This window comes from Gymnogyps californianus, chromosome 1 (assembly GCF_018139145.2).
Source record: "Gymnogyps californianus isolate 813 chromosome 1, ASM1813914v2, whole genome shotgun sequence".
Taxonomy (NCBI): Eukaryota; Metazoa; Chordata; class Aves; order Accipitriformes; family Cathartidae; genus Gymnogyps; species Gymnogyps californianus.
The window spans coordinates 117,229,068-117,300,416 of NC_059471.1; the positions used below are offsets into that span (position 1 = coordinate 117,229,068).

The 71,349-nt window shown below is 43.8% G+C and overlaps 2 protein-coding genes across 2 annotated transcripts; one reads left to right on the forward strand and one right to left on the reverse strand.

Moving 5' to 3' along the window:
• Positions 1–4,837: 4,837 nt before the first annotated feature.
• On the reverse strand, positions 4,838–15,824 carry GPA33 (glycoprotein A33). The gene is made up of 7 exons (XM_050915158.1): positions 15,782–15,824; positions 11,697–11,848; positions 10,555–10,765; positions 9,843–10,001; positions 6,245–6,358; positions 5,594–5,717; positions 4,838–4,919 (listed from the first exon to the last, which is right to left on the reverse strand). Exons 1-7 carry the CDS (start codon positions 15,813–15,815, stop codon positions 4,838–4,840), a joined length of 876 nt encoding a protein of 291 aa, XP_050771115.1. The 5' UTR covers positions 15,816–15,824.
• Positions 15,825–23,078: 7,254 nt separating this feature from the next.
• On the forward strand, positions 23,079–34,785 carry STYXL2 (serine/threonine/tyrosine interacting like 2). Its single transcript, XM_050898299.1, has 6 exons — positions 23,079–23,097; positions 23,864–23,996; positions 26,545–26,639; positions 27,549–27,780; positions 28,540–28,757; positions 30,937–34,785. The coding sequence occupies exons 2-6, from the start codon at positions 23,884–23,886 to the stop codon at positions 33,777–33,779; spliced, it is 3,501 nt and encodes a 1,166-aa protein (XP_050754256.1). The 5' UTR covers positions 23,079–23,097; positions 23,864–23,883; the 3' UTR covers positions 33,780–34,785.
• Positions 34,786–71,349: the final 36,564 nt, after the last annotated feature.

Genomic DNA, 71,349 nt, shown 5'->3' on the forward strand with positions numbered 1-71,349 from the left:
CTAATGCAGTATAAGGGAGATAGAAGCAGGTGTGGGCTACAAAGGAAGAATCCACAAACACTGGCCAGGCCTGTAGGGGTGGTGTTTGGAAAGCCAAAGCTCACCTGGAGTTGATGCTTGCAAGGGATAAAGGTCAACAAGAAGAGCTTTTATGACTTTGTTAGCAGTAAAAGACTGACCAAGGAAAAAATGTTCCTGTTGCTGAATGGTGTGAGTGATTTAGTAACGTGGCTGGAGTAACACAGATAAGGCTGAAGTGCTCAGTACTTTCTTTGTTTCAGTCTTTTCTAATAGGGTCTCTCAGATCTCTATACTCTGGAAGGGTTCAGGGAGGAGAACACCAGCAGTGGATGAAGAGCGAGTCAGGGATCAGCTGGGAGTTCTAGACCCATACAAGTCCATAGAGCCAGATGGGCTGCATCTGAGGATGCTGAGAAAGCTGCTTGATACCTTTGCAAGGCTGTTCTCTCACCTTTGAAAGGTCACAGAGAACACAAAGTCCACAGCAATGGAAGGCAAATATTGCACCCGTCTGTCAAAAGAATGATCTAGGAAACCATAGGCTGCTCAGCTCCACTGGACTCCTTGGAAAAATCATGGAGTGAGTCCTCTTGGAATACGTTTTTGGGTACATGAAGGAGAAGAGGGCGACTGGAAACAGCATGGATTTGCCAAGGCTAAATCATGCCTGACCAGCCTGGTTGCTTTCCATGATAGGTTTGTGAATAACGGAAGAACAGTAATGGTCAGAAGTGACTTTAGCAAGGCTTTCAGTACAGTCTCTGACAGTATGCTTGTATCCAAGTTTGGATGTTACAGTCTAGATGGGTGGACAACCAGATGGGTAAAAATCTGGTCATACTCTCTGTGGAGGCCAGTAACAAGTGGGGTACTGGAGAGTTCTATACTATGGCTTGTTTAGTGTCTTCAGCAGTGATCTGAAGGTGATGGAGCGCACTCTTGCGTGCAGAAAACACCAAACTGGGGAGACCAGCTGATATGCTTGAGGGCAGGACTGTTATACAGAGGGACCTAAACAGGCTGGAGGAGTGGGCTGTAGGAACCTTATGAAATGCAGCAAAGTCCTGCACCTAGTAAGGAAGAACCCTTTGCAACAGTACCGTCAGGACTGGCAGGAGAGCAACTTTGCGAAGAAGAAAGCCCAAAACTAAGGGAACAAAAAAAACGGAATTTGGAAGGTGAAATAGGAACAAGAGTGTTGGTGAGAATACTTGCCTTGCAGGGTGTATCAGAGGACTGGGAATCCTGACTCCTTATCTCCACGCTTCTCCTGCATTGTGGTGATCTGTGTCTCCAGTCAGGTTATTTAACTTTTGTCCCATCACTCTGTCACTCATAAATGATAGTGATTTGCTTGCAACATTCAGTAGACCTTTGAGTTCCTTGGATGAAAAGTGCCTAGACAGGAATAAATCTTAAAAGCTTAGTGACTGATAGTAGGAGCAGATAACATTTTTTTCCCCCGGTAAGCCGTATAGTATATTGCCTTCAGAATGTTATAAGCAAGTAAAAATGTTCATGTGAATGGAAACAATTAAAGGTGGGAAGTGAAAGAGCAGTGTACTGGGGAGACATTCTTCCCCTTTAAACACAAGAGGGAAATGTGGTATAGTCCTGGTTAATGTAATTGCTTTGAGCAGTGCAGGGTGAGCCAATTTTTCAAATTACATGCAAGATTTCTGTCTTGCCTACTTTTCATTGGGTTGCTAGACTGATGAGGTGGACTTCTTTGCTTCCTTCATATGCTTCACTATAGAGTAAATGGCCTGTTGCAGGTTGCTGAGGTAGGGTCAGAAGGAAAAACAGGTAATTTTTAAATATCTTCTTGGTATGCTTGCCAAAACAAATCTTGGTAGGTAATGATGTATCAAAATCTTACTGTGGTGGTTGTTCCACTTGGGGTAACAGATCTCAGCAGTCCTGCAGATGGGAAAATGGTTTGGTGAGGGCTTAAGTCCTTGTGTTCTGGTTCTTCCTGTTCATGCACCGATAAAGCTTATATATGCATATTCTTCCAAGTGAAAGTTGAACATAACTAAACAGTAATTTACTGTAGGCTGTGTAAAGGGTAAAGCAGGAATTTACTTTTCTGCCTGGTCATTCATTTTCTGCCAACTTCCTGCCTTTTGAAGGAAGTGGGTATTGAAGTTGGGTATACATACATTAATTCTTTGGAATTAAGTAAGTATTGCTAGCTTTCCCCATCTTTCCCCCAAATATGTTAGTGCTTCTTTAATTTTGTTTAAACTTGTGGGTATACTATAGGCTCTTGGAGTTATTCCTGCTTCAAAAGACATACAAGACACACAAGTAATGAGTTCAGTCATAGGAAAACCTTGGAGTAAGATAGGAATTTGAATATGTGTATTTCTGGCTGACTGATTTTAACAAATTGGTTGAGGAAAAACACATGTAGCATTCTGATAAATACACAACTTCCAAAATGTTAGTCTTATTAAAAAAAAAAAAAGAGAAAAATTGTAAACAGCGCTGAAATATCTCAGCTGTCTCTCTATGTGCTGTTGCTTAGTTTATTTCCCAGTGTAGAACTGAGCTTAGCGTTGCAGAACGTAAGTAGTTCTGCTTTAATGATTGTCAGATTTGACTCTCGCTTTTTGCTTGCTAGTTCTTATAGACCCTGCTTACAGAGAATTGAATTAATGGTTTTGTGGATCATTATTTAATCTCTTCTGTATTTTGTGGCTGGTTTATTCAGATAACTTAATGCAGATTTGTTAATCTGCATTTTTCTTTACAGTTAGAATGACCGATGTGCAAATGTTACTTCAAGACTTCAGCTAACAAGCAGCAATTAAGCTTCACATATCCTAAGAGTGAAGAGTATGGGATAGGTAACGCAGTGTTAAAATGGTTTAGAGGCCAGAGCCAGTTTCTAGCCATAAATACTTCTGATAATTGTCAAGTCCTTTTGCTGGTCTTTCCAGTTAAGATCCTTGATGAGAGTCCACACTATTATCCCTCAGCAGAAGCCCTCTTCAGCCCCAGGGTATAGGTGTTTGTAAGGGAATGTGGAGTGCTGACTAATGTCTGTAGCATTTATAAAAGAAATAGCTTTTGTTTCACAGCAGAAACTTGTTACAATGCTAATTAGATAATTCATGCTATACTTGCTTGTTACAAAAGAGAATAAAACACATACCAGCTCTGTTTCTGAGCTATGCACCTCGTTTTTTATCTGCCTTCAGCTTCTGTGTGCAAAATTCTTTTTTAGTCATCCATATTTGCAATGTTTTGTCATGCATCTACTCTAAGCACAGGAATAGGTCCTCAGAATGTCTTGCTGAGTTGCATTTCAGGTTGTTCATTGCCAGAGAGATCTGGGTTTGTATGTACTTTGTAAAGAACTCTGGTTGTTGGTCTTTGCAGTTGTTATTAGTACAAATGAATAATTATATTTGAAGTACCGTGTAAACCAAAGGCAGCCAGAAAGCAAGCCAGAATAACAATTCTGGTAGGCTGATTTGCATAGTTCAAAATCTAGAAAATGCTGCCCATGTGTAGGAGGATTACTGGTTCTTCTTCAAAGTTATATTTTAGATTTTTGTTACAGATTTAAAAGTAACTACTTGGGGGTAAAGGGTATGTGGGAGGCATTGCAGTAAGTTTCTGAAGCTCCTGAAGTCGAAGATGCAATAGAGAGCTTTGAAAGGATAAATATTGTAGTGCAAGTTATTTATTGAACGTGGCTTTTTTTTTTAAGAAAAAAAAACCCCCAAAACCAAACAGCTCTTAATTCACTTTAATACCATATTGACAGTCTTTCAGACAGACAGTCCGTTCTCTTCCAAAGATAAGATACTAGTGATGGGAGTTCTCTCCACATTTGCACACATTTTGCACATACAGCGCTTCTGATTAAATTGTTACAATTTTGAATAAAAAGCTACTTTTCCTCCTCTTCCCCCCTTTCTTTTTTTCTTCTTTTTATTAAAGATGTACTTGCCATGTACATGCTCTCACACTGTCATTTTTTCCGAAGCAGCAGCAGGAGCAATGGACTATTTCTGACTTGCCCATGCAACAGTCAGGAGGAAAGGATAATGTAATGAAAATTAGTATTTAGGAACTCTCTGAGCTGGAACTCATAAGTTCAGGAATCTGACAGTATATAGGCGACTAGACTGTTTCTAGATCTTAGCAGCTGCCAATTACAAATCCATCTAACTTTTTACCTTATCCATTCCATTAGTATGCGTTGTTGTTCCAAACAGGAGACTGTCATTGGTCATCTGTTAATTGTTTCCATATTTTTATTTATATGTGCATGTATAATATATACAAAGAACACATTTAATAAAATGTCCTTAAAAATCAGCTTGCTTCAGTCTGCATAAAATCATTTCTATACTGGACAATGCTGTAAGCTGTGACATTTGCATAACACCATAAACAAGACCACGCTTCCTCGATGACTTGCGGTTGGTGACCTTGAAACCTTCTGTAGATCTGGGGATACAGCAGCAGCTCTGTTCTTCAAATAGACCTGACTGGCTTCTTTTTTCAGAATGTGGGAAGTCTAGAAGACTGCTTATTTTTGGATGACTGGGTGAAACAGTGCTTCACATGCATGTTTCTGCTGTGAGGTTATATATTAGGATATAACCTCATTGTATGTTAGGCACTTCTTTCCAGGGAGACAAGGATATTCTCTCCCAGAACTTGAAGGCAGAGCCATTAGCTTTCATTTTATTATTCCAAAAAACCTTCTTGCAGTAAGAAAGAGGGATTGATTTCTTTTCTACAGTGGTGTCTGTGCCTCAGCAAATCCTGAAGATGGCATTGGCCTCCTGCTTCTTCATTCATCTTCAACATCATCCTCTGCGCTCTGATTCCTTGTAGGCATCTCCTTGGAGGGTTCATTTCTATCTTCTCTCTCCCTAAAACATTGTTCAGGAGTAGAGATGTTAATGAAAACCAGCTAGAAATTTTACTGAAGAGATTTTGTGTTAGAATGGTTTTAGACTGCTCTAAGCTGACCTGCAAGTGTACCAAACTGAAATCCATAAATTAAGACATGCTAGTGATGCAAGAGGTGTGAGAGCTACTTTTTTTTTTTTTTCCCCATAGCATGTATGTAGAGAAAGGGTGACTGGTGTATCTTTTCTCATCCCACTTTTCTTCCAATGGTCTGTTTCCATCATGAGAATAAACAAAAGGTTTCTGTCTTGGAGTAATAATTCTGAATACAGAGCCTCATGGTGATTTAGGCTAGCAAACACAGAAACAGCTATAGGGACTCAGAGAAATGAGACAGTCTGGGCTTTGCTTACCGAGTAGCTGTGTGTGCTTGACTGACTTGGGCTTGCTAATTCAGTTCCAAGGTTTGAATGTTTGGGTTCTACCCCAGAGACCACAAAGGTGTCTGGTAATATTGGGCATATTCTGTGAGAAGAGATGGGAGCCACTAGGGTAGAAACTGAAAGGAGAAAGCAGTGCACACTTTCCTTGATGTCTTTTTTTCTCCGGTGCTTTCCACTCCATATGTTGATGCCAGAGGGAGAACGTGAACCCTTCATATATTCCATTCACTTTTCTAGAGAAAGGTACTTACGTCATCTCATAGTCCTTGTCCTTGTCCGCCCGACAGCAGCAGCAATAGGCTAAAACACCAATAACTATAATTGCAGCAACAGCTCCACCAATGATGCCAGCGTAAAGAGCTATGTTCATGGATGCTATACAGGAAGAAAAGAATTAGTCCTTTGCAGTGAGAATTATATCGAATGCAATCAGCACAATCACTGGACTTCAAATCCCACCACCAGAGGTCAGATCTCACTACCAGATCCAGACTGAGTGGAAGCCACATTTATTTGTCTACAGCAACTGAAATTAATTCTGTACTGGATACCTGATAAGTCTGCAGGAGCAATCAGTTAGATGGTGATAGGGAGGAGCTCCTCGATCTGAACAACTGCACTTTATCAATAAAGTTTAGATTCAGACTTTGGGGGCTCAGGCCTATCTTACTCCACACTTTTTTTTTTGTCATCTGTGAACTAACCCTATGAGTTAGTGAATGCTCTATGAGCATGTAAACCAATGCAGAGAATCTGTCTTAAAGGTAGAAAAAAATGTGCTATTTTTTTGAGAGAAAGCAGAATTTTATACTTCTGTCTGCATTGCCTCCATTAATCCTTTGCCACTTAGCTAGGGTACTTTCTCTGGTACTACTCTTCTAGTAAGCAACCCTGTCTCTTACGTGGCACAACGCTGACTGTCATGTTGCAAAAGTTCTTTCCCACAATGTTTGTTGAAGTGCAGATGTAAAAGCCAGAAGTATCCGCCGAGATGTTCTTCAGAGTTATTTGTTCCCCTGTTGCAAAACAGAAACCCAGTCCAAAAAAAGAAAAGAATTAGGGAAGGAAGTGGGGACAGCAGCCCTTCAATTCTAGCCCCGGGTAGTGGGAGTGATGAGAGGTTATTAAAGCTGATGGATTGCTCCATCTTGCTCAGGAGCTGCCATGCTAATCCCTAGGTTTTAGTGTGATTTGTGGGAGGACAAACGGAAGTGTGCTGTTTTGATTACAGGGAACGTGTGGCATTTGAACATTCCTTTTAGAAAGAAAATTGTAGGTGGAGGGTAAAGAAGTATGTGTGCTTAGTGGAAGCTCTTTTGCAGTGCATTTTGCTGAGCAACGTAAGATGGCCCAAACCGGCATCGGGCTTTGAGAACTGGCCGTCTGATGAATTAACTTGTAAAACAACAAAAAGCTCTTCAATCCTCCGGTTTTTAGGATTTCAGATCTGAATTGTTTAGCAGTGGGGGAAATAGTTTTCTAGTCTGGAGAGGTCATGCAGGCTGTGAAAATAAATGAAGGAAAAGAAATGCAGTGACATGGGATTGCTGTGAAACTAATGTTTTCTATCCACCTAACAGAGCTCAGAACCATATACTAAAGCTTAGCTCTGTCTGCTCAAGCAGTCAGTTTTTGTTTGTTACATTTCCAGCTGACATTTGTATGTGTAGTCCGTGCTTTTTGCTTGTGATCTCCTGATAAAGGTCCAGATTCCTGCTCTACAAGCAAAAGGCTCTGAATACTTTCCAGTGACTTTCCTGTTTTATTTTCCCTGTGATCTCACTTCTTTTCAGCCTACTGGTGGGACTGGGATTCTGTTTAGTCTCTGCTGGCACCTAGCGCCAGATAGTAAAAGAGCATGCAAACCAAATGAAATAACAGACTACATGCTTGATTTTTTTTTTTTTTTTTAGTCTCTACATACTGTCCGTGCTTACTTCTCTTTTTTTTTTTTTTCAGTGTGATGTTTATAGCTTTCAGAGTTGCAGTCAATAACCAGACTGTAAATCCTCCTATATTAAATCAAAAGTAATTGACGGGTGATTCAAATTGGGAAAAATGCGGGTGAGGTACTATCAGTTCCGGAGTGGCTCCTAAGGGGATTCTGCACACGCTGCAGCCCTGGGACTTGCTTGGCACAGGTACTTAGCACAGAAAGAAATCGCTCGTAGCGACAGTAGGGCATCCAGCCAGCTCGGGGCAGAAGGGGACAGTCGGCACACTACTTGGACATCGGTGCTCTGATGAAAACAGAAATGAGGCGGAAATGGATCAGAAGAGACGTCCCAGGGAAGAACAGGATGACGGCAGAAGCAGGCGGGCAGCTGCTGCTGTGAGAGTACAAGTGCCGGTGTGTTCAGGGCTGTGCGTGATCCGTTGGCACCACTTAGTGGCCAGTCCGATGAATAAGGTTTGTGGCCCTGGTGATACTTCGTCTTTTGCATAATTTATGCAAGAATCGGCTAGGGAGTGTTGAATATCCTGTCGAGTCTGATCATATTTAGTTTACCTCCATAGCGATGCTACAATAAGTTAAACCAGGAAGGGTAGGTTCAGATACTCAGTCTTTCTGGAGCTGAACATACCAGGAAGAAACAAAGTTGTTTAAAGGAATAAATCTGAGTACTCTGTCTCTACTATACTTCAAAGAGTATTAAATCCTCATTTCTGTCTGAATAGTTCTACCAACGGTTCTGTCGTGGAAATTCAGTTCCTTTTTTTTCCAGATTCTGACTTAAAATGAAAGCAAATAAAATATGGGGGCGTGTGTGACAGTCCTAAAGAACCAGAAGCCTCTTTTATGCTCAAAGCAGGAATGGTGTAACTGTTTCTCACACCACCTTCCTCTAGGTGAGGAGTCATCTCTGGAAGGAAAGTAGCTTCCAGAGCCAACTTTTGTTTGCCTTCACCCCAGAAAGCGACCTGATCATTGTTGAGCAAGCTGGGATATTGTCCTGGTTTCGGCTGGGATAGAGTTAATTTTCTTCCTAGTAGCTGGTACAGTGCTGTGTTTTGGATTTAGTGTGAGAATAATGTTGATAACACACTGTCGTGGTTTAACCCCAGCCAGCAACTAAGCACCACGCAGCCGCTCGCTCACTCCCCCCACCCAGTGGGATGGGGGAGAGAATAAAATAAAAAAAAAAAAAAACCTCGTGGGCTGAGATAAAGACAGTTTAACAGGACAGAAAGGAAGGAAAATAATGATAATTATTATAATAATAATAAAATTACAACAATAATACTAAAAGAATTAGAATATACAAAACAAGTGATGCACAATGCAATTGCTCACCACTCGCTGACCGATGCCCAGTTAGTTCCCAAGCAGCGATCCGCCCTTCCCGGCCAACTCCCCCCAGTTTATATATTGGGCATGATGTCATATGGTATGGAATATTCCTTTGGCCAGTCTGGGTCAGCTGTCCTGGCTGTGTCCCCTTTCCAGCTTCTTGTGCCCCTCCAGCCTTCTTGCTGGCTGGGCATGAGAAGCTGAAAAATCCTTGACTTGGTATAAACACTACTTAGCAACAGCTAAAAACATCAGTGTGTTATCAACATTATTCTCGTACTAAATCCAAAACACAGCACTGTACCAGCTACTAGGAAGAAAATTAACTCTATCCCAGCTGAAACCAGGACACACACTGATGTTTTAGTTGTTGCTAAGTAGCGCTTACCCTAAGTTAAGGATTTTACAGTTTCCCATGCTCTGCCAGCAAGCAGGTATACAAGGAGCTAGGAGGGAGCAGAGCCAGGACAGCTGACCTGAACTAGCCAAAGGGATATTCCATACCATAGAACATCATGCTCAGTATATAAACTGGGGGGAGTTGGCCAGGAGGGGCGGATCGCTGCTCAGGCATGTCAGTGGGTGGTGAGCAATTGCATTGTACCTCACTTGTCTTTTCTTGGGTTTTATTTCTCTCTTGTTTTGTTATATTCCTTTTCATTACTATTATTATTATTATTCTATTTTATTATTATTATTGTTATTATTTTATTTTATTTTAGTTATTAAACTGTTATCTCAACCCACGAGTTTTACTTTTTTCCCAATTCTCCTCCCCATCCCACTGGGAGCAGGGAGGAGCGAGCAAGCGGCTGTGTGGTGCTTTGTTGCTGGCTGGGATTAAACCTTAACAGATAGAAAGACACACCAGTTAGAAAACTCAATGTTACTCCTCATGTTATGCCCCCCTTATGCCCAGCAATTGAGAAGTAATTCTTTCTGGCTGCTTCCAGAGTGAGCCAGCTTTCTTGCCAGGTGAGAGCTAAAGTGAAAATCTTACTGACCATTGTCACTTCAGGTGACAGTCCTTTTCCCTCTGCTAAGTTACTTGTAAGCGTGTCTTGTATCAAAAGGACAACTTTTCAAAATCCTGGCCAGAGAACTTCCTAGAAAAAGCCTTAAGTGTGTTTTTGTATTTGCATTTCAAAATCTTTCCAACCCTGATCTACAGAAAGCTCAAAGACTTGATGTCTTTAAATTTCCCATACCTTCTGTTGTTTGTAGTACACGGGGCTCATTTTGTACATTGAAGCTTTGCCAGGTATATCTGGGCTTTGGGGAGCCCTCATGAGAAACGCAGGTCAGATTGATTGTGTGTCCATATTCTGCTGTCCCCCAAATCTTGCATTCTGGCTTGGATGGTGCAACTGAAGGAAGAAAAAAGGAAGGAATTTTATTCATCGGAAGTAGTTTTTTGTTTCAACCCATCTCCTGCACCTGTCATTTTTATTCTTGCTAAACAGAGGCTGGTCTTGCACCTACCACCTTCTTCTCAAAGGAACTGGAGTGAACTTGTCTCTAATTTGTTTCTCCCTTGGCACTGGTCAGCCAAGAAGGAATTGTAAGATGCTTTTTGGGATATGTCTAATAGTACTGGGTAACTCATCCTTTGATAACTGGAGTATGACAAGCCACAAGGGGAATGAAGAATGCCCTGTAATGAGGTAAGGGTTATTAGGAAAGTGAACTATACAACTCTAAAGACTATGTTCTACAGTCAGGTATCTAAGGGAGCTGGGTGCTCTAAGCCTTCCAACCTACTTCCATAGTAGTAGGAAAAGGCCAAAGATGGAATTGTGGATGATGACTTCCTGGGGAATTTTTTTTCTGTTAGAAAATCTGTTGTCTAAAACAATGTGGATATTAGAGGAAGGACATTGTTTTGTCTAATGGATCTGGTGTTGCCTCCATCATGCTTACCAAGGACGAAAAGAGCCAAGATTGCAGTCTGCCTGGGGGGGTCATTCCTTAGACGAACGTTGCATGCATATGTCCCATTGTCTTCCATGGTTACTGCATTGATGGTGATACTGACGTCCCCTTTGTTTACATCACCACTAAACTGTATACGGTTTTCATAGCCCTTGCCATACTGTACAAGTCCATCAAAATACCTAGTGACAGCATCATCCTGATAGAGAGGGAGGGAAAATGATCAATCTTAGTTTCTTCTGTGTGAGTCTACAACCTAACTCGATGGATTAGCCCACTCCTCTTAAGAGAAGTGCAGCTTGGAAAAGAGGGCCTTAAACTGCCCTAGTTTGCCAAAAAGCCAAGAAAAACATAGAAATTCAAAAGGGTCTGGGTTTCTGTCTGGAATCCCCTTCCCCCACCTTATCTAAAGTCAGAGACAACTGAGGTCTTTTGCTGGGGCTTATTCACCTTTCCTCTCCATGACAGGACACCGTGAGACTTGTGTGAGATCCATATGTCAATCAAATTCCCCTATGATTACACAAACTCCCTTGCTTTCTTCCAGCAAGGATCTTCAGAGAAGAAACCCTTGGCAGTTACTGCAAGGAGATCTCCAAAGGCTGCTTCCCCTCTCACTAATTCCCAAGAAGTCAAAGAGAACTTTAGAGGTCTCTTTACCTTCAAATACTCCATATGAATGTAGGAGACCTCAAGAATCTCTCCATGTACTATTGTCATCAACTTAAAACTTTTTATATAGTATCAAAGATATGTATATATATAAATATATATATGTATAATACATATACTTAAAAATATACATATCTTTTTATAAAGTATCTGAGTATTTCACATATTTTAATAGATATAAACTCACAGTACATACAGTGATATATCCTCAATACAGAGTTGCAAGACCAAGAGAGAGGAAAGAGAAGGGTGGGGGCTTGCCTAGTATCATGCAATAGATTTGGGATAAATTGCATCTAGAATCAGAGTTTCTGTTTGCATAGTTCTGAGATTAAAGAAAGTCTTGAAGGAATCTTTTTCTTCCAACACACATTCCCACCGACAGTCCTGCTTCCACCTCTCCTCCCACGTCCCTCTTCGATGCCCTATCATATGTGTCTTTATGCAACTTGATTTACCACACTATTGATTTTCCTCCAGACAACAACGTCTCCTGAGGCAACAGGAGCCTCTGTTTTAAAATTACAGCGGAGAGTGACGTTGTTCCCTCGTGCCACCCGTATTTCCTTGGCAGGTGCTTCCACAGTGAGGGCATGAGCAGTCACCAGAACTAGGAAAAGAATAAATTCTGCAGTCAGCAAAATTAATAACATCTGGATTCCACGTTTTGTCTCTTTGGCTTTCTTACATGCCACAATAACCCCACATCCCCTCTGTCATCCATGACATTACCCACTGAGCAACAGGTGATGTATGCTGGGGCTGGCTGACTATAGGAAGCTGCTGCACAGAATGGCTAAGAACTAAACTCTGCTTTCCTTTCCTTGCTTCCCTCTTCTTTACCTGGACATAAATTGCCATGGAGTTTATAAAGATGTATTTTCTTTTTCTGAGCCCTCTTTCAGTGTGACTGACATCCTTTGACAGTTCTAAATGTACAGAGGGAGACAGATAAACAGATAATACAAGTGCATCAGCAGTCTTAAGGATTCAGGCTAAACGAACAAATTGATATTGTCAAATTTCAGGGATCAGAAAAACTGTCAAATAACTTGCCTCAATCCAAGTCCATACAGAAGTGACATTTTGTGCTAGGGAATCAAAACCTGTTCGTGTAATGCCCTGAAAGGACAAAAACCTAGAAAAGCAAAGAGAGCTTGAAAGAAACAAGAGAAGAATAGCTATTCGTTTTTAAAAATTAGTAAGGTAGTAGTCACCTTTCTCCAAGAACTGTAGCTCCTGCCTGTGGAGCACAGGAATAGCTGGGAGTTGAATAAAACAGAAATCCCTCTGCCCTGGTGAAGCATGCAGGGCGCAGGGTAGGTGTTTCTTGTATGCTGTATTCCATTTGACTTGATGCTTAATTCATCATACCTGAGCATTAACTAGTAGCAGGTCTTAGTTATTCTCAGAATTGGGCTGGAGGCTTACCTCTGCCCTGCCATAGATGACCTTCGTGCCTGTGGGAACCTATGTTTAAAACCACCTACTTTCTCCTTACAGTTTGTGTGGTTTGGGGTTTTGTTGTGTTGGTTTTTTTCTTTAATGACACCAAACTGAATCATTTGGAAAAAATCTAAGTCTGAAACCAGTTAAAGAGAGTGCAGGGAGGCAAGAAAGGGAGAGCTGCTCAGAGGCACTCCCATGGCAAAGAGGAACATGGTCCAGTAAGGAGGAAAGTGGAGGAGGGCAGAGACATATGCTCTCCCTGAGAGGGGCATGCTGTGTGTGGCGGTGAAGGTTTGCTTCTGAAAGAACCAGGCTAAGTCAGTGTTCCCTGGAGAGGATTTGACTGAAAAGTTGCCATCTAGCAAGCTTTGGGTTTGCATTCTGCCATATCTCTGTCCAGATTAGATCATAAGGAAGTGTAATGTGTGAGGGAGAGAGCAAAGGACATCTAAATTCCACCTTGAGTTGCAAACTGATTGTGAATACATGCTTTTTTAGACAGGAAAAGACCACAGCCACATGCATTAGGTCAGTAAGAGTAAGCCATTGGCAAGTTGAGCACTACTAGATCGTTGACTATAACAGCAGTGAACAATAGTGTCCCTTAGAACATAACAGCATAGGGACCCAAAACGTTTTGTTGTCACTGCGCTAGGAACCTGCTGGTAGCAATTCAGGGTAATTGCACAGGGTAACATGGGACAGTTGGCACGGGGATCTGCTTTTAGCCGAAGCTCCCGTCTTTCTGCATTCCCTGTCCCATAACAGAGTTGTTCTGTGGTCTTGCAGTGTCAATTAGTTAAGCGTGCGTTTTGGTCTCTTCCTCTGTAACATGGCGGTAGTGGTTTCTGTTCTCTCGGGGATTAATTCATTTACAGCGCCAGACAGCTATGAGAAGGAGACCAGCAGGGCAAAGTATTTCTAACATGGTTTTATTGCAGCCACTCCCAGGTCTTTTCCTGCTCTGGAGCACCCAGTGCAAAGGCCATGTTTGCACAGCCCCGGGGCTCTTTCTGACTGTCGTTTTCATCATGCCCTCTGTATGAGAAACACCTATGAAAGCTTTCTCGTTGCCTGTCACGACTGGATAGAGACGCTTTGCTGCATTTAGGTGAAAAGCACCACTGACTGTCGGGGAAGCTGCATGGTTTCATTCTGGGACGCCATTTACTCACGCCAATTTCCTCCTTCCCCCTTCTCACCACATTTCCCTTCTTCACAAAGTCACCAACAGGCAGCTGGCCATAGTCAGCATGTCTAAAAATTGGAGTTTATTCTTCAGGGGTTGGGTTTTTTTTCTGAGAGAAAACAGAATCTATTCAAAGTACGGCTGAAGGGAGGGGAGGGCCAATTCTGAAAGAACTTCAGAAAAGGAGAGAGGACGATAGCCTATATAGTACTAGAGGGATGGCGTCACCTAGATTTAAGCCTTAGAATTACTTTTTTGTGTGTTAGCAATTAGTATGTGTATAACATTTTAAGAAATTGAGAAAGGTTTTATCTCCCTCTGCTCAACTTAAACATTTGTACTTGTACAAAAGAAGAAAATCAAAGTGACGTGTCTACTTTCACATTCCTTACTGAGTAAATGTTAATTAAAAAAGACTGAAGGGCAATTAATAGAGCTGGAAACAATTAGAGGAATATTTTGTTTGCTGAAAAAACTGAGATTCTGATCAAGCAAAATTATTATTGCTGATTTGTCTTGGTAGATTTGGCTAGTGAGAAAAGTAGGAAAAGTGGAAATGTTTTACTTCACTTTTACAAGGAAGTGCTCTGCCCTTTAATTCCTCAATACTTTACCTCAGAATTTAGCTGAAATTTAATTCCAAAGTGAGAGAGGGGAAACCTCTTAAATGTGAAATTTGCAGTAAAGGTAAGTATTTTGTTTGATTCAGAATGACCATTTGGGGCTTTTCCTTCAGCAAGAAGTTCACAGTACCAGTTATTCACACAACTGCAGTGAAAAGCTGTAGCGCAGGAGAAGTCAGCCTGTGCCGAGATCGTGATGCAGCTCAGTCAGGGCAGCTCTGGCATCCCAACACTGCACCGCCATGTGCTCTGCAGTTTCTCCACTCCGGCGCAGTGCAGGAATCTACTATACCTTCTCCAAAATTTTTTCACAGGCCGGTATTTTAACACTGAATTATTACCATTTCAGTGCTGCCCAAACAGGCAAGAAGAGCTTCACCCAACATAGATATTTCTGCTCTGAAAAGTTTCCCATCTATAATTTGGATAGCATGAAAGGTGAGAATAATGAAAAAGGAGAATGAATACCAATGGTGTTACACAGTTTACATAATGATCATCAAATCATGACCCAAGTCACATTTGTTGCATGTGGAGCACATCCACTTTTTCTAATTACATTAAAGTTTGTGAATTGCCTTCTTGTGGGTCTTATTGTTGAAGTGAGGTTTTCAGGATTTTTGGTAAAAAACCCAAGCGATTTCCATGTGCGTAGCTTTGTTTGAAGCCTGGAAGAAGGTGTAGGAGCATTGGTATGAGAAGACAAGACAGGTTAAAAAGCAGTGGAACCGAGACTGCAGGCTCTGCAAAGCAGGATGAGAAAGGGCAAGTCTGTGATGAAGGCCAAGGGCAAGCTGGCTGATTTATATGCGTTAGTAGGGATTGTTGTGCGTCCCCTTGACGTGACTAATATATAGAGATCACAGGTTGTATCAGAGTACATATAAACAGTAGGATTTAGACTACAGAGATGTACAGTACATGCAGATTTATGTATAAAAGAATAAAACCCGAGGATTTTTCCACTTCCAGCTGAGGAAGTTCCTTCTTCAGAGATAAACATTGTATTTAATGGAAGCCATTAAAACTGTTTTTAAAAAATATTTTCCAGCCTCATGAAGAATAGCGTTCTTCTGTTCTTAACAGCATCTCGCGGCTTCAGGAGATGCCTGTGAGTCTGGACATTCAGCACAGAGATGGTAAACACACCTGCCCGATCATAAACATGAAGGAACTTTTACTAAACAAAAAAGAAACACACAAAGTCCTATGGCGTACTCGGACTTTGTAGTGCTGTTTCCTTCTACCAAACCCGTGAGGACATAACCAAATTAGTACTCACTGGCACTGAAAACGAACAGCCAAAGTCTTTTCATTGCCGTCCTCCTCACCTCTCCTTTGTTTCACCTCAAGGTGCTCTTGTTGTAATCGCTAGGTGGTTGGGTAAGTAATTGGCTTTAGCTGAAGGGCTGCTTCACAGTGGCATCGCAGGTTCACTTCCTCAGTCTCTTTTAAAGTGCTTCTTCTCCGGTCTGCCACTCCCCTCCCAGCCAGAATGACAAGCCAGATCACCAGTAGGCTTTGACATCGCTTGCTGCTCTCTGCCTAGGGGCAGAGAGGAGACTTGTGAACTCCTTCCCCAGTTGTGAACTTTCTTCCCCAATTAAACTGCCTTTCCCAGTTTCTTCTAACACGCAGATACATAAAACAAGAGAAGAGGCAAACTGAAGGGTGCGGTGACTGGGAGTGTACAATACCATTGAAGTCATGCATGTGATGACTTAGGGAGGATAAGCTTCATTCATCTTAAATATTTATTAAGGGAGCCTAGGGCCAGAGTTAAAAAGGTATTGAAGTGTTTCACAATGCAGGCAGCTGCCCACATCCAGGCTTTAAGGAACTAAGGTGCCTAACTCCACTTACTTTAAATACCTGTAAGAATACATAATTTATGAGAATTTGATGACTAATGGGTTACCTAAATATGAGATGCATCTCAGCCAGGTTCTTATGCTCTTATGCCTACTGTTCAACTGTTCCAGTGTGTGGCTTGCACAACAGCCATAGGTACCAAAGGTACTTTCTACCTTTCCACTGAAAAAGGCTGTTAGATAAACTGATCAATGGCTTGTAGCATGCTAGCTACGTATCCATTGAGGCATGTGCAGTGAAAGTCCAGCCACTGCTCACGTATTCTGGATGGGCACTTGGAAAACACAAATAACTGCTACTATAATTGACTGAAGAATAAAAGGAGGACTGATGGCAGCTCAGGCAAATATCTGACATATTACATTTAATTGAGTGCAGCTGGCTAGCATGTCTTTTAAATTCTTCACTGCCAATGGGCAGCAAGGGATGTCTCCATCTGGGATAGTCATCTATGCTCTATTTCTAGCCATTTGAGAGACAAAGTCACTTTTAGGGTGTGAGTGATCATTTTAGGCATCTTAGATGGGGACTTCATGTCTTTAGACATCATTTTCAGATGAAATTAATCATACTTACAATGCAGTGATAATACTGATGAACTCCGATTTGATTTTTGAAGGAGGCTACCTCAAAACTGGGTGTCTACACCAGAGATACCTGTGTTTAGTCCAGTAAAGTGGATCTGGATCTTGGTCTTGTGCTGACCCCATACTTGCATGGTAAACCTGCCAAAAGCCACGCTAAAGACTGCCTTTTTGTCTATATGGCAGTTGTTCAAAACACCCCCGAGACAATGAAACTTATGAGTGACTGGAAATCCAATCCCTCTGATAGAAAGGACAATCTATACTTCCGTGCTTGATACATAACCTCAGTTCTCTTCAAACAAACTGTTAGCACAAAGCGAATTAAGGCACATAAGAGTACAGAAACTGTATTCTTTGGCAATCTTCCAAATGAGGACAGCCAGTAGAAAAATCCATCCTGCTGTATGCGTCTCATCTTCGATAGGCTGCAGGCATTAGGAGATGGCAAGGACCCTGCAAAGAGAGGAGAGCCTTTTTCCAAAAACAGCTTGCTAACCTCTAAATGCTAACTACAAATGACTTAAGATGCAAACAAAACTGGAGCAAGGTCAGTAGTTTCCTTTCTCCTCTTTGGAGCCCACAAGGGTGAGGTTCCTCACAAGGATGAGTTTCTTAAGTTTTTACCTCCTTTAAAGACTTTAAGATCTTTGTGACTTTATCCCACAGCCTCCAGGGAGAGACATGTAGGATCTTTAGCTTCCACACTTTTGATTTTGCTCGCATTATAATATTTTAACTGAATCTGATGAACAGAGGTAGTGACAGAAATGCCATCACTGTACACTATCTGCCCATACTTTCTCTGTTAATTCTCAGTTCTCGACATAACAGCTTTGAGTATTCACCAAAAGAACTTGGCTACAGTCCCTGACAGACACTGTACCAACTTGGTAAGCCTGCCGTTATCCTCTTCACAGAAGTAAGACTGTCACTATCATTTATACAAGCTCTCTTCCCTTCCTTCTCCCCAATAATTTCAAAGCCCACTTGACTGATTTCAGCTAAATTTGATAGACAGATAGTAATCTTAAAGATGGGAAGTTCCTTTCAGTCTCATAAAAATCAGCAATCCCAATTAGTTGAGATAAGAGAGAAATCTAAATTAATGGTACCTCTTAGGCATTAATCATTGTCTTCCATTCCAAGAATCTGTGGTTGCGCAACCGATGCACCTAACCATGGTCTGTCTCATCTCTTGTGCAGCCAGGCAGATAGGGAAATATGATATAGCGAGTAGTCACAGGGGGCAAGAGCTGATGGCTCCGTGAGGGATGTTTATCGTGCTGGGGTGCCTGGACTGCAGGACACATGTCCATTGGAAACCAGGCTTGTTAATCCCACTGCTTGTGGAAATACATGGGGTTTAGTCTGTTTTCTTGACTTCAGCAACTGGCTAGGAAAAAACCCACAATAGAGAGAACTTGCAGAGTTAAGCTGAAAACAGTGCCTATAACAACAGTTCCTCAAATACCTAAAGCAGGTCTGAACTTAGTAATCTTACTGTCTAAAAGATGGTATGTAGGTTAAACACTGCATGTTAACTCTGAAACAAATGCATTGTTTTCACATAAACTTGTCATTTAACTGTCAAAGTAACAAGGTGCATCCTCTCCAAGCGTATTGGCATGTGTCTGGTTCCACTGTACTGGGGCGGAGGGACAGGCACTGGATCTCGCCTCATGGTCCACAACTTGGACAGGCTGTCTTATCTGATGTCCATGCGGAAATACTGGTGTGGAAACAATTCACTGTGGGAACAGTTTTACCCTGCTTATCAGCTACTCAGCTGCATTACAAGTAAATAAGTTGGCGCTGAGATTGATAATGTTCTGTTGCTTTGGAGGCTTGGCTAAATAAGACTGGTTTCCTAGGTATCGTAGAGAGCATATGCTTCAACACCTGATACTTACATAAATCTGATATTAAGACGCTTGTTTAGATGCACTTTATTTATTGCTTTTGTTAGTTACTTCGGCCTAGATTGGAAAAGGTATTTAGACACTTACATCCTGTCACTTTTCCCTGACTGTTCTTGTTGGGGGCCTCAGGAGCTGTTGATAAATGCAGGAGGCAAATGTACAGTTTACCTATGAGAAGTCAGTAGAGCTGCCCAAACAGAAAGACTGGGACAGCTGGCAATTTTAAGAGTTTTTAATTTTGTTTCTGGGTTGACTTTCTTTCCCTGTCTAGTGTGAGCTGCCAAAACTCACAGGCATTGGCACCACAGCTAAAAGAACTGCCATAGGTATCGGCAACACTGCCAAAGCTTTGCCATGGCCCTACTTAGGCTAACGCAGGCCTGTGTCTTAGCATCGGCTGACACACATCAACTTTTTCATCACTCACCCATGGACAATGCAAACCCTTAAAGTCTTATTTTTGCTGATGGCTGCAGCTCTGGGGAATCTTTTTGCTGATATATAGGATTTTTAGGGGATATTATTATCTTATTTAAATGAAACTTCCATTGACATGAAAAGCTTTAATACGAAACTAGGGTAGCTTCATTGTCTTGCCAAAAATACATACTCTGATAAGGCTCGCCTATAAAAGGCAATAAGGATTAATGCATATGTAGCATAGTGCTAACACTATAAATGATAGTAACTCCTGTTAAGTTAAGACAGAGAAAGAGGAACCTTCCATCAAGATCCCATCTTTCCCACCTAAGTGAACAGCACCTGGCCATGTTCAGTTTGGGTTCATCTATGAATGGATACATTAATCACCAATGAGAGATGCCCAACCACTTACAGCTTACTATTTTTTGCTATGTTTGCATGTGTATACATTCATTAGCAAAGATTTCTAGCATACTTGCCTCTGTTCTGCATGGTCATCTTGATCCCATAAAGCAACAACTTGCAACAAGCAGTGAGGAAGAGCTGCCAGGCTGCCTGCTGTCTGTGTGTTCTCCACAAGTCTGCAACATATGCGATCCTATCTGCGTCTCTACATGTGAACGGTTGTGGTGGGCATGGCAGGGCTTTCAGGTCTAGCCATCATCCCCTGCTGCAGTTGTATCCTAAAGATGCATGAACAAGATTTTCAGAAGCAGCTCAGTAAGTTAAAAGCATCAGTTTTTATTGAATGTCAATGGTTGTCATGGTTTAACCCCAGCCAGCAACTAAGCACCATGCAGCCACTCGCTCTCTCCCCCTACCCAGTGGGATGGGGGAGAGAATCAGAAGAAAAACCCCAACCTCGTGGGCTGAGATAAAGACAGTTTAATAGGACAGAATGGAAGGAAAATAATGATAATTATTATAATAATAATCATAAAATTACAATAATAATACTGAAAGAATTAGAATATACAAAACAAGTGATGCACAATGCAATTGCTCACCACTAGCCGACCGATGCCCAGTTAGTTCCCGAGCAGCGATCCGCCCCTCGCGGCCAACTCCCCCCAGTTTATATATTGGGCATGACGTCATATGGTATGGAATATTCCTTTGGCCAGTCTGGGTCAGCTGTCCTGGCTGTGTCCCCTTCCAGCTTCTTGTGCCCCTCCAGCCTTCTTGCTGGCTGGGCATGAGAAGCTGAAAAATCCTTGACTTGGTATAAACACTACTTAGCAACAGCTAAAAACATCAGTGTGTTATCAACATTATTCTCATGCTAAATCCAAAACACAGCACTGTACCAGCTACTAGGAAGAAAATTAACTCTATCCCAGCTGAAATCAGGACAATGGTATGCATGCTCCCACAACATTTAGGTCCTTTGAAAACTCTCTTCTCCAATAAGGGAGTCCATAGGCAAACGTCTTTAGATCACTTTGTGCCTCAGTTAGCAGTAATTAACAAGAACGCATGTGGCGCTGCATTGCAGAAGTGGCTAAAAATTACATTGCCCAGAGGAGGCAGCTGCAGGATCAACAAAATTCATCCTCTTTTGGTACATGAAACCGTTAGGATCTCTTCAAACCTGTAATCAGTAATCCATTTCTCCCCTTGATATGAGACCCGAGATTCAATATACCACTTCCTCTTGTTCCTGCTTGCTCACCCCAGTAGCTGTATTAACACAAGTCCAGGCTATGAGCACACAAAGACTTGAGTGCCTGTTTGACAGCTCTTCCCTGCCATGATGTGGCATCCCTACAGATGTGGCCCCATCCCCATGTGGGGATGCAGCACTCAAGTAAGAAGGAAGGGGGGTATGCAGGCCCTGCCCAGCATGATGCAGCAGCAAAGGTATCTGTGGTATGAGGTAGGTCAACTCTCTTTTCCACTTCCTTTCTTGTTTGCTTGTTTGTTTGCAAAAGGAATCAACAGTGAGATGTCATTGCATGACTCAGAACTGGAGCCCCCAGTACAGGTAAATAGCACTTAGGCTTTCATCTGGTTCTGCCCCAGACCAGCCTGGCCCATGAGCTTTGCTGGGGAGTCACGAGATGGGAACTGGAGGTTTCCTCTTTGAAAAGGCATCGGAGAAGACACAGTGTACCTCAGTCCTAGCTCTTCCAAGAACAAAAATCAGCTAATCATACAATCATAGAACCACAGAATGGTTTGGGTCAGAAGAGACCTTTAAAGATCATCTAGTCCAACCTTCCTGCCATGAACAGGAACATTTTTCACTAGATCAGGTTGCTCAAAGCCCCATCCAACCTGACCTTGAACAGTTCAATGATGGGGCATCCACAATTTCTCTGGGCAACCTGTTCCAGTGTCTCACCACCCTCATAGTAAAGAATTTCTTCCTTATACGTACTCTAAATCTACCCTCTTAAAGTCATTGCCCCTTGTCCTGTCACTACAGGCCCTCGTAAAAAGTCTCTCTGTCCTTCTTATAAGATCCCCTTTAAGTATTGGAAAGGCTGCAATAAGGTCTCCCTAGAACCTTCTCCTCTCCAGGCTGAACAGCCTCAACTCTCTCAGCTCTTCTTCATAGAAGTGTTCTAGCCCTCTGATCATTTTTGTGGCCCTCCTCTGGACCCAGTCTAACAGGTCCATGTCTTGTGCTGGGTGCTGCAGAGCTGGATGCAGTACTCCAGGTGGGGTCTCACGAGAGCGGAGTAGAGGGAAAGAATCACCTCCCTCCACCTGCTGGCCACGCTGCTTTTGATGCAGCCCAGGATACGGTTGGCTTTCTGGGCTGCAAGCACACATTGCCGGCTCACATCCATTTTTTCATCCACCAGTACCCCCAAGTCCTTCTCCGCAGGGCTGCTCTGAATCCATTCATCCCCCAGCCTGTACTGATATTGGGGATTGCCCTGACCCAGGTGTAGGACCTTGCACTTGGCCTTATTGAACTTCATGAGGTTCGCAGGGGCCCAGTCCTCAAGCCTGTCAGTGTTCTTCTGGATGGCATGCCTTCCCTCTACCAAATCAGCTGCACCACTCAGCTTGGTGTCATCCATAAAATTTCTGAGGGTGGACTCAGTCCCACTGTCTGTCATTAATAAAGATATTGAACAGTACTGGTCCCAATACCTAACCCTGAGGGACACCACTTGTTGCTGATCTCCATTTGGACACTGAGCCATTGACTGTAACTGGATGCAGCCATGCAGCCAATTCCTTATCCATTGAATAGTCCATCCATCAAATCCATCTCTCTCCAATTTAGAGGTAAGAATGTTGTGGGGGACCGTATCAAAGACCTTACCGAAATCTGGGCAGTTGACAGGTAGCTTGCTTATAGTAAGCTTGGAGTGGCTCATCCTGCACTGCATTTCCCAAGCACATCAGAGGTCATACCAGCATTTCAAGTTGCACCTGGTGGGATCCCACTTGCCTGGAGTCTCCCTGCAGGCGGAGGTCCAGCCTCACTGGCTCTGGGCTCTTCTCTGGGCTCCTCCTGCAACTGGGAAATGTCAGAGGATCCAGCCCACAGCAGGGAAGGAGTTAAGTGCTTGACCAGCTGCTGCCTATGAGGCACTGAATTCTTTCCCCGTGCAATCCAGCAGCCAGCGTCAGGACAACGCTATATTTAGAAAGCTGATAAAGGTTTGGTGCCGACAGTTGTCCTGCCCCTTGATGAAGAAGCCGCAGAGAGAGCGAGAGGCGGCAGCTGATTTCTCTCCCCCCAGTACCGTTCCCTGCCAGGTTTCCTGCCCTCTTCACTGGACTCCTTTGCCGTGCCTCCGGCAGGGACCCCCGGCGGAGTCGTCCAGGCACAGGGGGTAAGTGCCCTTTCCTCGCTCCCCTGCCTCCGCCTCGCTGCCCCGTGAGCGGCAGCCGCTCCTCAGCCCCGTCGGTGGCACGTGGCTGCGGTCTTCCCGCCTGAGGCCGGCTGCTGGGGCCCTTTGGAGCCGCTGCCGGCTGTTGTGGCACGGCGAGGCAGGCGTCGCTCTGGCCAGACCCAGGGAAGCGTCGGCTGCTGTGTTTTTGTGCTCCTAACCGAGCTATGGCCCCCTCGCTCTCCCGTACCCAGGGCGGGCACGGCAGCCTTCCCACAAAGGATTACAAGGACAAAGTCCTGAGGCTTAAAGCGCATTCGGCCTTGAGCTTCAGGAGCGTTTCATTTTGGGGAGGCAAGGTCTCATGTTTCTTGCCCCTGATGCTCCTTCTAGTCCAGCTCAGAGCTGGCTGTGTACAGCTCCTTCCAGCCACCATGCACGGGCTGAGCTGGCCAGGGGGGGTATAGAGTTTCTGCCCCACCACCCCTTCCTTCCTGGCCTTCCTGCACGCTTACTCACAGGCAAGAAGGGCATCGGCACTCGCTGGTCAGCAGCCAGGGAGTTGCACGAGGCCCCGGGAACGGCAGGCACCCTGGCAGTGGAGCCAGCGCGGCTGGCTTGCGGCAAGGGCTGCTCACAGGGCTGTGGGAGCAAGATGTGGGAGCCCCTTCTGCCGTACCCCCCCTGCCACTGCCACCCCACGGCCAGGGGATGACCTCCCACACAGACCTCTGTAATGGCCCTCCCTCCTGCCGTGCTCCCCTTGTAGCGGATCCTCTCACAGCTGCCATGGCCAGCGGCAGAGATTCGGACAGCGAGCAGGCGGTGCCCGATGAGGAGGACGAGGGACTGGACGTGAAGGCCGTGCAGGCCCGCTATCTCCGCAGCCCTTCACCCACCCGGTGAGTATGCTTGCTGCAGGCACTGCCATGGCCTCCTGGTAGCACGTGGTAGATCAGCTTGCCTTCCCTCCTCTTCTGCCGCCTCCTCTCCACACAGGCACTTGCATCAAGCGTGGAGCCCAGGGCTTCCCTCCCCTCCATGAGGCGGGGGTTAGCATGTCAGCAGGGAGAGAGACTGCAGAGACAGGACTCCTGCGCTAATTAATCCATCCCGCTGAGAGTATATGCGCACACAGAGGGGATAAATTGCAGAAAGCATTACTACGGGGTGGTATCGTTGCTCTTCCCTGTCTCATCCTCTCACGTCCACCCCCATGCTGAAACTTCCGATCCGGATTTCAACTCTTCCCAAATTCAGCCCTGTCTTTCTGTCCATTATAAGGACCTGTGAATTTTTTAATGTTGATATTAGCCTTTCCCAGCCCCAGAAAGACTGAGGGTCTTTGGATTTGGGTTTGGTTCAGACCCATCTTTAGCTACAGGCTTCAGGCACTGAACAGGAGGCTGTCACAGTGCAAGCAGAAATTGAGTTACTTCAAGCAAAACAAGCATCATTAGATGCGTTTTCTCCTAAAACAAGGAAAAATACATCCCTTTGTACTCTTTTCCTAAAGCAAAATGCTCTGCAGGGCTTTCTGTACACTTTGAGATGCTTTAGCTGAAGGCAGGGAGTAGGGATCGAGTTTGAAAAGAACCTGCCCCAGTGGCCCTCAACAAGTAGGAGGTTATGAAATGTTTCCCATTAACTGTGGGGCACTGCAGAAAAATGAAGACAGAGTGCCTATTTCACTTAACTGCATGCATTTAAAAATTGTTTAGGAAGTTCACTGAGCTCACATAAAGTAAAATTATGTATTGAACTTGATAAATCACTCTCCTACTGCTCATCAGTCACTCAAAATAAACAGAAGTGCCTCTCCAGTTTATTCCCTTCCCTTCCCTTCCCTTCCCTTCCCTTCCCTTCCCTTCCCTTCCCTTCCCTTCCCTTCCCTTCCCTTCCCTTCCCTTCCCTTCCCTTCCCTTCCCTTCCCTTCCCTTCCCTTCCCTTCCCTTCCCTTCCCTATTTTTTTCCTTCTTTTTTTTTTTGCTGTCAATGCCAAAAGCAATGATGAAAATGACAAGGTCCTTCCCAACCAGAATGAGGCCCTTGAAGCATCCAGGCTTGGACAGTTCTGCACCTGTATGTTTCATGGATGCTTGGGGCAGCTACAGGTAAAACATGTTGAGGCTGTGGTGGCAGATTATTACCAACTGTTATCTTTTTATTGAGCTTGGAGGCAACCTTTACAGCAAAAGGAATTGAAGGCAGGGCATAGCTGCAAATTTGTGTCAGCTCCTGTAAATGAGACTGAGACTCCCCTTGCTCATCTCATAAACTCCTTTGAAGAGCTAGAAAAGGATTACTTTCAGTCACGGTTGACAAGTGCTGGAACCCAACTAAATGACCTAGACGAGCCCATTAAGTGGTTTCCGATGGCTGTGCTCTCCATTTTGATTCTGGAGAATGAAAGCAGTTTAGCCCTCCAGACACTTTGCTGCACCCTGACTGCACATTAATCACCCTCCCTCTCCTGCTTTAATTAAACAAAACCAAACAGCGTGTTGCAAGTACTGCAAGCCTGCACTGCCCGATAGCTTCTGTGATGGCAGCAAACTTGTCCTAATGATCTGTACCATCTATTTGGAAGGAAATGTAGAGGGTGTGCATCAGGGAAAAAGCTCTCTAAAATATTTTGTTAAGATGATCTAAATAAGAAGAGAAGATTTGCTTGGACTGTACAGGTGGACCCAGATGGAAATATATTTGTTTTCAAGATTGTGGCCCTTTTTTGCTTAACAAAAACTTACGTAAATCATGCTGTGTGTCAAAGAACACCCCGCAAAGGTGTTTGTGGGTTTCATAGTTGTTTCTGACCTGCAGTTAGACAACACTATGTGAGTGGAGAGATTGACAACAGATTCATGCTATGGAGTGACCGATGTACTGAGTACTGAGGGAGAGATTCACAGGCTTCAGTCTTAATGCTTGCATTGCAGCTTGTGATAACTCAAAGGATGCTTGTAGGCAATTAGCTAACAGAAAAAAAAACCAAGAGTTTTCTAGTATAATCTGTTTTGAATTGTTCGATAGATTCTAATTAGGATGATGTTTACGTCTGTCTGTCTAAGTGAGAGCTACTTGTGAGACTATTTCTTGTGATCCATCCCCCTCCCACTCTCAAACCAGACACTGATCTCTACCCAAAAACTCCTCCACCAGTCCATTCTCTTGCACTCCCAGCCCACTGCAGCTCCTCCCCATGGGACCTGTCTACATCCTGCAAACACTGGATACCAAGGGATATTTGTAGGGTGTAGCACCATGCTGGAGAGCAGGGTGGGGGTGAGGGGTGGGAGAAGAGCTGGGGCTTCCCTTCTACCATCAAAGGATCCTCACTGCTCCCGTTCGCTGCTGCTCTCTTCTGGAATGGGTGAAAAGGGCTAAAGTCCTGGAGATGGTATCCCAGTGGAGGGCATTTGCCTAATAGGCAGTGTGGTTGGTTGGCAGGTATTCAGTGATATCGGACACTGATACAGAGAGCATCTTCATGGAGCCAATCCATCTGTCATCTGCTGTGGCTGCCAAACAAATAATCAATGAAGGTAAGAGGAGGAAGGGTAAAAGAACTATGTAAGTAATAGAGAGTTGAGTTGCACTTGTTTTGCCTTTCTCATCCAGAGATCTTAAAATGATAAAAAAGCCTTTATGAGAAAACCCCACCTGAGGCACAGGTGAAAACCACAAAGAAATAACAATTTACAGAAAGATTTGGTGACTTCCTTTGAAGTTGTGCACTGTATCTGTGGCAGAATCATGTACCACAGTGGTGAATACAGTTTGATTGCTGGTTGCTCGCTGCAACGAACTGAATAGAACAGAACAGAACAGAACGGAATAGACTAGACTAGACTATTTCAGTTGAAAGGGACCTACAATGATCATCTAGTCCAACTGCCTGACCGCTTCAGGGCTGACCAAAAGCTAAAGCATGTTATTAAAGGCATTGTCCAAATGCCTCTGAAACACTGACAGGGATGGGGCATCGACCACCTCTCTAGGAAGCCTGCTCCAGTGTTTGACCACCCTCTCGGTAAAGAAATGCTTTCTAATGTCCAGCCTAAACCTCCCCTGGCACAGCTTTGAACCGTTCCCACGCGTCCTGTCACTGGATCCCAGGGAGAAGAGATCAGCACCTCCCTCTCCACTTCCCCTCCTCAGGAAGCTGCAGAGAGCGACTGCATTCTTCTGGGGCTAGAATGAGCGTGCCCTTAACTCCCAGGCCTCTGGACAGTGTGGGTCTCTGGACTGAGAGGACTGGAATATGTTCTTCCCATTACTAACTACCTTGAGGCTACTAGATAAGCATGTACGTGCACACATTGCAGACAGGATGGTGTGATGTTACTGAGGAAAAAAGCAAGCCACAAGGCTTGTCCCAGGAACAAAGAATGACAGGTCATATATTTGCGTTGTTTTTACATGCTTTTAGTTACATTGTCAGTTTATTCCAGAACTGAAGACAAAGGACACCAAGGTAGATTCAGTGTGTCCCAAGATGTTAGAGTCTGCGCAGCAGCTGATGGTGGAAGACCTGTACAACCGAGTTAAGGAAAAGATTGATGACACCAGCTTGTTTAACACGCCGTGTGTGATGGACTTGCAGAGGGCACTTGTGAAGGACAGGCTGGAGACCCCCAGGGATGCTGTGGATGAAGTCTGGCCTAATGTGTTCATAGCAGAAAAGTGAGTGTCAGCTTTTGTCATCAAGTTGCACAAGATTCCCAGTGAAGGGTCAGATGGAACCATTGAAGGCATAACATGTATTACATGCATCTAATACCTTTCATCCCTAGAGAGCCCCAAAGTGTTTTTCAGAATATGCTCACAAAGATCTCTGTGCGCTGAAAAGTAAATACTTCTGGAATAGAATCAGCAGCTTTCCTATGCTATTTTGATGCTTCAACAATTTAGGAGAGGAAAAGGCAAATGAGCCCAAATTACACTGTTCTGATTGGAATTTGGCCCTGAAATTGGGACTAAAGTCTTTGTTATGTAAAAGAGAGTTAAAAAAGAAATGCCATAGCAAATATCGAGTGGAAATGGTTAGGTCTTCTGTACCATGGCTCAGCTGTCTGAGACACCTGTGCGAGTGACCAGACAGAATTAGAAGGGGATATAGTGTAAGGCATCAATTACAGAGTGATAAAAACTGAGAAATAAGTAAACAGCCTGAACCTAGGATGGCAGCATGAGTTTAAAATCAAGCTGGAGTGGAAACTGAGCATGCAGCTCTACTGGTGAGTGCAGGTTTCTCATTTGCTTTTCCCAGTGAGCATTGGAAAGAAATACCTGTAGAACTCTCAAGGGACATTAAGGTCTGAGCGGAGCCGCGTGTTGGATGAGTAACACAGACTGGGAGCTCTGTAGACCTTGTAGCAGACAGCTTCTTTCCTACCCAAAATAGGAGCACTGATATCTAACATCTTTTTTTCTTTTCTGAAGAAGCGTTGCGGTGAACAAAAGCCGTTTGAAGAGACTGGGGATCACGCATGTCTTGAACGCAGCTCATGGTACAGGTGTATACACAGGACCAGGTTTCTACAATGGTCTGAATATCCAGTACCTGGGAATTGAAGTGGATGATTTTCCAGATATGGATATCTCCAGACACTTCCGCCCAGCTGCAGAGTTCCTTGACGAAGCACTGCTGACTTACAGGGGTAAGAGGAGAAGATTACAGTGGTTCCAGAGTGCTTGGGAATTCATGGGTGGAAGCGTTACTCTGATAAACAGCCGATGCCACATTTGTAATTGGGTAGAAGGCAGATACTTTGTTCTCTGCATCCAGTTACAGTGAACACTTCTTGCCCATTTCTGCCATGCCTCTGTCAAAACAGGAGGGGGGAAAACTAGTGAGAGGAGGCAGCCCAGCAGCCCCTGCTGCAAGCCCCATGTCTTCTGACTCAAACTGCCTGCGAGCCACCTCCCTCAGCTGCTTTGAAAGTACCCTGCTATCGCAAAGAGGTGAAGCCCTGCTCCAATAAATACATTTTTTTATATTGATATTATATAATACTATATATGTTGATATATTCCTGTACACTGCGAGTTTCAGTTTTGCCAGGATGTTTACTACAAAAGAACAGGCTGATTTACTAGAACAATCCAAACAGCTGGGTTCAACCCCTGGATGTCTACACCCAGGCTACTGTATAATTTCCTGGACTCCAATTCCATGGCAGCTGTTATTCTATGGACCTCCAGTGCATACTGGCCATTTTGTTGCCGCTTCAGTGGACAGTTAGAAATATCTTTCTGGAATTCAATATGAAAATTAACACCACAATCAGTGATATTACTGGTATTCTTCATATATGTATTCAATGCATTTAATTTTTGTAGAGAGACAACAGGTTCCCTCCTAGTAGAAGTGACAGTAAGAAAAGTGAGAAGTTTTGTTAGTACACAAGAAAAGTTGAGCCAATTTTAGTAGCTCACCAACAACAACACGAGGCGGGACACTCTACCCATCTATGTTCTTCCTCATAACTCCCATTGCTACCCTTGGCATAGTACAGACGCTTACTGCTGCTGGCATTCATCGACTCTTCAACTCACTAACCCAGCAAAAATGACAGCCCAGCAGGTAAGGGACGGTTTTCCATTGGGTTAGTGAGCTGAACTGGCTCATTAAAGGGCCCGGTGAGTACCAGAGCCAACACAGGAAAAGGATGCATGGAGACAGAGGAGTCTTGAAAGAAAGCAGAGGAATGATATCTTCCCCTTTTGGTGAGCTGTTAGGCTTTACTGGCTGTTAAAACAATCGAAAGGCAACTGAGACTTTTGATACTAAGACAGGTGTAAAAGACACTTCTTCGGGATGGTAGGAATAGGTACATTAGGTAAATACTTGCAGTAACATATCAGCAGTCAGAAAGGTGGTGTTTAAACTGGCTTCATTAAGTTTCAGTGCAAACAGTTTGATTAAACTGGAGTTTATCACACATTTAGAAACAGTAATTTCAGTCATTTGCAGGCTAGCAAAGCCTCATTTACGCTCTCTTCATATTTACAAGCTTTTCTTTAACTGTAATTTGCTATAAAAGTAACTTTAAAAACCAATTCTTCTGTGCCAAAGCTTAGTTTTCTGCAAGAGGTGGTTTCTGTGTAAATGCCATGAAATAAAGCAGATCCTCAGCTTTGGTTCTAGCTCTTGCAGTCACTGTTTACAGAACGGTGGGTCCCAGTAGTTTGAAGCAGCTGTATCAGTTTGTCAGAGTCAAAATCAGCTCTCTTCTGCTAGTTGCTTTGTTCTCCTGTTCTGAGATATACTATGACTCTGGCCTCCAGGCAGTCTACACGTAACTGTTTCAGTGTACTTTGCAAAACAGCAGATCTGGATTCTGGCAAAAATATAATTAAATTAATATAAAATTGTATTTAAGTCCTATAATGTGCCTTATAAAAAATTAAGTTATTTGCTTATCCTCCAAATATACCTTTTTACATATGTGGAAACTGAAGCATGGAAAGCTTAAATGTCTTACCCTAAGTCAGCCAGCAAGTCAAGAATACTGTATCACTTGTCTTTCTAGTACCTGTTATAAGCTTTTTGATTATTTGGGGAAGTGATGTGTATAGGTGAAAATACAAATATTATTTAGATTGTTTTAAAATGTGCCTGCCCACAGCTTTTGAAACTAATGTGCTTTTTATTCATATGTATCTAGATTTTTATTAAGATAAAGCTAACAAATATTTACTGTTGGTTTCAGTGACTGAAACATGTAATCTGTCTCATTTTTAAGACTATTCAGAGAATGCTTTTGTGCTACCTATCAGAGCAACCTCTCTATGTTATTGGAAATAGCTAATTACTTTTATATTCAATATCTATAGGCAAAATCCTTGTCAGCAGTGAAATGGGAATCAGCCGCTCAGCTGTGCTGGTGGCCGCTTACCTGATGATCTACCACCATATGACCATTCTGGAGGCTCTGATGACTCTGAGAAAGAAGCGTGCCATTTACCCCAACGATGGCTTTCTGAAACAGCTAAGGGAGCTCAACGAGCAATTGTTGGAGGAACGAGAGTTGGAGCATACTGGAGATGAAGAAGTCACTCCTAGTCAAAGTCCTGTTATCCACGCAGGGACTTCTTCCCGGCTGTCTGGAGTTGGGGACTCAGAAAGCATCATGGGAGCCAAAGCCCACTCCATCACAGTAGAAGAAGAGGACACCAGCAGCCTGCTGGGTAGTCTTATGAGCTCTTCATCAGTGGGAAAAACTAGCTGGGTTTCCAAACACTCCACCCTCATCAGTGAGGAGGAAGAGGAACAGTTGTATGAGGAATGGAGGAAGAAACAAGGCCTGCCTGTGAAGGAACCAGGAGTTAACCATGGAAGAAGAACATCTCCAAAGCTTCTGGATCAGGAAGGGGAACAATCTGAGGAGGATGTGGAACAGAGGATCCATGACTGGCAGAGCAGAAATGAGAAATACCAAATGGAGGGTCCACCCAGGGAGGAGGATGGAGATTCCAGCATGGGAGGAAGACCTTACCCATCAGGTGAATTCAGTGACATTGAGAGTGTGAGCAGTTTTGAGATCCGAACCCTAAAACAACAGCTGGAAGCCAGTAGCTTTAGCAGGATGAGGCGGAGCCGCACAGGCTCTATGTCTTCAGAGAGCACTTGGGACATGTGGAACCAGAGGCTTCTGGAGATTGAGAAGGAAGCTGCTCAGAGGTATCGTTCTAAGAATAAAAATTGTGGGGAGAGACAATCCCCAGAAACAGGAAGAAAGGAGAGGGATGTGGATGAGGAGAGCGTGTTTTCAGACAGTAGCTCCTTTTACAATTTCTGCCAAAAGAACAAAGACAAGCTGACTCCTCTAGAAAGGTGGAAGGTCAAGAGAATCCAGTTTGGCTTTCACAAGAAGGATTTAGAACCATCATCATCTTCTGCACCATCTCCAGCAGAAGATGGCAGCCAGGCAGGTGGGGAGGGGACAGAAGGGAAGAGTTTGTCAGATATTAACCTGACTGCTTACCAGGCTTGGAAAACGAAGCGGCAGAAGAAGGTGGGCAGTGAAAGCAAGGAGGAATTTGTGGAGTTTGCCAAAAGTGAGGATTCTGCTTCAGCTAAAAAGAAGCAGAGGCGTGTCGAGCTCCTTGAACGTTCAAAGAAAATTTTAGAAGAAAGCCAGTCCATGTGCAGCTGGGAGACAGATAGTATGATAAGTGGGAGTATCCCACTGTCAGCCTTCTGGCCCTCAGCACCTTCTGCAAGCGGTGCCGAGGATGCAGCTTCTGCACTGAGCATGCAGACAAATCATTCATCTTTATCACTGACCAGGAGCAGCACAGGGGCAATGCAGCCTCAGATGCCAAGTATACCCCTTCCCAATCTCCCAGTTGGCCCAGGTGACACAATATCCATGGCAAGCATTCAGAACTGGATCGCTAACGTGGTCAGTGAAACCATTGCTCAAAAGCAAAATGAGATCATGATGCTGTCCCGTCCATCGTCTGCAATGGCCTTCAGTGTAATGTCAGGAGACCTTGGCAGGCGTGTAGATGACGATAAGGTTTCTCTTCTCAGTGCTCAGAGTGGCTCATCTCTTGCTACCTCTCAGCTTCGCCAGCAGGACGTGCACAGGGCTGAGTCTCAGTCTGTCCTGTCTTGCAATACCTCAGTGAGCACAAGGACAGAAAGGACTGGTTCAAACATGAAGACAACACAGACAAGCAAGCCACTGTACAGCCTCTTTGCTGATGATGTTGACCTAAAGAAACTCAGCAGGAAGGAGAAGGAGATGCAAATGGAAATGAGAGAGAAAATGTCAGATTATCAAATTGAAAAGGTGATCAGAGACAATAAACGCAGCACTTTATTTAAAAAAAAGATGACCAAAGGACAGGAAAATGAAACAGAAGATGACAGAGAGAGTACAACAAACAGCCCCAGGCGCCTCTTGCAAGCAGATCTTGACAGAACTGATACAGTCTTTGATCTGTCCAGTCAACCTGCAAACACAGGTGTGCCAAAGTCAGAGACAGAGACTGATATTACCAAGTGGCTCAGTGGCCTGAAAGCAGAAAGAGAACCACCATCATATTATGATCAAAGTGAGAAGGCTAGAGAGAAATACAGCAGATCATCCAAAGTTAGAGAGATGGATTCTGAAACATCCAGTTACAGATTCTCCAGATCCCAAAGAGAAGAGCTAGACAGCTGTTCTTCCTACGAGTCAAAAGGAGATTCACTGAGAACCATGTCAAGATTTTCCTCTGCTTCTGCAAAAGAGGACAAAAAGATGTATAAGTTCACGAGGTCAAGGGTCAGTGAGACAACAAGTTCCAGAGAAAAGAGCCCAGAGCTGCATGTTTTCAGCCGAACACCTGAACCACCCTTTGACTCTGAATCCCCTGAACCATCTACACAGAGTCGAGTTAGATCTCATCATGTGGAGGCGTGTGAAGAGGAGGCCAGGTCAGACATGTCAGAATTTGGAGCTAAGAGAAAGTTCACCCAGAGCTTTTCAAAGTCTGAAGAGGACGGGAAGAAGGAGGCAAAAGTGGAACAAAGTGAAGAAAGATTTGCATCTAGACAGTTCTCTCAGTACAGGCGAAGCATGCGTAAAGAAGAGGAAGAAGAGATGGATGATGATGCCATTATCGCTGCTTGGAGAAGCCGACTGGAAGAAACTACGGCAAAGCTCCGGCGGAGAAGGGAAGAGTGACCAAGATCAGATTATAGGAACACAAGCAGAGCCACAGAGTCCCTGAATCACTCATCATTATATTTCTGATAATCCTTTGTGGTTTGTAGGGCATTTCCTGCAGATAGTTCTCTTCTTAATCAAAAGCGATAAAGGGAAGAGGTCAAGTTTTGGAAGTGTTTGTGGTTTGTCAGAAAGAAGATGCTAGTATTAAATGATCAATGTAGGTAGGAACACAATGTTAGAAGCCATTAGGAGCCAGACGATGTTTCAGCAGCAAAAGCAAGTAATGGTGGCACCTCAGTTCAAAAGACCAATCACATCCCATTTTGGTTATTTCAATTTCCTAGTCTCGTTAAAGACTGGACATATTTTTTCTAGGATCTTTTTGATCATAAATGGAAGAAGCCAACAGCCTTTTCTAGGAACTTGAAGAATGTTCCTCTCTTAATCAGTTTTACTTTATACCACTGAGAAGATATTGCCAGGTAGGCTCCATTTTCTGCACCAGTCTTATGAATATCTACAGAAATAAGACAGTTCAGGGGAATATATGTACTATTTTACTTCACTAAGTAGCAGAAGCAAAGTGAAATACTAGAAAAAAGAAGATGCATCCTTCCTTTTAGAAGTTCAATGCAGTAATGAATGTATTCCTGTGGTACCATTGTTTTCTATTAGATGGAGTCATCTCTGCTCCAGTGTGGTTGGTTCCTGCTAATAACTTTGGGTCAACAAAGGAGAAATACAGTAATATTAACAGGCATCTAAAAATGATGTTCTGATGTAGTTAAAGAGATGGAGTTAGGGTTAGGAATAGTGTTAGGTTAGGCTAAGTTTCTGAAGTACTAACTTCAGTTTGTTTTATGTATGCACCTCAGCTAAGTCTGTGCTTTTATGTCTATAGTCAGATTGTCATGTATTAATTTTCAACATGATTGCCTTAAAAGAAAAGAGTGATACACAAACTGACCTCGTAATAAAATGATGTATAACTAAAGCATTGGTATAAGGCACCATGCACCTAAGGACAAATTGTGTGTCTGTTGAATGTGGTACTTGGAAGCTCATTTTTAGGAGATGATGGGTTTAGTTGGTGTGTTACAGTTAACGTGTTGTTTGTATCATGAGCTACAGAGCCCACTTTTCAGAGTGAGTGGAAGGAGCACAGTCTCCATGTTAATTGAGTACTCCAAGTTAAAAGCCTCGGGTCTTTCCATGCCCTGCAGAGCCTCGTGAGCTTGTGCGACAGGACCTGCCAGACCTGCCACAGCATCACTTGTGTGGCTCCTATGACACTGTGTCTTTGATGCATCAAAGCACCCAACTCTTTGTCACCAGTCAACCTCTCTCTTATAAACACCTAGGCCAGTTTCTCCTGATTTCTACTCTGGAATTATCTGTTCCCTATTCTGTACAGACTGTATTTTGAAACAACAAAACCCTCTGGCAGAGCTGAGTATAAAACAACAATGGAGGGATGATGCAGTATTGCTCTCTCACAGGAAGTTTTTCTTGTCATCTCTTCTCCCTCCCACTGCGATGCTTAGAGCTCACTATTACTATTATGCTAGTACCTCTCCCTATTTTAATTGTGTAATATAGACGGTAAGCTCCACAGGGCAAGGGCCTGGTCTTTGTCCTTGTCTGTATGACGCCACGCACATCACCAGTGCTATCTAAATACTGGTTACTGATAACAAAATGCAGCTGCCAATTTTCCTAAACTCAGAATCATTTCTCTCAACTGTAACTCACTGATTAGACATTATCCCTGCTTCTCTGAAGATAAAGATGACTCTTTGTGACAGCCAGGACTAGGGTAAATGATAGCTACTTATTGTCAGGTGAATGGAGTCTCAAAATCAGGGGATTGAACAATAATAGGGGTAGAAAAATAAGAGAAAGAACGTATTTTACTTGTGTGGGGTTTTTGGGTTTTTTTTGAGTAAACTCAGATTACATTTTTGAAGTACATAAGGAACATGGTCTTGTTAATGTTTCAGGCATCCAGAGATGCTATAAGGCTTATAATGCACTTCTACTACAATATAATACATAATACAATGCATCCCTTGTTTCTGCGTACTTCTGTGAGTTGTATTTTTTTAAAGTAGTGGAATTCCAGGCTTTGATCCACATTCTGAGATTTTATATTGTATTTCTGCAATGTGTGTTGGGATAGGCATTTTCCTCTTTTCTTCATCCCCGGTAAAGTTGCTCTGTGGAAAACAACTCTGCATATACGTATTTGGAGCTTGCTTTAATTTCAGTCCAGAAAAGGTCTTAAGTTCCAGTGGATCGAAGTGGAAGTGTGCAATACCTTCTGGCACTGAATTTACGTTTTTATCAAAGGCTGGTTCCCTCTGAAAAATCCCTCTCCCGCTTCCTGTGGCTGGCTGCTGTTCTCAACAGAAATGTCTGTCCTCTGCAGTACTGTAGGGGGCATCTTACACTGCAAAAGATGAGCATTTTATGATGTAGTAATTGGTTTCATTTTGCACTGTGCAGCACAGCCTTTGTTTGGGTAGTATTTTGATTTAAACGGTAATCTAGGTCTGCCGCACAAATAAATTATTCAAGACCGAGGGGCAGAATATGGTTCTATAACAAGCCTGAGCCAAACCATCCTGATAGTGAGTTTTGACCCTTCTGGGAAAGGGTTAAGTGGGTTCTGCTGACTCACTGAGGTAGGTAGCTTATTAGTTCACTTGTGTAAAAGGGAGATAAAAATGGTTTGCTGGGGAGAGGCCATCTAAGATGCTGGCTGAGCAGTCATGAGGGAGAAGCCTTAGAAATAGCTGAACTTTATTTTCTTATTGCTTATATCCTTGTTAATAAAGCCAAACCCCCAAAGCAATAAGGGGGTGGGGATCATTTTGGACTCCATTCAGTGTATGGCCTGTGCTTGAAAGCGAGATGGGAAAGGCTCCAGCTCACAGGTATAAATTACTTGAAACAGTGACATAAAGACCTTGCATGGTGAAAATATTAAAGCATTCAGTCATAAGACCAATAACCAGGAGAGACAGAAATGGAGAGGTTGAAGGCAGGCTAGAAAGTCAGGTTTTAAGATGAGAATTTAGAAGGAGATAGGGAATCGGTGAAAAGGGAGAGATCTGCACAGATTGTTTCAGGTGACCAGAGCTGCAGAGTGAATGGTTTTTCAGCAATGACACTGGTCTGACACTAGATTAAAAGAGTAAGTACCCAAATTTATCTAGGAAGGATTTTTCAGCAAAGATGTGCTGGGACTGATATTTTTGGTCAGCCTCAGTTTGCTGCTGTAGGCAGGAGGGGGTTTTTTGGCATTGTATAGTGGAAGGTGAAAGTGCAAGGAGCACCCATACAGTCAGTTAAGAATATAAACACAAAAACATCAGAAAGGCTGTATGGGGTCAGACCAAAGGTCCATCTGGCTCAATATCCTGTCTCTGACAGAGAACAACAGTGAATACCTAGGGAGGAATATAAGAGCAGTGATATAAGTGATATTTCCCCAGCATCATCTTCCAGCTTCTAATCATTTGCAACTCAAGGACTTCCTGAGCCAGATGTGATATTTTTGTATTTAACAGCCCTTGACAGATTTTCCTTCTATGGAGGTGCCTAGGCAATTTTGAGTTATAGCCATTATAGCCTTGTACCCACTAGCCTCCGTGATCTCTTGTGGCAAGAAGTCCCACAACTTACTCTACACTGAATGCTAAGCCATCTCCTTTTTGTGCTGAACCTGCTGCCCACTAGCCTCCTTTAATGCCAAGATAATCTCTAGTTAGTATCTGCATGCCCCACAAGATTTTACCCCCCTCTATTGCTATGCCCCATCCTTAGCTCTCTGTTTTGCAGCCCAAGTTACTCATTCCTCATATGGGAGCTGCTCCGTGTCTCTGATTATCCTGGCCATTATTCTCTGAACCCTTTCCAGTTCTACTTTGTCACATTTGAGATGAGGGACCAAATCCTCACACAGTATTCAGGGTGCAGGTGTGGCAGGGATTTATCCTGTGGCATAATGACCTTCTTTTTTCCATTCTCTATTCCTTCCCTATTAACTCCTAACACTTTGCATACTTTTTTGGCTGTTGCTGAGCACCAAGGTGATATTTTCATGGAACTATTTATTATATCCACAAAATCTTGTTGCTGGATGGCAATGGTCAGCTCTGACATCATCATTTTATATGCTAAATTTTCTTATGTGTAATGCTTTACATTTATTAACCTTGAATTTCATCTGCCATCTTAGTGCTCAGTCTCTCAGTCTCATGAAGTCCTTCTGCATTTTTTCACAGCTGGCCTCTCATTTCTACTACTCTGTTTCCTTAATGTCCTTTGAACAATGTAGAAACTCAGAGTATGTGGGAAGCAAAGAAGTTAAGGATGGATACATGAGAGAGAAACCCATTTGGTGTTGGTCTAAGTGAAGAAGTAAGAATGTGATGAAAGCTGGAGAGCTAGGAGATAAGAAGTGTTCAAAAGGAGATATGAAGACAATAGGCAAGTTAAGAAGGGGACCTACACTGGACAGAGACAGTAAGATATGTATGTAAGCCGGGGAGGCTAATGCAAAATATGAATTTGTTTAGATGTATAAAAATCTGGGGAAAGGTTATGGGTCAACCTCTGTGGGAAGGAAGGAGATGGCGGGATTTACAGAAATTACAAGTTCATGAGAAACGTGAAGGGGACTGTGAGAAATGGAAAGGGTGAGAGACATTAGTGGGACATAGATGATAAAATGACATCTGTGCTAGACTGGGAATTCAATGTGGCAGAAGCAAGTTTGGAAGGAAGCGGAAATGTGCCAGAAATAAGTTATTCCTAGTGTAACAGCTACATGCTGCATCGTAATACTGATAGGTGTGGGGCCATGGCCCATTTCCCCCCCATCTAGGATTTTCAGGGTAATTTGATTTATTGCATGGGGCAGAGGTTTAGACTGGATAATTTTAAAAGGAGTTTAGCACCATTTCCTTCTTTTACAGCTCCTTGAGAAATGCTTGTGCATTAGCTGTAGTGGAGGGCTATGTGAATGATGAGACAAAAAGTTTTACTTGGGGATGGTTATGTTGCATTGCCTGCCTTTCCCTAAAGGGTTTAGCTGGAATACCTTCAATATAGACATTATAACATGAAAACACAGTATCCATGACCTTCCTAAATTTATAGACAATCCAACAGAGATGCAGAAAGCATGTGATTAATATAGTCTAGGGCTTGGAAGCAGACACTGCATGCTCACGGATGCCAGCAAAATCTCTTTGAGAGCTACCTACCTATTCTCTGGAATTTCATTTGTCATTTAGAAAAATGAAAGTGGATTAAATCTCTGGCTGTTCTAATTGTGAAAAAAACTTCCAAAATTGGAACTATGTGTAACAAATAAACAGTTCTCTAGAGATGTGGGAGCATAGCTCTAAATGGTGTGTGAATTGTCCCAGTCATCTCAGCAAGGTGCTAACTTATTTGCCCAGGAGTAATAATTTAAATGCCAATAAGATTTGTTACATTGTTCTTCATGTAAAAAACGGAGAGAGGTTCAAAGTACATGTATTTAGGTTGTGTATTGCCAATACCAGCGTAATCTACTTAAATGAACACCCTGTTGTTTTGGCTACCCCTAGGACAGAAATTTTTTGGACATGGAAGAATCCTATGCTTTTTTTTTTTCCCCCAGACTACCTTTTGTTCTTTGGTACATTTCAGCATATTCAGGAGCTGATTTCATGTTGCTTCCTTCTATTGCCCTGTTACAACCATTCAGTAGCTTCTGAGCTTGGTGTTTTCCTGTGACTGCTGTTCCCCTGCCACAGGGTGCATACACACAAGCACACACACACGCATACACACACAGACACAAAGGGAAAACATTATTTGTGACTTATAAAAGCAGGCAACAATACGAATTCAGTTCTTCCCAGGACCAACAGGTTAAAGTAAATGTTGGGATGTCTATGCCAAGCTACCCAGGTGTGGTGATATGAAAACTGTCTTAGAGAGCAGGAGAAGGGACATCCTGTCTGTACTTTGAACCTTCCCCTCTGAATTGCATTTCAAAGATTTTTATTTGCATGTATCTTTAAAATAGACAAATTTAATTCTTACACAAGAGTGTAAGTGCTTCCACATATGATTCATACCTGCAGGCAGATTGGTTTACTTTTAGTTAAGATATGTATGCCCTGGAAGACACAAATGGGTATAATGGAAAAATAGCTTCATTGTTAACTATGGAGAGAACAATGTCTCTACATAATCAATCAATCAATCAATCAATCACTTATTTTTTTCCAGTGCGCCCTTCATGCCAACATGCCTGAATGCTTTATGGTCATTAAATTAAATCAAAGAACACACCACAGAATGGACAAGGCCAGATCAATAAATCTTAAAACCTGATTCAAACTTACCAAGGACTCTGCACAAGTAACCATGAAAGGAAGGATGACTCCAGTCAGAAGGGCATGTGTGCGGGCATAAAACTGAACCAAGACGTAGGTGATACTAGTTAGAAGACAGAAACATTTAAAGGAACTGGTCATTTTTATAGCATCACCCAACTACCAACAGCATCTACCTGGAGCTCAATGTCTTAAGAGTCTTTTCGGACTTCTGAGTGATATTAGAAAATAACCATGGTGGCAAGAACTGTTTACAACTGGCCAGACAGCTATATGCTTCAGGCCACGTCCTGCCAGGAACATGCCTAATTTTAGAGATTTGCCTATTTGTGATCTCTCCATTTGATTACTGCAGGGCACCATATCAAAGAAAGATGCAGCACACACCAGCTGGTATTAAACATTGTGTGACTGGTCTGTCTTCATGGACCATCCCAGCAATTTGATCTTTGCAATGACTCCATACTGAACTCAGATCCAGTCGAAAGCCATCCATTAGTTTGGCAGAACATCTCTCCCTCCTTGCTTGAGAGGAGAACTTTATGAAACCACAACAGCCTTTACGAAACTACCAATTAATGGGGAGCTTTGTACATTTTGCTCATAGCAATTTCCCGGTAGCTGTCATAACCTATGAAGGTTCATTCCCGGAGCAGATAAAATGACCACAGGCCTAACTACATTCAAAACTAAATGCAAACCCTAGTTCTTCAACTTAAACTTCCCTCCCTCAATAATTTTGCAAGGCATGTGCTCCTTAGTCTGTGAATTGGATCAAAAGTATTGCCTAGAGGCAAAGGGTCAGAGGAGATTCCACATATGAAAAGCAAGAGGCCCTCAAAAGGGTGCAACCTCAGTTGCCGAACAGACACCACAAATAGGATGGATAAAAGCCCACATGAGGCTCTGGTATGTGAGCAAGCAGAAGCTGACAGTTGCCCCTCAGGAATACAGTATAAAGCTTTCAGTTCTGCAGGAGACGTGATCTGAAAGTCTGCTTCCTGGGAGCAATCACACCTGAACTGTTGCATGGTGCTGCAGTTGCATAATTTAATAGTTGTCGTGTTTCATCCCAAGGTGAGTGTTCTTGGTGGTAGTGTACATATAAAATTTGTAAGTCATTAGGGATAAAAGGGTCTATGCAAGAAAAGGCCAGACATTATCCTCATGACTGGCAGAAGGGGTCCATATTAAAACAAAGAAGGTGTTTGATTTTCTTTTGAACATGGGCAGATGATTCAGACCCACGTGCCCTTCATATGCTCTGTCTCTCCCCTTCCCATCTCCTCTCTTTTGAAACAGATTTAAGTCCATCTACTTTTATATTTTCAAACAAAACCCATAAAAGGGCCATAAATATCATGACTCGCTAAAATGAAAGCTGTTTTCTTCTCCTCCCAGGAGACTCCTGCCTGAGAGAGAGACAGAAAGAGTTCACCTCTTTGAAAATTTCCTCCTCTGTTGAAGTAAAGCTGGTATCTAAGAGCAGTCTTCAAGGCTTTGTTCTTATCATCTTGACCTGGCTTTGTACCGGCTTCTCTCTGTATTGCTTGTGGAAGTGTGAAGGACGGGGCTAGGGGAAGGAGTTTTGGCTATCACTGGCAGAGTAAGGGTCATGCTTGGAACGGGATTTCATTGTGGTTTCAGAAAATGTTATAAACTCAGTGCACCAGCAAAAAGAATGAAGAAACTCATTCCCCTCCTGGGTCAGACCAGTGATCCACCCCTTCTGTCTCTGATGTTGGCCAGAACCAGATGCATCTCAGAAGGTATAAAGAAAGTTTAAGTGGGTAATTATGGAATAACCTGCCCTGAGTAAAATTTTATCCCCGCCTGGCCCAAAGCCCTCCTTCATCTCTCTTCCTTGGTTAGAGTTCAAGTCTATGCCCTGAAGCATGACGGCTTCTCTCCCTTCCAAACCGCTTTTCATCCTGGCCTGTCTAATGTAACTGCCTATGACAGTGTTGTGATGGGATGTATAGGTCTTGTCCATTGAGAGTCTGTGACAGATCATAGCCTTATTGGAAAGAGAGGCAGAGAGGTGAAGAGAAGGCGAGGGAGGAGAGCATAAACTCAGATGAAATATCCATCAGGAAGATGGAAAGGGGAGTGAGTGCCTGAGAAACTAATTGCTGCCTGCTGATCTGGGCTGTGGAGATAGCTCGCAAGTGAGCGTTTTTGCTTTTCAGAGATTTCAGCCTGGAGCACGCTAGGAAAGTCAGCTCTTGGTTGAAACTACTGTTCATCAATACTTCCCCTTATATATATATATATATTTTTTTTTTTTAAAGCTGTAGAAGTATGAGTGTAGTCCTGAGAAAACTATTCTATTATATTCTGAGGGAGCTTTTTCTTCCACTGGAGTTCACTGCTCATTTCTGAAAAGGTATTGAAGTAATCTGGGGCTACTAGACACTGAACACCGATGAAAATCAGGCTATTTTTTCTACTGCCTGAAAAGGATTTAGGAACCCAAAGTCAGATATTCCTGTCTAGGTCCTCGTCCCTATCTTATAAACAGAGATGGCTGCTCATACTCCCGAGTTGAGCAAAAAGCATATCTGAAAGTGTCGCGGAGGTTACCAGCTTTTGTGGGTTTGTTTGATCATTGCATAGTGCATCAACATGTATGTGACACAATGCCAGATGCCCCGATGTGAGGGTTAGAATTGTCTGACACGTGAAGGCTCTTGACGTTTTAGATGTTGTCAACATTATCTCTGGTGATAGCACTTTACCATAGAAAGCATTAACAAAGTTCCAGGGAATGTTTAGTGTACTTTATAGATGGATACTTTCCGTAGTACGCAGGTTGAATGACAGCTTTCACTTATTTGTCAAGGAGTTCAACAGTTCCTAGGGAGAGGGAAAGAAGACCTAGGTCTTGGATTGTATCCAAGCCTCGGTAATGATTAATTTCACTTCCACAGTATCCACCGTTTCCCATATTCCTTTCCCTCAAAAGTGCTGCAAAGTGATCCAGCATTTTCCAAGTGATGGGTGTGGAAATCTCACCCAATCTCCTGGATGCCACACTGAGGTGTTCAAAGCATCCTGCTGATGTTGGTTCAGCACAGGGGATTGTTCATTAAGCAAATTGACTATATCATTTATACTGGGAACAGCTGCAGTGAGCAGTTCAGTGGCAGTGTTCAAGGCTCTGTAATCTCCTATTCGTTGCCACTTGCCATTACGTTTCTTTACTGGCCATAAAGGAGAATTGTAGGGGAAATGAGACGTGACAATGACTCCCTGTTCTTCCAGCTCCTTTATCAATTCAGTTACAGGACGAATAGCATCAGAAGGTAATTTGTATTGTGGAATATTAACTAGCTTGCTATGAGGTAAAGGAGCAGCTGTTTGCAACAGATTAACAGTCACGGATGCATTTGTAGGAGGTAAACTGTGGGGCAAAGAGGGTGGTGTCCCTATTTCCCATTTTCCCCACAAGTCCACCCACGACTGACCCTTCAATACATCCATACCCAATATATTACAGGAACCTAAAAGTAAGGTCAGGCAGATTGTCTGGCCATTAGACAGAATTAGTTTAGCCCTGACCAGTGGGTGGTTAGTGATTTTCCCATTAACACCTACAAAAGAAACTAACTGCTTGCTAAGCAGAGGCTGTCCTTTGTAAGTGTCCTTATCTACCATCGATATTCGGGCTCCTATGTCAATAAGGAATGTTGTAAGGTAGGGACCATTAACTGCGACCATCATCCTGGGACTGGGATCCTCAGCAGTGGGAGTAGTGGCCGCCAGTGTCACCAAAATTTGGGAATCAAACGCTTTAACACAGACTGTCTTAAAGAGCAGGCATTACTTTATTTGGCGCTGGGTGCAAGGGGGATCGCTCTGCCTAACATGCACACCGCATATTGTATCAGCTGACCTTTATATGGTTCTTCAATATACATATGCATTACATTTCCCAGAATGATCATACATATTCACTACATTTCTCAGGACTAATTAGAATATCTGCATAGTCTTTACGCATGGGGCCTGGGTCTCTCAGGGGCGTCCACAGAGGTCTTGCGGGGGTCTCTAGTGGTCCCTGGTGGCTTCTCCAGTGATGAACTCTTGAGTTTTTCTCCTTATGTGGCTATGAGTTGGTTCATTGCGCAGTTTGTTTTGTAATTCAGTCAGCAGAGCCAGGGGGTACAATACTGATACTGAGGAACACCTTGCCCTTTTAGCACGTATTGTTTCGGTATGCAGACTTGCTAATCTTTGGTATGTAGGCCTGCTTGTCCTTGCTAAGCAGTTTGTCACAGCTTCTGCCTTTCTTTGTCTGTTCTCACCAGTTTCTGATATTCTTCAAGGATGCAGGTGTAGAAATGGCATAACTTCTGCACACTTGGTTAATCTATATCTAAAATTCTTTTGCAACTATTTACAACCCATTTACAACACCAGTACTGCCACTGAACCAAGCCCCCACCCTAGTTTCCTGCATATTCGTGGTCTAGGTTTAGTGCTGATAGATTTGGGTATATCCCTGAGCTCACATCCCTTGCATCCTCTGGCTCCCTAGTCATTATCCTTTTAAACTGTACAGTGTCATCTCATCTCCTGACACAGGTTCCAGAGGGCTATCATGAGAAGTGAATGAGGTAAACCCATCCAGCTGCCGCAGAAGGGGAGTTGGCAGCCCACTGAACTGACTCAGAGAGACCCCCTTCTCTAAACACATTTTCCATCATCTCTTATGCTCAGTAGTAACTGAGGGCGTTTCCCAATTTCCCCTTTTTGCTTTTCTCTTTTGCATGGAGACAGGCCAGCTCTTTTACACTTACTTTAGCTGAGGTTCTCCCCTAGTTTTTATCCCGTGGGGCATATAGTGGTAAATCTGCTAGCATACATTGAAGGACCTCTTGGAAAGTAATACCGTTTAAGCCTGTCTTAATGACTAAAGCTAAAGATTTCCACACCCCCTCAGCTCCCTTTATTACAGGTCAGAAGTGTACAGGCTCCCACATCACCTCCCAGGGATGCGGCTCTGCGGGAAGGGGTTGTCCAGCCCCTGGGGCAATGGGTGCTGGTCCTTCTAATTCAGCTAAAATCACAGGTTTCAGCAGGGCAGTCTGCAGGCTGGCTGCCAAGGCCCAGGGCCATGCACTTTTCCCCCCACGGTCAGTGGGATGCATCGTGCCTCCCCAGCGCAAAGTGCAAGTCCATAAGGGACCGGGAATATTTGGCCCCGCGGTATCCAACAATATTCCTGGACCTAATGCCAACGATCGAGCTTCAGCTGGGGCAAGGTGGAGCTGGTTGGCTCCGGCTGTCCAGATCCACGCTAGCCCGTCCACGGGTGTTTCCCCCTGGGTTAGCTCGGTACCTCTCCCCCAGACCTCTTAACTCTAGGGCAGTAAACCCTCGAGCAGTTGTTGTGGAGGGAGGCGGGTTTTGTGCCCCCGTGGGCGTGCTCTGTTGTTCAGTCTTGATTACTGGTACCAAGAGAGCAGGGGGCAAGGAATCCTCATCATTATCACCTGGCCCTGAAGGGAGGGGATGCAGGTCTGCTTTCTTCCAGATATCCCCATCCCAATCAGCATCATACATAGCACAATAGACTTTAACCGAGTCTACCACAGTAGCTTCCAACAACCTCCTCCTGCGCTCTTCAGCTTCTGCAATTATCTGCAGCTGAAGTTTCGACTCAAGCAGTCTATTTTGCATTTCTAATTGCTTACACTTTACTTCCCAAGTATTCTTTCCATTTTCCTTCTCTCCTTTTCCTTTTTCAACTGTACATTTTCCCCTTTCAACTCATCAATCATATCCATTGCTGCCCTACGACAACTGACTAGTAGCCAGCTTATAGCATCTTTCCCTTTTGCCGCCTTTAACTTAGAAGCAGCTCGCCATCTGGCAAACTCCTGCCAAATATGATCAGCATACGTGCAGTGGCTCTTGACCCAGGACAAATCCCAGTTGGGATTTCGCCATTCTTCTTTCTCAAATTCTTCTCCCAGTTGTTGCCACTCAGTGTCTAGTTTTTCATGGCACAGACAGACAGACAGACAGAGACACAGACAATATCTTTACACCCGCACCAACAGGCCTCAACAGGCATGGCAAAGCACCTTGTGCTTGCCAACAGAGCATGTCCAAGAGAGATCCCACTTCTGACACCAATAAAATGTCATGGTCTGTTTGGATCTCAAATTTACAGGAAACCACCAGACAAAAGATGATGGCTGCAGGAGACAGCAATTTGCAAGTGATCATGGCTGCATAATGGCCCTTCAGCTCTTTCTGGCCACCTGTCCTGCCTACCTGGTGCTCTGGCTTTGACCTAATGGAGCTACTCCCAGCATACATCAGGCCTTAGCATGAGCTGGGTTAGCCAAAGTCTAAGCAGGAGTTGAGTGAACAGTCACAGAAAGGCCAGGGTCTCAAACAAAAAAAAGAAGAAAGCAAGGGGTTATTATTATTTATCAGGGAGTGTAGTGATAGGATGAGGGGTAACCATTTTAAACTGAAAGAGGGTAGATTTAGATTAGATACTAGGAAGAAATTCTTTACTGTGAGGGTGGTGAGGCACTGGTACAGGTTGCCCAGAGAAGCTGTGGATGCCCCCTCCCTGGAAGTGTTCAAGGCCAGGCTGGATGGGGCTTTGAGCAACCTGATCTAGTGGAAGGTGTCCCTGTCCATGGCAGGGGGGTTGGACTGGATGATCTTTAAGGTCTCTTCCAACCCAAACCATTCTGTGATTCTATGAAGATAAAGTAAACCGATATGTAATTTCTCATTTAAGCTCATTTCTCCTTCACATCAAAAAGGAATCACAGTTGTGAGACAGTATCATACTGTAAAGAACAGAAAACACGGCTGTCTCTTTGAAAGTGTCTCCTTTGCTAACTCCCGTGCATCAGCTTGGTAAACTGTCCTTTTGATCTGTATGCATCCTTATTAACGCTGGGGAGCAATGCTGTTTTTCCCATAGGCTCACTGGAGAGGTAGCCTGGGACATCGCTTTCTAGCAGTAGATCTCTGGCAGAACTTTGTGTCTTCTGCTTTCTCAGGTGACCGATGCCAGGGCCTTTTCAGTGCTGGCTAGCAGATTCCGCCCCCCACTGGCTACAAGAGATGCTAGAAAGCCAGGTGTTTAGTGCTGGCTAGTTCTGATGCCAGATTTTCTCTGGTGAGCAGATACTTGGGTGAGACTTTTGCTCGAACAATCTAACAGGCAATCTGTAACATGGCAGAGCTGTTACGCTTTTAAGCTGCCATTTACAAATTCAGACAACTGTTTCCTTCTAATCCCATAACACAGTGCCACTGCCCAGTATGGATGGGGTGATAAGAATATTATTTCACTCAGCTGACCTCATAGATGTGTCCACAGCTTGGTCTGATGACAGTTACACACTGTAAAATAATCCCGCACCTCACTGGCAAATCTCTCTTCTGTCCGCAATTAAGTCCCTTTTATAATTCCATTTTTTGCCATGTTTGCAACAATATAGCTATTGCAAGTGTATAGAAATTGTAAATAACTTGCCTATTATTTTTCCTAGTCACCTTTCTCCTTGTCTCTCCTTCAGTTACGAATGCCTTGGAGAAGAGATCATCCTTGCTTAGTGCCTGAAAATTCCTTAGCTCCTAGGGGGAGATACAATAAATTAAAAAATGATGCTAGATTCTATTTTCACTACAAAAAAAAAAAAAAAAAAGAGCCATGTTATAACCTGATTTGGTGTGATTATACTGTAAATAGGCCATAAACAGTCAAAGGGAAAATAACCCACAATATTCACACCATTGAGAGACTGTGTAGTGGTAATCACTGTTCTTCCCTGCTGTTCAAAATATTTTCCAAGTGTCCCCAAAACTGCACTGGCAGCAGAATGTGGCCCAATTCAAGGGCTTTAATGCTACTGCTAAGTAGAAATGATTTTTCTCCCAGAAATTTTCAGTGAAATAGTCTCTATTTTGCAAAAAAATCATAGCTATTCACTGCAAAAGCACTAGAAAAAGGTAGAGACCATCAAAAATATTTCTGACCAGTCCCATGTTTTAAAAAATTTAGTCCAATTAAGGAAAAAGTACAAATGTTGAATTTCAAAAATAGGCATTTTTTATCTGAAGATGCCAAAGAATTTTTTCAGTGTTGCTTGCTGAAGTTAATAGGGAACATACTCTCCACTTTATACACGGGGAAACAGGAACAGAAATTTGTTTGCCTTCAGCTCATTTTTTCCCTTTTCCCCAAGAATTGTTACACTTTCCATGCCACACAGAGAACGGGTGTTTTAAACTGGTGTTTTAGCTTACCTTTAAGACCACAAACCTTCTTCACAAACAGCACGGCCACCTCTGCCTGTCGTAATGCTGTGAAAGAGCTCCGCCAGAGAACCGTTTCCAACCTTGATGCAGGGAGACGCTGCGCTTTTCCTGCCCTTTGTGGAGAGAGTCTTTTTCATCTGATATCCATGCTCAACACTTCCAAATATTTCCCCTTTATGACCTTTTGTTTCTCAGCATCCTTTTGGGCTTAGTAATAGCTAAGGATATAGTTATATTTACTGTTACTCCATTAGTATCCAGAGGTCTTAACTAGCACCAGGACCCCACTGCAGTATGTACTGCATGCAGCACAATTCAAGATGTTCTTGCCCTAGAAGACCTACAAATTAAATGAACAAAACAGACCCAGGCTGGGAGAAAGAGATTGCATCTGTCAGTGTATTTGAGACCCAGGAACTGAGCCCAGCGTCGTACATGAATACTGCAGCAGAGGAAGTCTGCAGAAAATTTCAAAAGATCAGGCTAAATTCATCTTGCTAACAAAGTCATTCTCCCTGAGTAATCACTCAGCTCTATGTGGCACAATTAAATACTCACTGGCCTCCAGAGAGCACAAGCATGACTCTCTAAACTGGTGATTAAGGCGTTCGCCTGAGAGGAGCAGACATATGTTTCAGGCCTTTTTCCAGAGATTATGCGACGTGAAAGAGTTAAGCGTTCATCAGTGCAGGCTTTTCCCCTCCCAAGTCATGGCTCCTGATTGCTAACCGCAAAGTTGTGCTCTGTCTTTCTGGCCCAAAGAATACTTAAAGAATCAATTCAAAGGGAAATAGTTGATGTGAGACTCTCTCACTCCAAAGTAACCAACAGCACAGGGAAAGAGCCTGATGCTTCCTCGGACATGGATTCAGGTTCTCTCAGCGAGTTAAAGCGCTATCATCTTCTGAGATTGCCTGAACACTGAGCTACTGAGCTGAAAAGGGCCACTCTCTGCTTTTTGTCACCTGCTGCTTATGGGATATGTCTTGTCTGTGGATAAGGTTGGTGTAAGAACCGAAGGTAACTTCAGGGCTGTGAGCACAAGCTGGAACAAGTGCTTCGTTGCAATTTCATGTTTATCCATTATAATCTAGTATAATTGCAGACTGCTGCCAGTAGTGGCGGTCCCATCTCCCTCAGCTTGCCTTCCCCAGGCTCCAAGAAGCACATTGACATCACATTTCTTACGTCAGATCTATCAATGATGTGGGTATGGGGCTTGTCAGATCAACTTGTTGATTTGACAGAAAATTTATCTTTTTTTAGAGGTGGGGACATGGTGCTAATGATTACCCTGTGGCCACTCAAATCGCTGTCTCCAAGATAAAAGATTCAGCAACGCTCTACCTCAGTGGGAATCCTCAAATATACCAGGGCAAAACGCTACCTTAAGACTGGAGCAGACCCAGTCTTTGACATTTCTTACTTATTTTCTGAAGGGATTCCCCATTCATCGTGGTGGTGTTAGGGCAGTGACTGCACTGTATAAGGAGGCCAGGTACCTAAAAGAGAACTGCAGAATCAGTAGGCAGGCAAGTCCCTAAAAGCTAGATATGCTGCACTGAATTTTACAGTGCCTAGATCATCTTTTGGATCTGGGTCACACTGTGATAGTGCAGGTGGTTTCAAATATAAATGCAGGCCATCACATGGATGGTGCATACATTTCTGGCAAAACTGGCAGCTTTACCTATGTTTTTCTGTTTGAGAAATGATTCATAAACAATCAGATTGGTTCTGGCTCTGTGTGGCAGATTGCACTCGAGCATGCGGCAGCCTTCTAGCCGAAAGCTAGGCTAAATCACCCACTGAAAGTACAAGCCTTCTTTAGCATTTAACACTTCCTTAGCATTTAACAGCAAAACTCAGCAAAGCACCAGCTTTTATTTTTGCTTTGTCCTACTCACTCTCCCAAGGCTAAAAAGATTGCAAATGCCTCTGGAGCATCAAAGCTTTAAATCCAATGTAGACTGGCCATGATCCAATTCCCTTCAGCCATGAGCATGGCAGTCACGGAGATGGGATGAATGCTCCACATCTAGATCATTTAAAACCTGTGTTTAGTATTAATTCTGCCACTTTTTAACCTGACTTCTAGTTTGGAAAGTAGTCAGCTGACAACACAGGGCAATGCAATGCCCTATGCTTCTGCTGGACTTGTGCAAGAGACCATCTTGTAAGATCTGGGACTTGCGCAAGAGATCATCTTGTAAGATCTGGGTGCTTGCTGGAATGGGAGGGCCATCGTGATTTTAGGTGAGATTAGACAACTGGCAGAAGAACCTGCTCTGAGGGAAATGTCTTGCCAAGATTTATGCAGGCAGTGACAGGGTTAGAAAGATACTGCATGTGGCACATTACAGTGGACACACACGAAGTGTCTTCCTATTCCCTTATTCTACCACACAGACTGTTACACACTCTAAAAACCATGCTCCTTGCACAAAGGAGCAGAATAAAATACTGTTTGGCTTAAACCTATTCCTGCTTGTGAATGTAAATTAAATCTGTTCTCTTTCATATTTCTTTTGTTCTGCTGATTTTATCTTTGTGGAAATTTTCCTTGGTGACTCCTCTGTCATCAGTCTGGCCCTGACAGGTGAAAATCATAAACTCTTCTAATGTCAGAAGCTCTAGGAACACGTCCTTGGTATCTTCCTATCTTGGCTGGGGGCAATGTGGAGTTACAGAACCCCAACTAGAGGGCACTGGTACATTGGCTTTTCCTGCCCTCTTCTGCGCAATTGTTTTGGGGAAAGTTATGAATCTAGGCCAGAGAATCTATATTCATAACATCCACTATTTAAGCCTCTCACCCAGGTTCTTTCCTTGCAGCAGGAACTGACATACTGTCAAAGTTGACAGCACTACGCCAGTTTATTGCACCAGAAGACCTGGCCTTTTCTTTCCTCCCATCTCCTGAGCTTGGCTGCTCCCTTTATACAAACCCTGGCTCACTCCAGTCCTTAATAAAATGCCCGTGCTCCATATGCTCCCTCAGCCTCCCTTTGATTAGTGCTCCCAGAGTCTTCCTCACTGCTGACGTCAGGTGCATGCACAGCTCTGTAATTTCCCGACAGCCCTTTTCAAACATTGGCTTTTAATCAGGCACTCTGTTTTACCAGCACTTCCTTCTCTCACAGAGTGCCTTTGAAGCAAGGCCACCAACAGTGGTGGGGTTCCTTCTCCACTGCCCTTTTTTGTTGTTTCCATACAGGATTCTAGGACAGAATTTTGTAGCTTTTCAGATGCTCTGATTTTTTTTTTTTTTTTTTTTGGCTGTGTCATGATCCTAATTTCCTTCAGGATTTCTTCTTCCTCTCCTGGGAAATTTGTCTCTATTTCTGGCATCTGTCCTTCCTAACCCTTCCCACTTTTTTTTCCCTTCCAAAGACAGGGGAAAAGAATCCATTTAATATTTTTCTGTAGTAACGTCTATCTCATCTGTCAATAAATTACCCTTTGCCTTCTCTGGGAGACCCCTTTGTCTCCCTTCACTGACCTTATTCTGTACCTTGCCTGTTTTTTTTAAGGGAGGATGCAATATCCCTGGGCTGTCATTCCATGAAGAACAGCTGTCATTCCTCCCATAGTGTATGCGTATGTGTTTGAGGAGGGAGGGGAAAGGGAGGGGGGAATTAGGGGAAGACAGGGAGCTGCCATTGGGAAATATGATGGTCCTATTCACAGTGGTGAATGTTTTTTCATTCATGATATTCAGCTGCAATTCTGTCTTTTTCTTCCAGTGGTTTTAGACATTCATCTTCTGATTAACAGAAATCTAACACTCATCTATCTGAAATATAACTACAAGAATATTTATTAAAGTAAACATATTTTTAAAAGTCGTTATGTATGCATTTTATAAATTTCTAATTTCTTCACAGTCTCTGCAACTGTGAATGCTATCTCACTGTCAGAGCTGCAGTCTAATACTACAGAGTAGGATTCAAGAAGCATGTCTGTGGCTAAAAAACACGACTTGTCCATATATTTTCAGTGTTACAAACTGAAATGCTCCCTGAGAGGGTTAAAGAGCATGGTATAGTCCTGCATACAACTAGCTAGCTGTGCAGACCTGCAAAAGGAAGAGACAGATCCATGAATCCAGCAATTCCTGCCCCTTCCTTACTCCTCCTTGTGCTGTCTGAAGCACTGCAGACTCCCAGAGAAGTCATCACGGAGCATTCCCTGTGTATCTCGTGGTCCAAGGGCTGCTTTGTGCTGGTCACACGTAGCACAGGTACAAGTTCCCTTCATCCTGCCCCTGCTCCCCCACACCCCCACACACTCTAACCATAAATTAGTACTGTTTAGAACAGCAAATTCTGGCTTTGATCAAATTTTACCAATATATTTAAAGAAACAAAAGAACTAAAAGAAATCCACTGAAGATGCCCTCACCTCTGCAGCGTCTGATAATTACACTTCTTAATGCATTTATTCTCACAATATGGACGTGAAATAAAGAAATGCAGTTATTATCTATGATGCAGGTGTGCAGTAGAGACACACCAAAGCGACCTGAAGGTACAAGACATAGCACATGCTGGGGCCCTCATTCTCCAAGTATCTGAGTCAAAAACCTGATGGAACACACCATGAGTCTTATTTGATCCACCCTTGGGGTTTCCTTTGTTTGGAAACCAGCAACAGGCACCATGTGTGTGTCACAGGCCAGATCCAGGCATGGCCAAAACCAGGGCACCCCTCTGGACCTGCGAGCTCTGAGGTGTTCCAAGGCCCCAGATTAGCCAACGCTAGAGAGAGACTGAAGAACTTAAGCCAAATCAAAAAGGATGTCTACGTGTGACGTATGTATCAAACTCACCACTTCCTTGTCCTGTGCTAGGAGGACATCAGCAGAATATCTTTTCTCTTAAAAGCACTATACTACTTATTTTACAACTGCTTTGTGACTGATGTCCGCTCTGGCCCTTTCTCTCTCATCTGATTGCTCTGACTCACAGTCTCTGTTGGATTTAGCTGCCCTAACTGAAAAGGTAACCCACCTCCACAGGTAGAGGTAATAAATTCTTTAGCCACCACAGCAAAATACATTGATACGATCTTGAATTAAATCACTCATTTCTGCAGTTCTCAGTCCAGGATATCAGAATAAATTGGTATCAGCTGTAATCAGATTTACATTAGTGCATCAGACTACGAGCTGAAACAGTTAGCAGTGGACACACCATTTATTCGGCCGTCTCTTCTTTGGGTTAACTACCTCCCGGTAAATTACTGTAAAGTAATGCAGGCAGCTGAAGACGATAATATCTTAAACTTCTCCAGCGTGAATCACTAGGGCTTGGGAAATAGAGCCCTTACTTCCCTGGGATGTAAGATCACAGTGCTGTAAACAGTCTCATGCCTTCAGGGACTAAGGGTCTGTCTGCATATGGAAATAGGGTTTTCAAATGTGTCCTCCTACTGGTAACACCAACCCTGCTCCAGCACCAGGAACATTGCTGGGAGTCTACTGAAGAATGGCTCCTGGCTACTGCCATCTTCAGGACTATCCCATGTTAATTATTCAGGTCTTTTGTAAAAAGACACCTGTGGCAACTGGCAGAGTATGTGCACAAACATTACCAGCCTTGAGGCTGAGAAACTGTTAAATAGCCTTAGTAATAGAATATTAAAACCTTGATGATGAGTGAGCGTGGGTGGAATAATTGTCTGCTCAGAAAGAGGCGCCTTTTTCTCATTCTATTGCTGTAGTTGAATCCTTATCTCCTGGATAAATAAAAACAAACCTCCCCAGTTATTATTGTTCTTGTTCACCTTTTGACTCTTGATTAGATTTACCGCAGATACATCCCTTTGGCAATGAAAGTGGAATCAACACATTTCTGATGCACTCCAGTGGAATTCTCACCCCCTGATCCACCTCAGACCATCAAGCTCCTTGTTTTCTGAATGCCTGTTAATTACCTGTCCTTCTAGCTCATGTCTGAGATACGCCTTTCTGAGTGATCACTCGCTCTGATCAGCAGACTGTTCTGTATCACTTTGAATCTTTATTTTTAATCCTCAGGACTTGGAGCCAAACCTGATACCTTTCTGAAGATAGAAACTCATGGTGATAGCTGCCTCACTTGGGCTGCTTCTCCTTTCTATATTTTTCAGTGTTTTCCCAGATGAGGCCCCAGGATTATTGCAAACCAGTCCCAGGAAGAAATGCTGCTCAATTAGGCGAAAAGAAACTCGAAGGAAAAAAGGAGTAGAGCCAGCAAATTGCTTGAGATAACAATCTCCCCCCACCCGTGTGTCTCTGTAACTAAGAGGATTAGCTGAACTTTCTGTGTCACACCAAAACTGACAATAAGCAACAGTGACTTCCCCCCGCTGCACATGTACCTTCACATGTTTCATTTTCTTGCCCATACTACTGCCTTGCGCCTTGCTGATTGTATGACAAACTTGGGGATGAACATGATGGCTCTTTCCTCTCCTTTAAGATTTATGACTCAAAGCCAAACAAAACTCAACTCTAGTTACTACATGCTCTGTTTCCTCCTAACAACAACTCACTTTTAACAGTATAAGCTAACCAAGGAAACATGGAAATATGGTCTACTTGATCTCACCTGATCTATCTGCTGATAGCCAGAGACACAAACAGCAGTCTCAGGTCTGCTACCATGGGAGTAGGCATGAAGGTGCCTCTTGTGAGCAGGACCAAATCTGCAGAATATATAAAGCAGAAGTCCCATCAAAATTCAAAGTGATTGAGGCTCCATGTAGATACAGCACTGCCAGCAAGGAGCTGGATGTTTATTTCAGGTAAAGATTTATCATTGTGTGGTAAGGGGACTACCCAGGGTACTTTTGCAGCGAAGGGAAATGAACTTTGGTAAAGGACTCTGTTGCTAGTCATGGAATCAGCCCCATGTTCCTCTGACAACGGCACACACATGGTGAAAAGAATGTGGCTTGTGGCTGAAGACGATCAAACATCAAATAATTCCAGTTCCTACCCAATTCCTTTTTGCTGAGCTGCGCAGAACATCACTTTAAACCAGGTGAGCAACTCCTTTCCATTAGCCTGCCACAGAACTTGCACAAAGAGAGGAAGTTCGTTCTAAAAGACGAGAGAAAGGAGGAGTATTCTCCCATCAACACGTGCTCCCTCCCCTTCTCCACCCCAAGTTTCCACAGAAGACCACAGCAGGTGGTGGTGGAAATATGAAAGGTGAATGTCTCTGATACCTGAAGGGCAGCATGCAGGCACACTGACCAAGTAAGCAGCTGTGCCACAGCAAGGAAGGAAGCGGAAATCAAGAGGAGGCAGGAGAAGCAGTAATATTTTCACATTGATGTAAAGGAGATAGATACCAACACTTAAAAAGGGAATGTTGTGATAAAACAAATTGGGATGTGGGACTCAGGTGATCGCCACCTGGGTAGGGATTGAGGAAGAATGTTGGCAGAGCAAAGTTTGCCAGAGATATTGGTGTTGGGTCATAAAATACATGGGATTTGCCCATTTTTGTAAAGCGTTTTACTGAACTAGGCATCTGTGCTGCGTACCATCTATTGCTACACAACTCCCTGAACCTAAATTAAATCACTATGGCATTTCTGCCATGTTAAACGGTGCGAGCAGGTACTCTCAGGCCACATAAATTCAGCAAAGAAGTGGTTTGGGGGTCCCTGTACAGCTTTATTTGAGATCAAAGGGTATAGTGTTGTGGGGGAGAAATACCTCCAGACAGATTTAGACTTTTACTCCAAAAATCTGTTCAGACTGAGGCATTGTAAAAAATGCCCAGTGTGTTCCCATGGGGTAAGACTGCCTTGTCACTCTACAGCAACCCCTGTCTCTCGTATATGGAGCAGCAGTTTTAGTTCAAAGGGATCTAGGTCCATTCTCTTTCCCCATTTACATGAAATGGGACTAGAGTGGAGCGTGGCAGCCTTTTAACAGTGCCCCACAGCACTGCAAGAGTTCTGCCTGGAGAGTGAAGGACACCGTGTCCAATTGAAATTACAGAGGAATTTGGGGTAGGCAGAATGTAATTACACAATTGGAATTTAAACTGTGAAATTAAAAGGAAATATTCAAGGATGAAGGGGCAGAGAGAATCCCTAATCTCCAGCCAGGCTAGGCTGTGTGCCAGAAAAGTCCCTTTCTGAAGAGGGAATAAGCAAAGAGCCTGTCCTGGAAGAAAGGGAGGTAGAGAATAAAGACAATGTTTTCAAAAGCACCCTAACTCCAGCTGTGTGTTTGTTTCACAGGCTATGTCTATTCTACAGAAAACCTTGTGGTTGCTAAAAGGCATCAGATGTGTCCCTCTTGGCCCCCTCTTCACTGAGGTCAAAAACAATTTGGTTCCTCATGTAAGCAGCACCAAAGCATTCCCAAGGTCTACAGCAGAAAGCGTGTTGTACGACTGGTTGAAAAAAGGAGTTCAGCCCTCTTTTTCATATAGGTACAAAACAGAATTTGTCCTTCTATATCGGGTCTGTCAGACTGCAGGCACTCTCACTGTAGTATCTGAGCTTTTCCCAAGTCTTAGTTAATAATCCTCATAACAAAAAATATTATGTATTTTTCAGGGTTTCCTTGTAGTAAGGGGAGGCAGAGAAAACTACTGAAAACAGACCTGTGGCAGCTTTGAGTGGCAACTTGAATCAGGCAATTGCAAATCCCACTCCCCAAGAGACCTGAATCAAGTTGTAGGACCCCATTGTTGTCCCTCTTGGAGTAGAGAGACAGGTAAAGACAGAGCCAGCCTTGTGCATCTCTGGGAGAGGAACTACGACAAGCTGAACAGGGTCTTTCAATCAAGGCACAATAGAGAGAATCGGGAGCTCCTCTTCTTGGGCTGCCCACTCACACACGCAACTGAAGACAAGTTACTTAATTTCTCTGCCTTAGTTTACCATTGCTAAAAAAGCACAGTGATAATTTCCCGAATCTTCTAAGTTGGTAATTTGTAAGATGCAATTGATTAAAATTGGAAGGTGCTCCGATGCTGCATTGAGGACAACCATTGAAATGCATACAAAAAATTGAGCTAGAAAAAGTAAGTGCAGCCAAAGCAGCAGAGAGTGAGAAACAGATTGAAAAGCCCACCTGAAAAGATAAGTGTCCTCTTAGTGATTACTTCTCCCTTTCCTGAGGATGTGTGAAGGTTCTGAATTACGGGGTTTTTTTTAAATATGAAAATGAAAAACATGTTTCTTTTCGTCTGTGCTCCATTTCTTATCTCCAGCAAAGCAGTTGGCTGCACCTGGGAGGGGCAGAGTATTATGAGATGGCATAACTTTCCTGCTACAATTTCATTAGCTGGGAGATTCAGAGGATCAGCAACAATTCTCAGAAATAAGAGATTCGGGGTCATCCTTTCTCCAATCCAGAGAGCTAGAAAGCAATCTGGTCAAAGGCAGCCAAAGGACTGTGTAGGGGAAAATAACAGCCTATATATGCAATGGACAGTCTCCGTTCCTTTTCTGCTGTTTGTGCTCAGCACTCACAAGGCGTGTAGGAAGGAGCTCTGAAGAGGGGGCAGAGCATAATACCGGAAAGAGACAGTACTGGTGGGTCCCAGGCCGCGGGGGCAAGGGAGGACTGTCTCCTCCACACTTGGGAACAGGAGGAGGGCAGGGAGCAACGCAGGAGAGAAAGGAAAAACAGCTTTGTGGTTAAAGTACTGAACTGCACAGCCTCAGAGCACCTAGGCCCAGGTCTGAGTCCCACTAATGTCTGCTGTGACGCTGGAGGAACTATGCATGGTCTTTATATTGCTTTTCTTCACTTCTCCTCCTCAATCAAGGAGCTATTAATCCTATTTTTCCCTCGTTCCTTGCCTGCCATCTCTCTAAATTGCAAGCTTTTTGAGACATGGACTGTCTTTCACTGTTCATATCAATAGCACGTTCAAAAAATGAGACTGTAACCTCTGTAACTATTACAGAGACTGTAACAGAGAGACTGTGGGTCTCTCTGTAAGGGTGCGCATTACACATGAAAAGTGGTAAACAGATGGAGACATAAAGGTAAGTTTAATTAAAGGTGAGACAATCTGAGCAGTCTGAAAGTGAAAGGAACGGAGAGGTTTGGGGGAGATACGCATGAAAGCGTAAGGGGCAAATAAAGACTGTTTTGAGGCAGAAGCCTCCGTTGCAGTATCTGGAGGACCGAAGGGAAAGCTGAAGCAAACATGACTCTAGAAACAGGGCCTCCTTGAGGAGAGAAATCTGATGTGAAGAAAACATGATAGAGAAAAGGGACATTGTGCGAGAAAAGCAGCATCTGGGATTCACATCTGAGTGGCACAGTGGAACTGCAGCAGAGCAGATAAGTTTGCTCTTAATTTCTCCATACACTAGAGCTGTGCAGGGAAAAGGAGAATTTCCTTCCCAATGTGCTTTTTGCTTAAGATACTGCAATTTGTGTTTCTTTTGTCCCCTGCCTCCCCACCTTAAAAAAAAATTGTCTCCGAAACACTACTGAATTAATTCTAGCAGGAGACAGAAAATTCAGAAGGTAATATAGCCATCATAGAAAATTTGGGGTTGCAGGCACAAGTAGAGCAGGCCAAGGAGGTCTAGGAATTAGGAGGTATCTGGATCAAAATCAAAACAACAGACACAGATATCCTGCAGAGCTTTGAAAGATCCTGAAACACCATTTCTTCCCTTTACAGGTGTGTTGATTTTGAACACTGTATTGTTTTTCACTGCCAGAAAATATTTTTAAAGCAAAATCCTTGCAAGAGGTGATTCTACGAGGCTGACAAGTCCAGTCAGAGAACAGAAACACGGAGTCCCGCAAGGCGCTCGCTGCTTTGGGCTCTGTTTCAGCAGAGGATGTAAGCGCGTTCTTAACCACCAGTGTGAGCCCAGTCTCACTGACTGCAGCCGAACAACTCAGTTTCCGACTTAAGTCTTTTTGTGAAATGAATCTAGAGTGCTCAGCTTCTCGTAGGACTAAGCTTCGTATCATCTTTGTGTCCAATTATCTCAAATTTCAAGTATTTCCAGCAAGTTGCTCACGAGTAAGACACCAGTCAGGCACGATGTGGCAAGTAACATCAAATACTAAGTTTGCAGAATTCACAAGCTGTTTGCAGACAACTCACAACTGAAATAGAGGTAAAATTTATCTGATAAATTATTCATCACTAATGATTTGGCTAGCTTTCCTGGATATATAGCCACAGGGATGTATGACACCTTGGGGAAGGCATCAGATAGAGATGCATTCAAACTACAGTAGAGAAGAGGATGCAGACATAGGTCCAGAGCAATCTTTAAAGAGAGAGGGAGAGCAGCTATGTGGCCAAACAGAATGAAGTTCTTTTTATAGCCGGTCAATTAGAAAAAACAGAACAGGTTAGTAATTACCAGAAAAAAACCTAGTAACTACTTGTTTTCAGACAGCTTTTCTTCGGCAGCTGTGGGTTCCAGCTAACTGTGCAGAAGCTGAGCAAGAGCAAAGGCTAAATCAGGTGTGGTAATGGGAGCAAATTCTCCTCGACGAGAAGCTGCTACTATCAGGGAGGAGGTTACTAGGAAGTAGCATGCAGGTATGAGAAGAGTCTACGGGTGAGATGGGAAGATACGGGAGAGAATATTCAGCATAGGCAGGATTAGAGCTGTGCAGAGTCTTAATCTAGGCAGCCCTTTCTCTACACCTTTATCTGTCATGGTGCAGCAACTGTGTGCTGCAGTGCTGGTATAACCTGGCCATAAAACTGGATTAACTGGCCTGCGAGGATCATGGCTGAACAGAACAGCCACGACAATATGCCTTTGTTTACATGTTCACTTCTGTGAGTGAAACACAGATCTTCACGAGACAAAGTGCTTAATTACTGGTATGGAGTATCATCAAATGAATGTGCAAGAGTAGAATTAGTGTTAGGGGAAGGTTTTTGCCCTTTCATATCGCAGTCCATTTCTACTAATGTTTTCTGCAGTATCAAGAGGTTATTTTAGAGTATGGGAAAAAAAAATGCCATTACCAGAGGAACTTATTTTTAAATAAAAATGTCAAAATTACCTTTCTGATTCAGCCCTTGGAGAGAAACCCTGCTGTCTCCTTCCTTCAGCCTTTCCTTTTTGCTCTTCCCTACCAATGAAAAAAATCTAGTGACTGCCTCTGCTACGACTCATCATTTCTTCAGCAACAGCATGCAGATCCTTGCCAGTTTCTCTTATTCCGCAAGGTTTTGAGCCCCAGAAGAAAATCTGTTTCAGACTCTGACCCATTGAAGTTAATGACTCTTGGAAAACGTTAAGACTGAGTCCTTAATGAATGCCATTCTATACCCCCTTCTGTTTCTTCTTTTTCTTTATATGGATGTACATTGCAAAGCTCAGGGATAATATGTATTTATACAATATTAAGGTTAAGAATGTAAGCAAGTTTTATTTTTACTCTGCCAAATCTGTCAAGAATCAGCGAAGTTTTGCCACTCTGCCTGTTTAACTGATTGCTTGTCCTGATTTGGAAGTTTATTATTTATTATTTACTCCCTTTTAATGAGGGAGGCATGAAGCTCGAGTCCCTCTTCCTTTCAGGTTAGTCAAATTTGATGTGGAAAGTGGAAGAGGATAAAGTATTTGTTTGAGAAAGACACCCCAGGAGCATTGTACTGCCCAGAACCGGGGCATGTTACAGTGGGTTTCTTAATAGAGGAGAATCACTTCCTCGTAATTGCTCTTTTCTGAAGGAAAAACAGACCACCACTCATGCGCCCTCCTCCACGGACAACCGCAGGTTCTGTTATTTCATTTTCTCTGTATGCAATTCCTTTTTATTCATAGGGGATTAATTTTGCTTTGAGCTTGGGGAGTACCTGTCGCGCAGACGCACTTACGATAGGTACCGTGACACAACCACTTGCACATACAGCTCTTTTCGAAATGCCCTTTCCGCCTAACGGTTATATTTGAAGATGCTGTCATCTAGTTGCCTCTCTTTTACGACCACGATTAACTATTTGCGCTACTCCCTGCCGGTCTGGCGGCTGAAGAGTTAACGAAGGCTGTACGAGGCAGGGCTGGAAATGCCCCCTTTCGCTGGGAGCGGCCCCTCCCTGCCGCTTGCGCCTGCCCCGCCGCCGTTAACCCGTAGCGGCCTTCGCTCCGCGAAAAGCCCCCAGCGCCGCAGGGGGCACCCCCCCCCCCCGCCCCCCGCCCCGCTCGGCCAGCGGCGGGCAGCCCGGCACCGCGGGGGGGGAGGCGGGGGCCAGGACGCCCTGTTCCCCCCCCCCCCCGGCCTGCGCCATTCGCCACCGCCGGCCAGAGCCCGGTGGGCGCAGCCCGCCCCGCTCCCGCCGGGAGCCCCAGTGCGCAAGCGCCCGCGCCCGCCCCCTCCCCCAGCACAGCGGCGCGCGGGCCCGCGGGGCGGGGGGGAGCAACTGAAACGCTGGTGCGCGCGGCGCGACGGTTTACACGTTAACGAGCCCTCGCCAGAGGTGAAAGGAAGGCAGCCACGCGCCTGCGCAGTGCCGCGCGAAATCTGCCCGGGGGGGGGGCGAGCGAGCGAGTCCGCTCTCTCGGCGCATGCGCGGCGGCGCACCTCACGCTCGACGGGAAAGCGGCCGGAGAGGGCGGGGGAGGAGGCGAGAGGCGAGCGAAGCTTGCGCAGGCGCAGAGCGAGGCCGCGGCGCGGTGGGTTGGCGGCTGCGCAGAAGGGCGGCGGGGGGAGGGGGCGCGCGGCGGGGGGAGGGGAGGAGGAGGGGAGGAGGGAGGGGGGCCGGGAGCGAGGGAGGGTTTATCGGGCGGCCGATTTTGGTTAAAATATTCAAAATGGCGGACGGAGGAGCAGCGAGTCAAGATGAGAGTTCGGCGGCGGCGGTGGCGGCAGCGGCAGGTAATCATTACTGCATTTTACATATTCATATTCATACTCGCACACGCGGCCCCCCCGCCGCCCGCCCGCCCCGCTTAGCATAATTTATTAGTACTCAGGATTATTATAATTAACGGCACAGGAGGGAGCGGGGGGGGGGGGGGGAGAAGGAAAGCAGCCTCCCCGTGTGGGGAGACACACACACACACACGCTCCCTCCCTCGCCCGCCCGCTCCCTCACACGGAGCCGCACTCGCACCCGCCCGCACGCCGGGGCACCGGCGCCGGGGCAGGCAGCGGGGCGATGGGGGGCGGCGGCGCGGGCGGCGGCGGCGCAACGGCGAGGCGGTGGGGTCGGGGTGGGGAGTCGGCGGGGACGGGGGTGGGGGGTGGGGGTGGGGGGAAGCCAGGAGGGGGGAGGCATCCCCGCACCCAAAAGCGGTCGGAGGTGGCTAGCCGGCCACCCCCCGGCCCGCACGCCCACAATAAAAGCCGCTTTACATATTCGTGGCGGGGGGGGATGCTGCTGGAGCGGTCCCGGCGGGGGCCGCGGGAGGGGGCACGGCCCGCTGGGCTGGGGGGAGGCGGGCGGCCCCCCGAGTGGGGCAGGGTCCCCCCGCCGGCACGGCGGCGGCAGGACGGAGGGGAACGGGGGTGCTGGCCCTTCAGTGGGGTCGGGTGAAGGAGAAAGACTTGGTTTCCTCATCTCTCATTACCCCTCCCGCCCTCCCCCGCATCCCCCCCAGCCAGGGTTATTTCCCCAGAGCCTGGGGCCTGCAGGCATGGGGTGGATGGGTGCGGATGGCCTCGGGGAGGGGTAGGACGAGAGCGTGGTTTGGCTTTTTATTTTAACGCTCCCTCCCTCCCCCCCCATAAAGGGCAGGTTCAATGTGGGGTGACTTGGGGGGTGTTCGAGCAGAGTTTCTCCGTGCCCCTCTCCGACGGGAGAGGCTGAGGGTTTGCACCCCCGAAGGCTGGATTTGCCCCGGCGGTGTTTGCCCTCCTCCCCCTTTGCCCTCCTGCTTCCGCAGCCCCGAGGGCTTGGGGGAGCAGGATGCTGCGGCCCCGGGGCAGGCCCCTTGGGTGCCGGTCACCGGACCCGCGTCCCCTCGCCCTGGGTGCCGGGGCAGGGGCGGATGGTGGTGCCGGCAGCCCCGGTGGGCTGGCACTGGGGGTGCGGGTCCCGTCCCTCTCCCTCACTCTCTCTCCCCCCTCTCCTTCTCATTTGAATAATGTCTAATTCGGGGAGGTTTATATTATTGAAATGGCCGCCTGGCTTTCCCCGCCTCTCATGTTTAGTAATTCAGACCTTTAATAACAGCCACTCAGAGCCCAATGCCGTGTTTATATTTTACATTCGCGCCATGTGCTTTTGTGGTTCAATATGATTCTTCTTTCTCGCTCTCTCGCTTTTTAAAAATTTTCTTGGCAACCCACAGGGCCCTGAGATCAAACCCAGGCTGTGTGAGGAAAGGAGGGGGGAGAGCTAGGCCCTGGCTCCTCTGGCAGGCGCCTAGGCCTCACTCTCTGCTGCTTGATTTATTTACTAATAACCAAAATGACCCCCCCATCTCCACTCCACCCCTGCCAGCAAAAACAAAACCCTCCTGGGGCTTGAGCAGCATCAGATCTGCTCATAGATTCTCAAACACTCATGTCTTTTAAATAAGGAGCTTATTTTTAATTTATAGCAACTCAAGACTGTAAAGCTGTTCCTTTCATATCTGCTTTTCAGAGGCTTGGGCATTTTTGGTCCCTTTGTCCTTGATTCTTTTCCTTAAAGGAGAGTTGCTTCTAATTTACGTTTCCTGGCACTGAGAGAGCTATAGAAGACACACTCAAAATCTGAACAGCTTTCCTCCTCCCTCTGAACACAAACAGAATTGAATACATTGAAGATAATCTTATTCACCTTCTTTTTGCTTAATGTGGATACAGTTTAACAGTGCAGTGTGTCAGATGCTTTTGTTGCTGCTTGTATCTTTGACTGTTCTGGGTTGGGGTTTGTTTTTTTTTTTTTCTTTCATTTAGATTTGGCTTTCAAGACAGAAGATACTACTAGGCAGTACAGGGTCTAGAAAGGGAGATAAGTTTTCTGTGATTGTGTCATAAGAACACCAAGTGAAAATTGAAATTAATCCTCTTAAATTGTCTGCAGTAATTCAGTTTTAAACCAGATATTAGTCTACTTAGAAAGAAAACAAATGGACTACTTTATTAGAAAGAGGCAGTACATTAAAAAAAAATTATGCAGGGATGGGTTTCAGATAAAACTGTGTAGGTTTTCATTAGTGACCATTGTTTTCACCTTGTGGAGAAAAAGGACCGAACAGCAGGGTACTTCAAAGTAGCAGTGCCAGATTAGCATGTAAACATCTTTGAAACATGACTAGGAAGAGAGTTCACATACGAATGCAGATGGTATATTTTGTAGTTTGATTCTAAATTTAATTTGTCATGAAATACTACGCTGCAGCTAATGAAAAGCATTTTGATTTAAAAAATAACGACTCAGATTATTTATCCTTTTTCTTCACCCTTGGTGAAGACAGGCCTTGAATACTAGAAGAAAAAAAATCTGTAGAAGCAGTAATGAGACTGTTCAGGTGACTGACTGTTTCACAGACCAACAGCACAAGGCTGGCTGGACAAAAAGCAGTAATATGATTTCATGCCTTAAATAGCATATGTTTTTGCACTCGCTTCACAAGATGTGGTCAAGCCGATGATGTCATTGGCCAGAGGACAAGGTGCAGTTAATTTGATTTATTGACCTGGGGTGAGGTGTAGCACTGAAACCTTCTCATAGGGAAACCATTTATCTGAGGACAATTTCCTTTATAGCAGCAATTTAACCACTGCTGAGACTGTAGATATTTTATCCAGCATGATAAAAATGTACATTGCATCTTGCAAACAAAATTTCTTTGTCACTGACGTTTTAGTAATTTTTATAGAATGGAATACTGGACAGTGGCCTTGTGCAGTCTTATGGCTGAGCTGGGGTTTATAACTCTGAATTCAGGTATTTACATGCCAAAATACAGATGTATTTCTCTCAAACATATATTTGTGTGCCTGTGTTGTAGCTTAAAATTTTACTGGAACGTGATGTGGATAGAAATGTGTCTTCACCAGTGAAGCCCATAGGCAACATGTTAGTGGAAAGCCCCTTTTCCCAAACCTTGGTGTCATCTTCACTTGTCAGAAGGTGCCGAGACTAGTGCGTGGGCATTACTCCTCAGTCTTGAGTAAGGACTTTTATGTTAGTTTATCACTGGTGGGTGTCAGATTTTAAGCTGCTTCTTGGACCTTCTCTGTCAGTGGTGGGTGGGAGAGTAAAAGAAACTTTTTTTTCTTCTCTGTGGACTACCTGGCTGTGGTGAGAGTGGAGGGTTGTGCTACTGTTGCAGTGCTTCCTAATTCTTACCAGGGCAATACGTTCTCCTATTTTGGCTGTCCTTTCAGCTTTTATTTTATTAGGGACAGAAGGAAGAAGGCTTGTCCTCCCCATGAAATAGTTCCACTGCCTGATTACCTCTGCTCGGTTATCAAGGTTATACCTTTTTTCTCTCTTTTATCTTCTTTTTTCTTTTCTTTTTCAAAACTGACCAAAACTTACCAGTCTAACAGCTGGTTGGAAAATAGGCGAAGCTATGTCAGTAGCCATGCTGCTGCATGTGGAGCAGAACTGTGAAGGTGTGTGTCAGTATGGTGATTTCACAGCTAGAGAACCTAGAGGTTACTCCTCACTTCCTAGAAGGAAGGGGGAAGAATCTGAGCTTCCCACTCTGTCGCTTTAAGAGGAAAAAAATCTCAGGTTTGCTGTCACTAACAATTTCTCAAAGATTAGCCTGCAGTAATAATTCAAGCAATAAGTGTTAATACTGATTTCCTGATGCTGAATGTGGATAGCTTCTGAATGCTTGTCTTAGCAAGTAATGGTGATGATGTCTGGAGTTGCCTCACTTGACGGAATCAGTGAGGTAGACTTCAACTCAGTCTGTCCGTTAAACCTAGGAAGCAGCAACATATTCTGTGTTAGGAGTCTCTTCTGTGGTGTGAAGAAGTGTTGTTCCTGCTTCTGCTCGATCGTAATAGTGTATTGCCCAGAAAAATGAGATTTTGAACACCATTGTCACTTAATCTTTGTCAAATTTCAAGTGGTAAATTCCACATTTAGAGTAACACATTTTTGCTGTTTTCTTTATGTTCAGATGTGTGAAGATGCAAAGAATTTGGGGGTAAATGTTTTGTCCATGCTGTCCAGAATGTTTTTGTTTGATTGATCTGTCATCCAGCTTCTTTCTGTTAAATAATGTTCAACTCCTCCACAGACATGTTGGTTTTCTCTCTTGGTTCTATGGCAAATTTGCAGTAGTTTTTTGTAGCATGCAATAAGTTTTCATTTGCTTTCTTCAAATTTTGGCTCCTGGGGAGTTCAAGACTTCAAAACAGATTACAGTATTTTTAATGTGCAAATCTAGTCAGTTAATTTTCTTACCTTTTTTCCAGCATTATTTTCTATTCCCCTCAAACTGTTGTTGCCCATAGGACAATAATCTTGATACTGATATTTTATACAGCTGACAATTAGGCAGCCTCTGCTACTTGCACTTACAGCTTTATTATTTTTATCTTGAGAGAATCAGTGACAGTCCTGGCGAATGACTGTCTTTTATGACATATGTATTTTCAGTCTCTGTGACAAAGCTGTTGTCAAAAGAAGGTGTTGAACAAAATTAAGTATGACTTGAGTGTCCCAAATGTGATATGCTTGGTTTGGGTGCTTAAGCTAGTATGTGAATGAAAGACTACCTCATGTTGCTGGATAGACTTACAGTGCTGGCTGTTTACTACTGCAGAGATTTGCTTCTGTGTTAACAAATTTTCCCACCCCTTTTCCTAATGTGCTACATTGTTATACAGGGCAAGTTAAGCATGGGATTTGTTGGACTGAGTGCTGGAGATAAATTTAAGGAAAGATACTGGTCTTGGTTAGTGTGTATTGAGTAATTGCTTGTATTTCACTTGAAACTGACAATTGCTAATCTGAGAAAAAACATACATAGATGTATTTTCCTTTCTATAGTTCTTTGCATTAAATTTCTTGAATTGTGCGAATAGGCCCTCATGCTGCTTCAGCGGAATTATTTTTCTCTGTAGAAAAGGAAATAATTACTTAAGATCTCAGTATTATTCCTTTCCCTAATTTCTTATTTCACAACTAGCTAGGAAATAGCCACATTTGTTAACATAACTGTATTATAAATTACGAGCTCTATAGTGTATTACAAAATCTTTGCAAAAGGAGGTTTTTTTATAGACTGCTACTGGCTAATTGAATTAGTTTAAGGTTAATAAACAAGACAGTTGAGTGATGAAGTGTTGGTTTGGTATAGAGGATATACTGGGTTCCAGTGCTGAGTTTGTTACCAGTTTTGCTTGCTTTGCTGTTCTGGGATAAATCTGTGTAATGGGAATTATAGAGCACATTTTCACAGGGGTGTTGCTGGGGGAATAATTAGCTAATGTTTTGTAGTATTTCTGAAGGTAAGAGTACTGTGATTCTTCTGCTTTTACATGTAATCATCCAAGTTTGTGCCCAGATTAAACTTTGCTTAGGCTGTTTCAGTGCTGGTACTGTTCATGTACTCTCATCAGCCTCCTGTTGTAAAGGCACAGATTACTGTCAGTTCTAACTACAATGTGATGTAGATCTGCTGTAGGATATGCAGTTCAATGACAGTTTAAATCAGCCCGAGCCTGTCCTCATCTCCCTGTGTGTTCCTGCCCCCTTCTCTGCACTGGTACAGATGCTTGGCTGATTCCTTTGCTGAGCTAGTTCAGGGAATTAAATTGGCAGAGAACAAGCCTTGCCAAAAATAATGAATAGGTTTTTTGTTGGTTTAGCTCTCTGAACTGGCTTACAATGAGATTAGACAAATAGCAGTACCAATCAAGGAAGGGAACAAGAAGCATGCATGTTGACCCAAGTCTTCTCATAATTTCATTCTCTCTGATGGCTTTCCTGTTGGCATAAATGGGGAGTCATGCTCTCAGCCATGTGACCCTACCACTTGGCACCTGTCCTAGCACTTACTGGTTTCCAGGATGCTCTAGCTTAACTTGCCAACCTGGTGGAAAACTAGCCCCAGATCATTTTAGATGTTTGGTTTGTGAGTTGAAGTTGGCTCAACAAAGGCCTTCAAGTGCAAGAGAGAGGGTAGAACCATGTGAGTGAAAGTGGAGGAAGGCGAAAGAAGTAAGAGAAGTGAAGCATCCTCTTTTCAAAAGCAGCAACAAACATTCTGGTTAGCTTAGTTGTATTGTATAGCTTTGCTTTTAGATTGACATAAACTGCTGTGAAACCACAGTTGATTGAGTTGATGAACTCAAGTTGATCTAAAATGGTACTGGCCCAAGGGAAGCAATGGGAATGTATAGCCATGGGCACTATGCTAGACCTCCTATTCTAGCAGCAGGCTGTACATAGATCACTGAAGCCAGTGATGAAACTGCACCTAAATAAAAGAGTAGCTCAGAAACCAATAGATGCTGAAAATTTGGTGTGGTTTGTGCTGTCATAGGTATGATTGCATTCATGGTAGCCATGACAGAAACTTAAATAAAAATTGTGGATGAGACCTTTAAGTGGCTCTCATTATTTCAGTGCTGCTTACAGTGAGACAGGTCTCTAAAAAGGACTGTGGCTTAAAAGGACATATTGGCAAAAGTACTTGGGAAATTACAGACGCTGTTACTTCTGCTAAATTTTGGACTGATATCCCTGTAAAGCAACCTTTTAAAAAAAAAAAAAAAAGAAAAACCAGAACAGAAGAAACCCCAAGCATAACTGCTTCAGCTGTTTAACACGATCGCTCTGAGACAGATTTATCTTTTCTATAAATCGTGATATTGTGACAAGGAACCTTTTGCTCATCATTCCTTTTATATTTTTTCTCCCCAGAAATCAGGTTTGGCTGTATAGAAATGAGGTAGCATATATAGCATGTTTGTATGACGGCATGAGGTTTTGGAAGAGGAAGATATGAACAGCTAAGTTACTAAAATAGTAAATACAGTTGAAGACTTAAAAAGAAGTGTAGAAAAACCTGTTGAATCAGGATGGAGATGTAGCTTGCTTCTTTTTTCCCCTCCTTTTCTTTAAGGGCTGGTAGGAAGTCACCGTCCTTTTTGCAGTGAGCTCCTTTGCTGTTTGTTCTCTTTGTCCTTTCGATGATTCAGTTTTATTTGAAAAATACCATGTGACTTAGTAATTTGTGCCTGACCATACCAGTGTGAAGTTGTAGCTTTATACTACTTGAATATAGCTGAGGGGGAGGAGAATACAGCGAATACAGGTAGAAATGACTCAGATGTTTGATGAATCACTCATTTCTACATTATTAGTTAATACAGTCTGTTGAATGAGAAATGAGATTCAAGCTTCTTCCAGGTATCCTGTTGCAAAGATGCCTTTCTAATTATTCATAATTTTGTTTCTTACCTGCTGACCTTTAGTAGGTTATCACTTTTATTTGAGTTTTCAAATATAGATTTAAGTAGTTGTTTGAGTTTGCTTATTTCTAAGGCTGCAGAGATATGGATATGCCAGGAAATGCTACCTCCCCTCCCTACCAACTTCTCCAGGAGTGTTGCCCACCCCATCCTCCAATGCATGTACACACACCTGCGTGCACACATGCTTTGGAAAAAGTACCAGAAAGCTTGGGCTGGGGACAGTTTCTTCTAGCTCAGATTGTAGTAGTAGAAGACATTACTGCTTCTGACTGTTGGAGTTTCCTGTTCCCCTCTGTCTATTGATGGGTCTGCCCATTCGGGTACTGTCTAATCCATTTCAGTTAAAATTAGCTGGCTTAGTAAAGACTGTGATCTAAGCTGCCTAAAGTAGCCCAGATAATTCTGATTGAAACCTATAAGTCATCATACCTGAGGGTACAGTTCATGTTACACTTAATCCAATTTAAGGGTGGGCTGCTGCCAAAAAGAAGTGGGAACATAAGCAGGAAGAGTATTGGGCCATCACTTTCTGGACTATTGTCTGTTTTGACAGAGCCTGTGTAAAACTGTGTCCTAGCTTCTGGCAGAAATGAGTTTGGATTGTGTGGAGAAACTGGAGGTAGGAGGGCAAAGGGAGCTGTAACTTTCCACTTGTAACGTTTGTTTCTGAATGAGGGTGTCTGTTCTCAGTGTTAGAAAGACGTGGTCCTTTTCAGGTTTTATTGAACTTTCCAGTGCTGCTTTTCTGTTTTTATTGAATTTATGTTGATCTGAACTACACAATGTAAATTGTTATGAGTATTTCCAGTGTCTCAAGTGAAGCATGCGATTTACAAGTCATTTCCCTTAAACAGACTTTATCATAAGATTATCTTTAATTGCTGTTCCATTTCAGTCAGAATATAGTTACTTTAGACAGTTTATGGCAAAAAAGCTAGCTAAACTTGGGAACTTAGGAGTATCTTTCAGAACAGTTGAGAACTTATACTTCTGCATATTTATTTAGTCTGAGGTCTAGTAGATTCTGACTTCAAGTCAGTCACAGTGTCTCACACAGCAAGTTGTTTGAATCACATCATTGCTAGCCTTTATCCAACTATTATTTTACTGCCAGCATAGCTTCTCTTTGGTTAGGATGGGTGTGCCAAAGTAAGGAAGAAGCCATCAGCTGCCAGGCTGCCCTGCTGCCTATCGAATTTTGCCAACCACTGCCCTAGAAAAACATGTTGAAGTAGCAGCAGTTGTAGGACAGACTTTCAAAGTTCTCAAATGAGGACACATCAGGTGGAAAAGTGTAAACTAGAAACCTGATCGTTTTCTGAAGCTGATTTTACTCAGTTTTGCAAAAAAACGGATCTTCTAAACTTGCAGAAATTTTTCATGTATCTGGTTTTAAACTAACCTTTGCTGCTTACCCTTTTTCTTTTTTTGGTGTGTGTAAGGTTGTACAAAGAAGGGCTAAGCAGTCTGTTGCATGTTGTTCTTCACCTCTGGCTCAGGCAAGTGCTGAGCTGCAAATTCTTGGCATTTGGGACTGTAATCAAAGGAACTA

Excerpts from the sequence above, each read along its gene's own strand:
- GPA33 (XM_050915158.1), bottom strand. The coding sequence starts at position 15,815 with ATGAAAAGACTTTGGCTGTTCGTTTTCAGTGCCA. Across the intron at positions 10,766-11,696 it reads GGAGGAAAATCAATAGTGTG|GATGATGCTGTCACTAGGTA; the intron begins GTAAATCAAGTT and ends CCTCTCTATCAG. Across the intron at positions 5,718-6,244 it reads GACAGTCAGCGTTGTGCCAC|CATCCATGAACATAGCTCTT; the intron begins GTAAGAGACAGG and ends CTTCCTGTATAG.
- STYXL2 (XM_050898299.1), top strand. The coding sequence starts at position 23,884 with ATGGCCAGCGGCAGAGATTCGGACAGCGAGCAGGCGGTGCCCGATGAG. Across the intron at positions 23,997-26,544 it reads CGCAGCCCTTCACCCACCCG|GTATTCAGTGATATCGGACA; the intron begins GTGAGTATGCTT and ends GTTGGTTGGCAG. Across the intron at positions 27,781-28,539 it reads AATGTGTTCATAGCAGAAAA|AAGCGTTGCGGTGAACAAAA; the intron begins GTGAGTGTCAGC and ends TCTTTTCTGAAG.